The 68847-nt window shown below is 41.0% G+C and overlaps 1 protein-coding gene across 1 annotated transcript; it reads right to left on the minus strand.

The window, feature by feature from the left end:
* Positions 1 to 3357: 3357 nt before the first annotated feature.
* STAC (SH3 and cysteine rich domain) lies at positions 3358 to 56247 on the minus strand (the record flags this gene model as incomplete). Its single annotated transcript, XM_010073971.1, has 10 exons — positions 56131 to 56247; positions 32907 to 33183; positions 14706 to 14806; positions 13410 to 13491; positions 12466 to 12581; positions 9040 to 9121; positions 6975 to 7039; positions 6386 to 6474; positions 3624 to 3675; positions 3358 to 3495 (listed from the first exon to the last, which is right to left on the minus strand). Coding segments are annotated over exons 1-10 (1119 nt in total), but the record flags the coding sequence as incomplete, so codon positions are not given.
* Between the last annotated feature and the right edge of the window lie 12600 nt (positions 56248 to 68847).

The following is a 68847-nucleotide window of genomic DNA, read 5'->3' on the forward strand; positions in this document are numbered from 1 at the left end:
TCTCTCCCCTATCCTCGGGTGTGTGGGGGGGTGTGATCGGGTGTGTGTGAGTTGGCCCCCAGCCAAGGGCAAACCCATCACAATGAAAATCAGAGATAGCTACAAAAAAAGACCCTTTTCCCCTTAAGCCTAGGTGTGAAGTGCAGCATTTATTGCTGGGAAGCATATGCAGAACCCCAACATCACTTTCTGCATGGGGTTTGTGCTTTAAGTGATTCAGTCTGAATGCATAAGCCACCACAATGCAATGGATTCTCACAGGCAGGTGACTCATGCTCCTGGACGTTCAGCTCCTTTTAGAGTATCCCAGGAAGAAAAATGTAGGTACATAAAGTATTTCCTAGGCAGTGAGTTGAAAAGCCAGGTAGCAACAAAGCATCCAGATAAATCAGAAGACCAGAGCAGGTACATCCAGTGGAGCTGGAGATCTGGGCTGCAATCCTGTCTGGTTGAGCCTAACCTCATGGATGTGTTTAAGCCCATTGCCATGCTCTTCTGAGGCGGCTGGATCAGATCAGCACATAGCTGCTGATGTACACGTGCCTAAAAAGTAATTTTTGAAATTTGTATGACTGGGTGTTGGGTAGGAGGGAGGCTCTGGTTTGGAGGCTGTGGCCATTGCAGCAGCAGTGTCCTATTTGCAGTCACTGCAGAAGCTGCCTGGGGCAAGCTTTCTGTAACAGGGCTGGTTTACATCAGTGACGTTTACAAAACACATCCATTGCAAAATGGATTTGTTGCACTGACCTTTCTGTAAACTCCCAGTCCACCTTTGGATGAGGCAGAGAGTTTCCGATTGCAAGTCTTGTTACAAATGTCAAGGTTTGGGGTCGTTTCTATTGCACAAGATCTCTTGTGCAATTTAAAATCGATTGTGTTATTTAATCACAAAAAGCCCAGCTCTAAAGTGGTTTGTATTACTGTGACTGTAGACATCAGAGAGGCTGCCAGTGAATGGTGTGAGTAGGTTTTTGTTAAAGAGGTCATTTCCTTTATTTAAGTAGAATATTTTATGAGGAGTAAAACCAGATATTCAAACAATAGATTATTATGACTTCTTTAAAAATAAGGATGACTAAAAATGCTAGAGGCATTTTAAGAGATCCCTTTTCTAAACATTGATGATACATTAGATATATCTTTTAAAAATTATGACCTTTTCTTTTGTGAAAAGAGGCCAAATCAGAGAAATCAGAGCCTGTAGTCATGCAAAGAAGCAATTGTATGAAGTGTGGTAATGAATTTGGGTATGCTACGGTAGAAGTTACAGGCTGGAGAAAGTTTTATATATCCAAGTGATGGTACGGCCAATCAGAGTTGGAAATTACGCAGCCAGTATTGTGTGTGAGACAGCTTAAAAGAGTGGAAAGCCACAGAAATTGGCTGGTTTTGGTTTCCTTCCTAATAATCTCATTTTATTGATTTCAGGGACTGCCTCCCTCCCACAGACTCCTGACGGAGCCCTGTGGTGCCCAGTTGTCTTCCGAATCTGCTTCAGGACCCACAAATCTGTCAGGGAACCCTAAACTCCAAGATGTTGATATCTCTGAAGCAGTACACTTTTTCTCCCCATGCTGGATTTCCTATTTCATAATGAAATTTTTAAGGGATCCTCTGTGAAGACTAAGTTAGTGAACATTGCTCAAGACGGGTGAGCAAATTGTGGTGTTTTTCCCTCAGTCCTCTCCTTGAGTATTAGCTTTGCCAGAAGGGTCTGCGTGAAGCTGACACTCGTTATTCCCAGGGCATGAAACTGGCAAGCGATTCCAGAGAAAACCGTCACCCACAGTGCTCCACACCCTGAAAATATCTGTGCTTGCCTGCCACGGCTTTTTTTAAGGTATTCCTGTGCCTTTGCTGGTGTAAATATATTGCCTTTTGCCTTACAATAGGCTCTCTACCTGGGAACATTCATAAAAAGCACAAAGGGGATAGACACTTGCAGTATAAACTATGGAAGGTATCAAGCAATATACTGAAAATTCACATAACTGTCACACAGCTAAAATGTCCATTACATCCCACAGAAATCCTCAAATCAAACAAATAAACAAACAAAAAAAAAAAAAAGAAAAAAATAAAATCCTTCCAAACTCTTCCCAGAAGTCCCATTCAGATGATTTTTTTTCTCTTTTTATGCCTTCCCTATTGCTCCTCTCTCTCTGCTTTGCATGGAAAATAGTAGGGAAAAAAAAGAACAGAAAATAAGAGAAATGGCTGAAGAAAGAAGAAAAATATATTTGACTTTGGAAATACAAAATAAAATTTTGAAGTAAAATATTCCCAATAACAATTTAAATGTTTTTCACAATAAGAGTTGTTCCACAGGGAAGGCAAAGTTGTTCTGCTAAAAAAAACCAAAAATTTTTTAAAAAATGTGCTATTCAGGCAGTGATTGCCATGGCTGGAACATGTCCTGCATACTTCTGGTATGGCCACTGATGAGAAGGGACTCAGACCTTGACTATTCTCTCACGGTGACATGCTATATTCCCACACTCCCATTTCCCCAAGCTTTGACCTTGTGCATTGCTTATACCAGAGTACAAAGGGTGCAAAACCCTCTCATTATGCTTTGCTAATATTTTGCCTCTCTGTACACACATCTAAACAATCAAAAGAAGTGCTGGGTCAAAAAGCTTTAAGCACCTTCTCTATTTCTAGCAACTTCAGGGCTGCCCAATGTACTGTGTGCACAGAGGCAGTTAAAATACATTCAGGTTCCTGTATTGCCCTGCCTTCCTTAAAAAGCTGTGTATGCCCAGGGATTGTTAGCACTTGGATATTTTGCTATGGCACAAGAAAAAACTACAGCCTGTAGAGAGGGTGTGGAAGTGGTGACACAAGCAATTAATGAATAAAGCTACTTTGCAACTGGTGAATAAGCGTTACATTTAAGATTTACAGGTTGGTTTGGTGCTGTCTTAACTCTGCTCGTGCTGAAGGTAAAACAATGAGCTACGTTTAGATTTTTGGGCAAGGTAAGGTCTGGGGAGGGAGCCACTGGCTCTTATTAGATTAACTCTTAATAGCAAGTAGAAAACCAGGCCATTTTTCAGGCACACAAAGTCTACCTCTAAGACTCTGCGTTCTTCAAGCTGTTCCTCTGAAGCCAGTAAGAGGGTGCATAAAATGTAAAGTATCTTTATGAACACCTGTAAGACTGAAAATTTAAGCTACATTACGTAAGTACTATGCGCTCGTACAAGACAGTTCTTAACTGGTTACTAGACATCACTATACAAATAACAAGTCTTGCAGTAAAATTGCAGTGAACAGCATCTGCCTGTGTTCATCTTGCACAACTCTCCCTCCAGTCGTTGGTCAGACTGTGGGATTCGGCACAGCGAAACTTACCTGGTTCTCTTTCAGAGTTATCTGTCCCTGTTCCTTGCAGCCAATGAACGTCCTGATACACCTGTAAATCTTCTCATCGTGTTGCACTCTTTGAACAAAGTTAGCAGGAAAAAATCCAGTTCTGTCATCAATTTTCCCCTGTGGAGAAAACATTGTTAGAAGAAGGTTATTAGCAGTGAGAGCTTTAATACAAGTTCAGTATTGAAAATAACCTATTTTTCCCTTTGGAAAGAAAACAGATAGATATAAAAATAATTAGCACATACCTTCCACCAGTCTTCATTGGAGTCTTCCAGAAGAGTGATCATGTCCCCTGGCCTGTAATTAGAAGAGGAAAAGTAGATTAAGCTGACTCTTAATTGTTATGGTGCATCAGCTTTCACAATTACCTTCTGATAGGACAGTGGTCCTTCCTCGGTCATTTTATCTGAGCATTCATTGCAGGTGGACTCAATGAGGCAGCTAAGTTTTCTTAAATCATCCATGGAAATGTACAGAGAGAGTCTCTGCATATTGCGGCTAGATCTTTATTTTGAGACAACACCTGTGAACTGTATTTTTTGCTTCCTGTTTAATAAGAAACTGTTTAAAATACAGTCCCTATTTGTTACAGGCATTATCTTGTTACTTCAAGACATTTCGCATTGTTGGGACACACGATTTTATCATCTGTGTTTTCAAGCTGTGCTTGCAGAAGGAAGGCAGCAGGAAAATAGTTCTATTTAACTGACAAAGGCAATTAGTCAGCAGGGATATAATTCTGCCCCGGAATGTCTTTTTGATTTGAATGGGACATATTTACCTTTATAATGTGTGGTGCAGGGTTGTAATTGCTAAGTATCAGCATCCAGCTGACTAGTTCCAAAGCAGAACTAGGAGAATAATTTGGCTGGAAATGCTAATAGCAAAATGCGCTGAGCTGATTTTGTGCAGGTAGTTGAACAGTTATTTGACCTCCTTTCCCCCATTGGTAGCACTTCATCAGTGTTATTATGTAATTATAATAGTGCCATGTTATAGAAAGTAAGTGGCAGCCCACTTCCAAACGGATTAACCTCAGAATGCTCTGTCTGCTTGATAAGAGGCATTTCTTTCATCTTAATAAAATTAACGGTTGACCCCTAATTATTCAGCTTTCCTTGCATACTCTGTTAGGCTCACTGTATCAGCACAAAAGCTTGCAAGCACATCTGGAGCATGTGCTGGATAATGGGTCCAGTCCGATGGGCTCTGTCAGAGCATGGATAGAAAATGTGGACCTGTCTGAGATGCAGCTGGAGGTGGGGTTGGTGCTGATCTTCTTTGGTCCACTTGCCCAGTGGACTGTGTGAGCGGAACCAGAGTTTTCCAGCTTGCACAGAAAGCCGCTATCAATAGGGCAACAGGGTAGGATTTTACTCGAGCCCTTCTCAGGAAGCTGTTCCAATCTGTTTGAAATAATTAAATGTTGCTGAGGTGAGAAAGGAAGCGCGAAAAAGGACAACTTGGTATCCCAGTGGTAAAAGATTTCTTCCATGGGAAAGGACATCTGAGTCCCTTATTCCAGTTAATATTTAATACAAAACACTTAAAGAGGTCTTGAGGGACCCCCTCTTGCCACTTCAAACTGAATAGGCTGGAACACCATTGGAGCCTTTACACTGCAAGGAAGAGCACTTTCAACAAGAAGGATTTAGAGAGCTCCATCCTCCAAATACCCTTCAGCCTGCCCATTAGAAAAATAACGATAATAATTCATACAACTGAGCTGAATCCTGCCCGGCTCTGCAGTGGCCAAACAACATTACTAGCTATTTGGCATCCCCTATGAAACTGTTAACCCATGTATTGCTGAATTTCTGGCTACGGGACAAGCAATGTTGCTGTAGCTGAGTAACACTAGTCTAAAAGCTGGCTGGTGTCTCTTGAAAGAGCCTGTTACTCGTGACAGTCCAGGTTGCAGACCACAGGTTGCTTTTGTCTCCTAATATGAGGGACAGGAGAATTTTGGAGAATGATGTGTTTTCTGGATTGCTGTCTCTTGATGAGGATGTTCTTCTTCACGGAACAACTGCACAAGCTGGAATTTACCCCTAAAGGAGCAGGATGCAAAGTGGAATCCCTCAAGCAGAAGAGCTGGCAAGTTGCACTAAAGGTCAATATACCCTGTGGTTATTTCCTGAAGAGCTAAAGATTCCTAAAATAATGATCAGGAAATGCCAGCAAAGCAGAATGATAGGGAAGCTTGTAATTTCTGCCTTACATCCCACGAATTAGTTCCAGAGTGATAATAAGGCACAGATGGGAACAGGAAAAAGGCTTTCGGTGAAGGAGATGCCAACGAGAGGGGCAACTCTGTAAGTTCTGTGGCATGTGCATGATTATTTTGATGTCGTGGATGCCTTGGAGAGACCTGACATATTTCATGCCAAGACCTCTAGCAAGACCATGCAAAATGTGAGTAGCATAAATCAAACTAATTGTACTAAAAGAAAATATGCAATTTTACTTCAGTGGGCTTGGGGTCTAAACCTTGCAGTGCTAGTAACTGCTGCAGAACTGAGGAAGGAAGTGTTAAAAATTATAATTAAAAGGTTATTTTGCAAAGATCAGAATGCATCTTTCATATGTGAAAACGCTGTCATCCAGCAGCTGGACATTGTTCTCTTTGCTCAGACATAAAGTGAATGTGAGGGAAAATCAAACAGGCTGGTGAAATTTCAGTATTAGCATGAGAGCTGGTGAGGAATTCCTAGTCAAAAACTTCTGGATGAAAAAACAAAGCAACTGAAAACTGAATATTTTCTAGCTGAAAGCCATCTTGCTCCTAAAGTGACATAAGTGTTTTCAAAACTTTCTGTCTATTGTGTCCTTGAGAAAAAAGCTGGTCATCAGCTTTTTATCTATGAGAATATCTTTGTGGATACTGCTATAAAAAATGTGTAGTACAAATGTCAGAATGAACCCTCCCCCCCCTGAAGTCATATACAGCCATATGAGCCTCAGTTCACATGGGTCAAATCAACTAATAAATATTTTGGGGCTTTACCTCATCTCCAAATCTTCATTTTCTTGTGGTACAAATTTGTACAAGGCAACATAGGTGTTCATTTGTAACGTGCTTTTATAAAATGGTCCCTTTAAGAAAAAAGAGAAAGAGAAAATGTAAATATCTGTCCTGTACAGGAATTTGGATGGGAAAATCACTTTCTTAAACAGAAAGCGGCTTGCTCAGGGCTTCCCTCAGAGAGGACTGGCTGATCTCTCCTCCCTTTCTCCACTGGTAATCTGGAGGAAAAAAAACCACCTAAACCAAACCCCAAATAATTTTCTTAATCAAATCTGTGATTTTTACATTACTACAGTTGCCTCCCCACTGGACCTTTTGTGTTCACAATATCAATGCGTGATAAACAGAACATAAAAGGGACCATAATGGGTAAACCAAAGAGCCACCTAGTCCTCTATATTGCTTCCAACTGTGGCCAGTGGCCCAGAAATGGTATAAGAACATGACAGTCAGATGGTGACGCTCCTCCAGAATAGTGCCCTACTTGAGGTCCTCAGCTATCCGTAAAAACAAGTCTTTTCTATGACTTCCCCTTCCCATTGCATTATCACAAAATTTATGCCCATACCGGGGAATGTATACTTTTTGGTTCTTCTCCAAAGTGTTCTGTGCCATTTTCGGAGTATGTAAACACTGAAATAAAGCAAACGTGACATTTTAGCATTTTAGGAGTAAGTTTAAGATTCTTAATCTCAACAAGATCAACTTTATTTTGTTAATCTCTTCCTTTTCCCCCTTACTGGTCTTTTATGCTGTTTCCCTTGAAGCCAAGAGTCTCAAACATACATTTTCCCAAAATCTTATTTGCAGAAGACAGTATTTCAATGGAGAAAAAAAAAAAAAAAAAAAAAGAGAACTGGAATGGACCTGATTCATCAAGGCATTAATGTGAAACTGCCTGCTAAAGAGGCAGTAGACAACTGAGGAAAAAGGAGTGGTGAATCACTGTGTAACAACATTTTGCATTTACTTTGTTAAATTTTTAATCTTGGTTTAGCTCATGGTCTCTGGATGTTTACTAGGAGGCACTTGAATCTGAAGGCCATAGAGGTATGTAGTTCATGTCTCCACACAACAGAAATCCATCTATTTTCATATTTGTTTGCCCTAGCAGCAAAAAAAAAAAAAAAAAGAGCAGGGATTTTTACAGTCTGGAAAGGATTTTACCATTTCCATAGCTTGTGCAAACAGTGTGGGCAGTTTATTAAAAATCTACCAAGGGGAAATTTTTTGGAGTGACTGATGCATAATTTATACCCTGAGCCTCTGAAGGATGGATTGTAAAAAAGCCAGTGCTGATCAAAGGAATCGTTAATGTGCCATGGAAGTTATTTGGAGGTTTGACACATGCTGAGTTTTTAAACTAATCTCTTTGAGTAAGTTCCTTGAATGCCTCTCAGTGCATTCAATGAATCCAGATTTCAGAGAAAAAAAGTTTCTTTGGGTTTCAGAAATGAAACTCCTGATCGCCAATGAAATAAAAATTTCTCTGAAAACTCAAACAGGGCTAAACTAATCTCAGATGGGAAGGATTCAACAATGCGAAACAGACTGAATTATTTATCTTTAACCAGGTCAGGTCAACTTGCACTTGCACGACAGAAAACCTAAAAAAAATTGTCAGGAGAAAGCAGATAACATAGATGGGATGTTCACAGAATGATAGGGAGGAAACGATGGAACACGGTGAGGATAAGTGATAGGACCAGGAGGGGAAGAAAGGAATAAGGAGATAGGATAAAATGGGAATGGATAGCTGAAGCTGGTGTTTCACCTGCATGAATTGCTAGCAGCACGTAAGGAACACTGGGGGTCTAACAGAGGAAAGCTCCACTCACTGGGATTTATTTTTATAGTGAACATCTCCTGTGCGATTCAGGAAAGCAGCCTTCAGGTGCTGTTAGAGAAGTTGCTCTGATGTTTCGCATAGTGCTCCAAAACCCTTTGTACTTATTGCTTCTCTCACCATGACTGAATTCAAGAACAGGGTCACAAACACCATCCCTCAGGGGCTAAGATTTCATTACCAAGCTCTCGATTGGTATGGTGGTCTCGAAATCCCACCATATCAATGCTGTAAAAATATTACTCTTGTACTGCAAAGGAGACCAAGGAATTGGGCTATTAATATGGCTCGGCACGCACTATAGCTGTACTGAGCAGCTGCAATTATAATCAGGATTTGTTGTGTTGGATATTTTACAGACATATGGATAATATATGATTCATTTCCTGTCCCAAAGAGGTGACGGTATATAGAGACATGCAGACAAGTCAAACATATGGCAGAGAAAGGAAGCATTATTTTTGTTTCACTTTGCCAATGTAGAACAGAAGCATGTTAAGTGATTAGTCTACAGTCATGTTCATGAAGCGTAGGAGATAAGGAATGGACCTGAACCCCATCCAGTGTCTGTTCTGGACACAACAAATTAAAAAACTAGTGGCTTGGATTTCATCTGAATGGCAAAAAGTACTCCCCAAATTTTTGCACCAACTACATGCCCCACTCACCTCCCACTTCAAACACCTGAATGCTGCTAAAACATGGACGTGCCATAAAAACTCATCTGAAACAGGTTGTACACAGGCCAGTACATCTGCAGATGCTATCCTGGCCTGGCAGCACTCACCGCTGTTGCTGCGTTTCCTGCTTATGTCAAGGGTGCCTGCAGAGCTGTCACCTTCCTCAGGGACTTCTGCCAGGTCAGCTGTCTGCAGGGACAGAAAGAGAAAATGAGATGGGAACTTCAGTTTCTGAATGCTTCACATGTGACTTCTTTTGGGTAAAATAACTTTGATAACCACAGAAAACCTAAACATTGAACTGAAGTCAGGTTCTCTCTCTAATCTGAAAAACTGTAAATCCTTATGTTCTCCTAAGCTTTATTTATTTCTTGTTAACAGGATTTTAAAACACATGGAAGGATTTAACTTCACTATTCCATCACATTCTAGAATTATATTGTACACAGATCTCTGTCCACTGCTTTGCAGACCTTTGCCTGCATTATAGGAAGAAAAGCCAAATGAAGAACATTCACTGCTTTTGTTCAGGGAACACAAAATCTGAATTGCTTTAAAGATCTGTATGTGATTTTTTTTCTTTTTACTAGTGTTGACAACAAAGTTTTTTTTTTTAGAAAGTACTTTGACAGTTTTACTTCCTCACCTAGTACTTTCCTAGCTACTTCTCCATCCAAGGACACTAATGAACACAGAAGTTAAAAGTAGATTTATGCCACAGGTATCTTGTGGTTATCTTGTATCACCTGCTATTTTAAGAGCCTTCTACTTTACTGCTCTGTTATGCTTCGATTTTAGACTCAGCCTTTTGCAGCAGGTCATGCTTGTCTTGCATCTTGCTCAAATGGGTCACCCTGGATGAGAAGGCACTGCAACGGTAACACTAACATGGACTCAGTGTAGAGCATGTCTAGGGATTTCTAGCTGCTGGGTGAAGAAGGGAAAGACTGTCTTTGTTGAAATAGTAAGTCTCAGCTATTTTTCAGCTCATTTCCAAGGCATGTTCCTCAGTCTTCATAGACTAGCTTCATAATTGCTGATTAGCTTAATTATTTTGTTGGGTACTACTGCATATGGGTTGTGCAGTGGTGGTCTCTTCAGTATATACCTCACCCAAAGCCTCCTGAAGTAGCTTCAGCTACCTTTAAGAATTTTTCAGTCAAGAACTATATGACAAATGGTCTAACAGAAATGATAGAGGCACAAAGATGCTTTTGAGAGGAGCTAATCCACAAAAAACTAACAAGAACTGGAATCACACTGACATCACCTCGAGTGACTTTCTGTAGCATAGATGTGGGTTGCAGAAGCACATTTTTGAAGGAAGCAGTAGGTAGTAAATCTGGAGCATATGGCCACTTTATTTTATGGGAAATGCAGAATCTGAGCTGAAAAAAACCACAATGGGTGCATCCACACTGCTCAGCCATTAACATTAAATACCTTGATGACTTCAGAGCAAGATGTCTGCTCTGCACAATTGAGACACGAACTGCAGTCCTGGAAGGTTCATGGCTGTAGAGGCAGGGCATGGCTCCTAGGCTAGTAGCCTCTGCTTTTAACTACCTTCAGCTCTGACTTAGAGCAAGCCCTTTGACAGCTTGGAAACCATGTCCCCGGTGTCCCTGGTTTGGTGACATGGCAGAACCTTGAATCTCTGTGTCATGTCCCTGCTCTGGTGCCTGGTCAGTGCCTGCTCCTAGGTCACACGTCAGGGTCAGAAAGCTCCATGGCCCCATCACTTGGATTAGGGCTGTGTCTGCCCCTGTTTTTTATCTTTGTCTCAATCCACAGGCTTGCCCTGGCAGAAGTTATGGTTTCACATGTCTCTTTATTCAGTTCTCTAATGTTTTCTATTTCCTGTATGCTGACGCATTTATATTCTCTCACAGTCTCAATACCCTGAAGAAGTTCCCATAATGAACTTGTGTTCCTCATTCTACACCCACACCCCACCTAGTTCTGATCAGCTCCCTGGGGCAAGCTGACATGGCATTTGTGATTTCTATGCTTGAGTTGTCATTCATAATTCAACACAATGCTTTATTGATTTAGAAAGCAATAATTTCATTTGTAGAAATTCTGTTTCAAAGGAAATTAAATAATTGACAGAAAGAACTGTAATCACAATGCGATAGGTGGTAGAGTCACTTTGGGTTTAAAAAAAAAATGGAAATTACCAAATTCCTTTTAAGGCAAAACCAAGGGTAGATAAAGGACATGTCCTTTAATAACTCTCTTGCAGATCTCAGTTTTTGTTTAAATTTGTCTGTCTTCTTTCCCATCTGATTTTATCAGGGAGGGTAGTGATAGGATGAGTGGTAATGGTTTTAAGATTAAAGAGAGTAGATTTAGATGAGATATGAGGAAAAAATTTTTTCCTATGAGGGTGGTGAGGCAGTGGCCCAGGTTTCCCAGAGAAGCTGTGGATGCCCCATCCCTGGAGGTGTTCAAGGCCAGGCTGGATGAGGCTTTGAGCAACCTGGGCTAGTGGGAGGTGTCCCTGCTCACGGCAGTGGGGTGGAACTAGGTGATCTTTAAGGTCCCTTCTAACCCAAACCATTCTATGATTCTATGCTATGATTCTACGAAATGGATGTCTGCTTAGAGGCCACCTATACCACCTGCAGTTATGGTTCAGCCATGTGAGCAAGCATACATTTAAGTGCCTATTTATGGAAGGTGAGAGGGAATTAAATGTTCTTTCAACACCATGAATGAGCTCCTAATCTCATGGGTCCCAATACTGTTGGAATAGCCATTTCTATATGGAAGAAATTAGTAAGTGTTTTTGTTGAATTAGGTATGGATTTAGCAAAGGCAGGGCTAAGGGAACTATCATTTCCCTTGTCCTCCTTCTCCACCTCTTCTGCCATGGTCCCAAAAAAGTGACTTTAATGATGGGAGAGAGTTAATGACAAGGATTAACATGAAGGTGAAAATCTCCCAGTCTGGACACAACAAGCTGAGCACGTGTGCCTGTATTTGGGTTTTGGAGAGAGGAGTCCAAATCTGTGATCCTCCCCTCCTGAGTCTACACCGGGCAGGGGTGGAGGTGCCAGTCCCTTGCCTTGTTGCAATGGCTTAATTTTTGCTGTGTTTGTACTGTGGAGCTTCTACTTTCAAATCTAGGCTCTGAGGACTCCAACCCATCAATATCACTTGTATGAAGGGTAAATGAACACCACCAGCAACAGGTAGGATGTGTCTACTCCAGCATGGCAGCTAAATATCTCTGTGTGACTTTTACACAGAAATACAAAATCAAAAAAATATAATTACCTTTTCCAATCTGATAGAAGATTATTCATTTATTTCATATTTTTCTCTTTTTCTCAAGAGTAATCTAAAAGGTACTTAAACCCCAAGTTCGCAAAAAATAACTTGTTTTCTGGTCTACTTTTTGAAGCTGGGAATCAGATTATTTTTTTTTTTTTACAGTTTGAAATACAAATACTCTGATACAACCTCCCATGAATGAATATCTGCTGCTCTTCCACAAAGAAAACAGAAGAAAGAAGTGGGATACTTACAGAGTTTCTGTTGGGAGAGTCAGACCCACTTCCAGAACTGCCCTTTTTGGTTTTCTGAGCTAAGGAAGTCCCAAAGCGAAGAGTTTCATACACAGGGTCAACCTTATTTCCACAGGCTGTAACAGAAAGAGCAAAACATGCATCAATCCCTTGAAGATATTTCTGGTCATGTTCCTGCTCCACTTGAGGAAACACCTGCCTCTACCAACATGTTGGGGTATATACTTAGAAACCCAAGTTGAGACATGAGTCTTACCCCTAGCTGACTGGCTTTCTTTTTTTTGTACTGCCAGGCTTGCCTGGTCAGAGTACTGATGGGGAGAAATATTTTCCAGAATCAACTAATTTTCTCCATTTCAAAATGTTTCTTTTCAGGAATTTGGTATTACAGTGAGCAAAACCTGATTTTTTAAATACTTGGACAATGTGTAGATGTTGTCAATAAGGAAAACTATGAGGAAAGTAAGAAGTGTGGGTGAAAAAGGACAGGAACCTGGCAAAGTTCATCAAAAATCAGACTAGTGGTTTGAATGGTTCCCTCTGTTTTGATCTGTCTGTCTTTTATCTGCTTCTTCCCAGCTCAGACCTTCAATATTCCAGTGTTTCCCCCCTTTTACGTTCCTACCTTGAGCTCAGGTAGAAGCTCAGGTATTAGAAACAGGTTATATATATACATATATATATGGGATTTTGTGTGAAACACACAATATATAAGAGGTTATATATAATATACAGGGTTTTGAGTGAAACGCACAATAAACACATCCTCTCCTCTTCCAGCTTTGTATCTTTGAAGTGGTCCTTTCCTGAGATGGCAGAAAGACATCCAGTCACCAAAAGGAGCCGGAAGGCTGCTGAGGGTAAATATCACAGCTGGAAGACTGCTGCTGCTGTTGCAGAGCACTGCCAAAGGGAGACTGAAGGGAAAAGCAATCAAAACCTACCAATAGGCATCACTTCTTTGATGCAGCCAAACTGTTCATGAATGAGAAGTGGTGAGCTGTAGTACCGTCGGAATCCCTTTGGCTAGAGGGAGAGAAAGCAAAAACAAATGAAGCGCGTTGCTGCCGTGACTGACGCAGCAGAATTAACCTCAGCTCTACGGCTAGTGGCGTAACAGCATGATGAGGCTGGACATTTGCCTCCTGCTGTTGAGTTACTGTGGGCTTTATAGATCAGGGATTTATTTGATTTTTCTCCTGGAAAATAACACAATTTCCCATATTTATGTGGAAGGAGGAGGGACTAATTTTCAGTTCCCCCTTTTCTTTTGTCTTACACAAAAGCAGCACTAACTAATTACAGCAGAAGTGCTGAATCATTAGAGATTCTGGGAAGTTTCCCCTCTCCCTTTCTTCTTATGCAATGTGAATTTGCATTGTTTTGCATTTGCTAAACATGTGACTATTCTTCCTCACCCTGACTCCAAATCCTTAAGTTCCCATGGATGCACTTGCAAAACCCAAGGAATTCAGACACTTTCTATAAGTTCTTCTAAGGTTTGCTGCTGACTGACTGTAGCTTTTTTTGTCTTGTAAGGTCAAAAACCTCCCCCAGTCATCACCAGATGAGTACCCAAAATGAAAGTGCAACATCTAATCTGGGTTACAAATGTCTCAAACACAGTGTCCTGCCTTTGCCAGTAATGATAATTTTCTGCTCAGAAAGTGACTCGGGCACTAAGGTGCTGTGTCCATAAAGGGACAGGTCTCCTCCCAGTCTCTCCTACTAAGAGATTCCTTCAAATTGTAGTTTCTCACTATGAAATATGCTTTGGTTTTCTTTTTAAGATGAATTATGGTGTTTCATCAAGCCCTAACACGGTGGAAAAAAATCCAAAATGTAATTGGAAGGATTTTTCACTTGTTAAATGCCACTGAAATATTTTGACTACTGTATAGATTTCCTTTAGAAATTTACACTACAGGAAACACAGTTTAAATCAAGGGAATTAATTCTGATATTTAGCCAAATTTGGATATGTAACTATTTTTACATCCACAAAGCAGACCAGATCTGTGTTCCATGAAAATCAGGCTTTTGAATAGTAGCAATTGCCCAGATTGATAACAGGGCACCACTTGGCTTTACTTTTCCCACCTCAGTAAAATGACACGGTGTCCATTCTGTCAATGTACCAGCTAAATGCCAGCCAGGGGGTCAGGCACACAAAGCAAGTGGCTCCAGCACAAAAAACTGTTGCCTCCCACTGCGCTCACTGCCCTGAGCTGCTCACTTACCAGCTTGCCCATGCAACGCTGCTGTCCGATACTGTCTGCACACTTGTGGTGGATGCTCATCTTACAAGCCTTACAGCGCAGTCCGTGCTTAGCGTTTGTCCCTGTGAAATGCAGGGAAATTATTTAATTAGTCAAAATCAATACTTTCCATGCATTTAACAAATGACCTGAGAGAACGGATGGGGAGGTCAGTTGCAGTGGAGTAAATATTGACAGCATTCTTTGCCTTGCCTATTTTTTTTCTAATATATACATCTATCCATGCATTTTCTTTACAGCTTCTCCGTTTCCAGCATTTCTCCCCCAGGCTCTTTCCTAGGCTATTGCTGCTTTTAGATATACATCAGATTATGCCGTGTTGTATGATAGTCTTATCAGTGATGCCTCTGCCTCATGAACATCAAGCAAAATGCCTTTGCTGTTTTGCAAGTGCTTGGCAAGAGAGCTGTACATGGCTAGGGAAGCCACTGAAGGAGCACCCAGGCTCTGGAGCTGCCCTGGGCATCCAAGCCATCAGTGGAGGGCCAGGTTTTACGAGCAAGAGGTAGCTCCAGGTGTGTGTGAAAGGGCTAAGCCAGCTCCCTTATCATTGCTCATATATGCGCCTGCGGCCCACTGCTCTCCCTTCCCTGGGCCAACGCTCAGAGGGTGCAGGAAGGGCTCCCTGCACACCCCTGAGTGGAGCAGTAAGGATGCCGTAGATCTGACCTTGCTCTCCTTTACTGCCAGTGGAAAAGTTCAGCACTGCAGGTATGGGAGTCCCAGGAGAAATTTTGCCTTACAGAAAGCAGACTTCTTCCACTTGGGCAATAGTAGTTCTGCATTATCTTCAATGTGGACCTACTCTGAAATGACACAGCTGAGTCTGTTTGCTTCTGGGCAGTAACAGTCACTCTTATTCATACCCCCGTAAGACTTCCTAAACCACACAGAAGCAGTTAAGCTGCAGCAACTCTTTTACCCCCATGGGACTGTATAACGGAATGAGTAAACAACATGTCAGTTCATTATCATCTGCTGTGAGAGGGAGTAAGAAACAAGGTAGTAAAAAAAAAAAAATCCCAAAAAACTCTTGACATTTTAACCAGCCCTCATTAGTCAGACATGATAGAAATATTAGTCAGAAGGATCTTGCATCTGAAGAGCACTCACGTAGCTCTTGGTTATCTGAGCAGTTAATGCCATGTACGTGCTGCTGCCTTCATTCAGTGAAACGCTACATCTGAAAGAAGCACTTCAGGGAAGCGCTCATCAAGTTGGTGAGAAGACCTGAGCCTTCACAGGACCATTTTCAGGGGAAGAGGTCCCTGAAGTGGCCACTTTCGAGTCAGACAGAGGCAGGCTGGAGGAACTGAGGGTGGCTGCAGTGAGCCAGGCTCAGTTGTTTCACTTGCATGCTGCTTGTAGGACAGGGAACCGAAATCCTTCCCACCTTCCTACTGGGAGTGCTGGAGAGATGTGGAGCGAACGGAGTTGAGTGTGGGGTGCACCGTGGGGACTCCCATGGAGTGGGGTCAGCACCTGCTCCCCCCTTGCTGCCTGCACATCCCCCTTTTCTTTCCCCTGCGTGTTTGCACTTGGATTACTGTGCTGAGAAGGTTTGTTTTTTCAGTTATAGTTTCTTTTCAATAACACATGCTCAAACCAATATTGACTTCCACGGCTTTCTGCTTTTATGACCGATGATGAAATGCTGACTCACCCTTCCCGATGGTCAATGACTGACACAGTCAGAAAACAGCACTTCCTCCACATTTAAAAATTATATTTATAGGGTGGAATGAAAAAAAGGAAAATTAAATCATACTTTGCCTATACATTATGTACTTCATGTCAGTGCTTACAATGAATCTAATTCTCCTCTCGTGCTGGTTGGTACTGGCATAACTCTTACCTGCTTTCCCAATCTACTCCTGAGATGCAACTGAAAAGGCAGGCAGTCTCACAGCTCTTTCTGCTGTGTTACGTTCTTCCAGCCATTTCAGTGTTAACATTACACAGTAGATATTGGTCCTTACATGTTGTAACCATGCAATCATGGAAGATACACATTTGTCAATGTAACTGTGCATCCAAACGACATCCAAAATGAATGCGAAGTATTTGTGCCACTTTCAAAAATCAAAACCTAGCTTCTTCAGAATAGAAATCTGTGGTCATGTAAAAATGAGCAAGACAATAAATTACAAAAGAGCAACACTGTATTTCTACTGCTGAATGCAATCTGTCACCCACGGGCAGGTAAGTGGTGGTTTTAAAGAGAGGACAAATATTTCAGTCACACACTTGGGTCTGCAAGAGGTCTTGTAAATCAAAATGAAATTCCCTGTAACTACCAGAAGCTTCAATTTTTAATTCACTGTCATCTCTAACTACTTGGTTTACTGTGAGACTAGGCAGCTTGGACATACTTTGAAGCATTTATTCTGTATTTAAACTTAACTACCATATTTCAATCTCTGAAAATGGCATTTCTATAAGACACATTTTCTTTTTTCCCCAGGATAATTCTTTCCTCTTCAGTTTCTGATCTCCATCACACTAAATCAAACCTCCTCAGAGAATCACGGCTAAGCTACTTCAAAACTGCGTGCCAGAGGTTAGGCAACTACATATTGGTAATGTATCTGACCCAAAAGTTCCTGAGATTCCGAACGGAGGCGCAGCCCCAGCTCACATTATGGAAAAGAACAGATCCACATTTGGTCTCCTCAGGGACTTCTACTGAACATACTCTGATGATCTTCTATAGCCTGGCCATCACTCTCTTGTTTGCTTCCTGCCTGTCTAAATAGCTGACAGCCTGATTGCAGCCTACCAGTTATTCCCATTAGTAGGTGCTCCCCTACGCTAACCTTAAAGCACAGCTGGAAGCTACTGGTATAAAGTACTCACTGAAATGTCTCAGCTCACCAATTGTGAGTCAATTTGTCGTGGATCAGAAATAGAGGAACTAAAGCCTTAGCAATTAAACTAAACTTGAAATGCCTTAACTACTTTTTTTCTCCATTTTTTTTTGTTCGAAGGGGGAGTAGACCAACAGCTTGGATGGACTCTTTGTTATTACCTTCAAAAAGTAATCATCCCTCACATCCCCTTCTCCAAAGACCCTTCCTAAGGTTACTTAGTCAAACTGTTAAATGCTGAGCATTCCAGAACAAAGGGTCTGCACAGTCCCTTTTTGATTGCAATCTAGGGATGTAATTGTCACTATTTTTATTCAAGGAACACAACTTCATTCACCGAACAGGGCAGACAGCGTTCAATGAACAGGCAGCTCTGTCCAACACTTCCTTTTTATTTTTATCGGTCAGTGTGTGTCATTGAGCATCACCTCTTGGGTACTCTATCAGCCTAATTCCAAATACAAGGTGATTAATAGCCTCATGGTCTTTCCTAGGGGCTCACTTTGTCTCTTTATGCCTTGCAATAGGAACACATTTGCCAAAACTTGGATGGGATGGCTCCCATTTGAGGGACCAATGGGTAAAACTATCAGACTTGTCATTAATACGTCACTATTTGGCACAGATGCTGGCATTTAAGTTGTAAAAATTGCAAGCTGCTAAAACAGGGGATTTAGAATGGAACGCACTGGACATGTTTATCTGACTCATAGGGTCATAAACATAACTGTCAACATATTCATTAAATTCATATAGGAAAAATAACTCTCACATGCACATTTGCATATTTGTCCTCTGTGTCCTATATGTCAATATATCTATTAATTACCTCACAGTCTGTAAAGGCTGGTATTCCTTTTGCAAATGAAAAAGCCAAAACTGACAAAAGAAACAGAGTTTCACTGGAAGCAAATGAGGAAATTTGATACCTGAGTAGCTCACAAATGAGGTTCTGGCACTGTCATTTTCTTCAGATACCAGCTAATGCATCCAGACACTCAGCCCTGGAAGGATGCGTCGTTTTGAGAAGCAGGTCACGTTTAATAATGCCTTGCTAGGAATACTCTAGGACTGGGTCAGCTCCCATTTGAATATCTAAACCAAGCAGCTAGGTTTTCCAGAACAGCTATAGAAAATTGAATATTAAACTGTTCTTATAATCTGACCTTAAACACTAACAAAAGGACACACTGCATCACTTTTGTAAATCAAAGCCTTTTTTGAAGGAAGCCTAAATGGAAACAGAACACCTCAATCTAGGTGAACGGAAAGATTTGGCGGCAGAGAGAGACAGGGCAGAATTTGATTCCAAGTCTTTATGGCTGTCTCTCCTAGAAAAGTAATTTAGTAATCACTCTGCATTTCAGGAAAGTGACATTTATCCTAAGGAATGCAAATGAGAATTATGTTTGTCACACGCGAAGGGAACCTTTATTATCCACTTGGCCAGCACAGCTATGGCTGCAGCACTATTGGTTCATGCTTGTTGCCTGTTGTTTCAAGACTCAACACAAAATTAGTAGCTAGAGAGGGAGAACAAGCCCTACAGCCTGGAGAAATTAGAAAGAAAACTGTCAGTGTTGGAAACAACACGACATTATGCTGACTGTAGAAATATAACTATATTAGGCACTTATGCTAAAGTGAAAAAAAAAAAGGGATAAAAAGACTCAGGTCTATAAAAGAGAGAAAGAAAAAGGGAAAGAAACACAGAGAGACTGTTGCCTCCAGCTAATCCAGCTATGACCCAACCACTATTTTTTATCGTTCCAGCTGAGAGGAACGTGCCAGTCAGAAATTGTTTTGATTTAAGGCTTTCATAAATAAATACATTTTAGATTACATATTTTCCATAGAACTTCAACTTCTGCTGTGGGAGGCTGATAAAAATAATGAGTGCCTTGCCCCTTTTTCCCCAAGTGCATTTGCAATTGTCATTGGAAAGCTGTTTCCATGCCAGAATTTATGGGAAATAGAGCATTTTAAGCAAGCTGGGCCAGCACTGTAGCAGTGAAGGGTTGAGGATGTCACCTTAGAAGGAGAAAGAAAAGTCCCAGCAATGGCACTGGTGCCTCCAGAGTAATCTCTAAGCCTTTGCGCAACCCCTTCTCTCCTACCCCCTTCTTCATTTTTAATTAATTGTTTTTACATAAAAGCCCCGATGCTGAAAGGGAGACTATTTTTAAAAATTCCTCCACGGTTGCTTCCTGCCCCCATGGCTTGCTGCCACTGGACAAGTGCTCACCCTCCTCCTTCCCCTGCTCTGCCTCAGTCGAGAGCTGTGGGTATATCTGAGAACAGTCTTTTCTACACAGGAACTTTGAAGTTCAACATCTTGAGCCTAATCCCCCCCAAGTCACTAGGTTTATAAGGATGAGCTAGGCATCCATTTGTTTGTCCTTGCCATACGACGCTCAACTGATAATTCAAGCTGATGGACGCACAGTTGCCAGGTGTGTTGATGGATACAAAAATATTCACCTCACATAAAATTACCAGTACTATTAGCAATCCTCCCATTGTGCTTTCTTCTGCTAAATACAGGACTGAAAGGATCATTCAAAAAAGTAACAAAAACAGGACAGAATAACTTCGTGGTCTGCTGTGTATTGTTCCTCACTGGCCCACAGATAAATGTATTATGGCAGCTCTTCGCATTGTCATTTTGATGATTCAAAAGGATCAATTTTCCTTTTTTAAGGAGATGAAATTGCACTTTACAGATACTCTTCTCTTTTGACCTGGCTAGACAGCCTATACTCATGTGAAGACTGTGGCAAAGGTGTTCTATGCATGAATAACAGTTGTATAGGATGTTCAAAACACACAGAGAAAACTAGACAAAAATCTTTAGACAATTTTTCATTAATAACAGCGGCATGGGATAGACTTCAAAGGTTTTCCTGTTTAGTAGGGGGTGTGGGGTTTTTTTTGTTTGGTTGGGTTTTCTTTTACAGTTAAATCTGCCAGTTCAAAACGTGCAAAACTGTGGGTAGGTTAAATCAGTAGCTCCTTGGGATGGGGGTACACTGTACAGGGACATCCAACATGTGGTAGCTAGAGGAGGAACTCCTCCATTTGGGACCAAGCTCCCAGGTCTGGACCTGACACCTGGACTGGTTAGAGTGTCCCATTCCCCTGAGTACACTTTGTGTCAGTCTAAGCGAAATGAGGTGTGAGGAGAAGCTGGTATGTTCTGCAGAATAGGACTTGATATCCAGCCATGGTACCTGTCCTGCCAAAGGAATAAATTTTAGTTTATATGTCATTGAGAGTTGTGGATCTATTCAAGTGCTTGCCCTACCCAATTTCCCTATAACAATATCGAATGTTTAAATAGCAAGGAAAGTTGCCTCATATGTAGGCAGGCTATAAAACAGTGCATAAAATTAGAACTGACTTCCTAGTGACATAGTTTTCTTTAGAAACAACATGCTGAGAAAAACCTGAGGCAGTAAATAGGCAGGTTTTTCTTCAAGGCTGTTACAGAGAAGAAAAATATCCCTGCTAAAATAAAGTCTTTTCTAACTTCACGGTTTTAAATCATACATAGCAGCAAGAGGAAATGCCTTTATTCCTCTTGCAAATCAACTGCAATTCCTTGTCAAAGAATTTCCAATGCTGCCAGACCTTTTACTCTGTGGTTCAAGAACAACAAAACTTACTTAAAATGTAAATAGTCCTTTCCTGGCTTTTGGTGCAAAAGTGATTCTCATTCTTGATGTCTGGTGATCAAAAGAGGAGGGAATGCACTGCCCTGTGCTGAAAAATTTGGCCACGAGGCTTTTTTTTCAATGCACTTTTCACATACTCAGCAGCTTTGCTATAAATGTCTGTTCCTGAAAGGAAATATCCACCTCCATACTTTTAAAAATATCATCTCAGGTTTTTGATCATCTAAATGTTAATTAAGATGTGGAACACAGTCTCGGGGGAGAGCGGCTGGAAAGCTGCCCAGCAGAGAGGGACCTGGGGGTGCTGGTCGACAGCCGGCTGAACATGAGCCAGCAGTGTGCCCAGGTGGCCAAGAAGGCCAACAGCATCCTGGCCTGCATCAGCAACAGTGTGGCCAGCAGGACTAGGGCAGGGATTGTGCCCCTGTACTCGGCACTGGTGAGGCCGCACCTTGAATCCTGTGTTCAGTTTTGGGCCCCTCACCACAAGAAGGACATCGAGGTGCTGGAGCAGGTCCAGAGAAGGGCAACGAGGCTGGTGAAGGGTCTGGAGCACAGGTCTGATGAGGAGCAGCTGAGGGAGCTGAGGGTGTTTAGTCTGGAGAAGAGGAGGCTGAGAGGAGACCTTTCACTCTCTACAACTACCTGAAAGGAGGGTGTAGTGACGTGGGTGCTGGCCTCTTCTCCAGAGTAACAAGTGATAGGACAAGAGGAAATGGCCTCAAGTTGCACGAGGGGAGGTTTAGGCTGGATATTAGAAAAAATTTCTTCACTGAAAGAGTGACCAGGCATTGGAACAGGCTGCCCAGGGAAGTGGTGGAGGCACCATCCCTGAAGGTGTTCAAGAAACATGTAGATGTGGTGCTTAGGGACATGGTTTAGTGAGTTAGGTGGTGTTGGGTTGACGGTTGGACTTGATGATCCTTGAGGTCTTTTCCAACCTTAATGATTCTATGATAAATAAACTAAGAGCTAACTATTATCAAAAGTCCCAGTCCTCTAAAAACCAAACACACTAAATCACATCTAATATTCTTTGCTCTAAACAAACTGGCACTGATATCTCAATAACTAATTTTCTAGACAATTTTCTAGACTGTGGAGCCTGTTCTTGTAGATCTCTGCACCAGGTGAATTTGCTGAGAAGGAAAACAGCTCAATGATAGGCATAGACTTGCCTATGGGAGTTGATGCTGAACTGCTCCAGAGATGATGATGATGACACCAGAGCTGATCAGGGACAAGGGGACTTGGAGAAATTAAACTGGGTGGTGTACCAAAAGAGGACAAGCAGAGATCAGTGGTGGTTCTTGGTCTCAGTAATATTAGTAAACAGACTGTGTTCAGTAACTCTTCTTGAGATGAAGATGATGGAAGTCAAATTTCAAACAAGACATGTTGACAGATTCAGGTTATTTGTATCTGTGTTTTTACTTGTGTTGAAATGAAATGTCATCTAGTTACAGCCATTTTTGTGTGTTTTGAGATGCTTTGAAAGAGCAGTTGAATTTTGTAGGGCCACGTACACGTGCTGAAACCCTGATCTTTCAAGGGCCTTGTGCCATTGTAGAGGAATTGGAAAACAGAAAAACAATATGTGAACAAAAACTATATTGTGACATGAAGAGCAGGGCTTGCTGAAAATGTGGTAAACGTGCTACAGAACAAAAGAACCATCTGCCCTCAGCAAAGGGATTTAATATCCTCTCTGCTCTGCTAATGGATTTTTTAACATTACTTGTTGCTTACAGAGCTCCATCATCAACGGGCTTGAAACGAGAGGCTGCCATGTGCCAGAAGATTAGGACAATCAATTATGACTATAAAACATTTAGTTAAAAAAAACCCTGATATGTAAATAGCTAGTTGCTCTCTGGCCTTCTGCTCTTTCAAACTTATGGAGGTTTTTGGCTCTTTCCTCCTGTAGCAGAAACACTCCCTCATCTGCTCAACCTCTCAGAGTTGTTTCTGGTTTTTGTTAGCACAGACTGACTGGCAGTGCAGTAACTATACATCTCCACCTAAAATCCAGTGTATGGTCAGGGTCTGGCCATGCACAGGCTTCTCCTCCAAAGCCATTTCTTCCTTTGGATCACGTGCAGCTGAGGAGGACTTCACCAGAAGCTACAGGTGTAACGACAGCATGATTTGCTCAGCCTAGAGATGATTCAAGGCACCACCATAAGTAAGTGGGCAGTTATTATACCAGTTTGGTGAGGTCAGTTTTCAGGGAAGTTATTTTTATAGTTAGTCACAATGTGTTGCTTCTTGACAGAATTTTAAAATCACATTTTATAACAAATGTTTCTTTTTTTTTTTTTTTTTTTTCCACAGCAGTATTGAAAACGAAAAATGAAATGGTAAATGTGGAAAAACATTCAAATGAAACCTTTCAACCCAAGTGCAAGTTTTTTAAAATTTCTTTTTTTTTCCAGAAATAATTACTGATTTCAGTGAAACCTCACAAGTTGGGCAGAAAAACACATTCATTTACTACTGGCATTTGCTCAAAGAGGCAATCTCAGACTTCACTGTTAGAACCTGAGATAGTTTAGTACTTGACACATAGCAGTGCTGGCCGCCTCAGGCACTCCTACAAGTACACTTCTGTGTGGCATCAATTATTAAATGAATAAGAAAACTTCTGTCAAATAATTGTATGGAAGTTTCTGCAGCCCAGCAATGCAAAAGGAGTATTACGTGCCTGGGGGTCAATCTGGGAGCAAAAAATTATGGACATTAAGCTGAAATTTTACTTTATTTCTAAATATTTAAATAATTAAACCAAAAATACTAAAAATCTGCTTTCTAAGATTTTGTCTATCCACAGGAACAATTCAACACATCACTCATAAACTGTCCATGATTAGAAGGTATTTTCACTACCTGAATTCACCCTGGATGCAAATAGGAACAAGCTAAGCCAACTCAAGCCATAGCTTTTCTTGTCTACACGTATGGTTTGCACCAGCATGACTATGGGGTCTGCTGTCCAAAAACCTTAATTAACATTGACCATAATTGTATTACCACTATTAGAGATAAGGAAACCCATAGGGGTAGCAATAACATTGGTAGCTACAACAGTCTGGCCAGTACAAAGACACAGCCTATAACAAAAACACAGCAAAATCCATCAGATAACCTTGATTTTAGCAAAATGATTTCCAGTTCTACAGGAGCTGCTGGGGGGATGTCACTGAAGGCACGATTTGGAGGGGAGGGTGGAAGAGAAAAGCAGACCAGTGTGTCAGAAGGCGCTGGCATGTAGCTGGATCTCACCAATAGAGAGCTGGGTCAATACACATTGGAAATTTTGATAACACTTTGACTAAACAAAAGCTATGCATCTCAAACCCTCCAATTAATAGACAGGAGACTGATCCACTAGTTAAGAGGCTGACCAACTGCTGTGCTTCTGCACGTACACTATTTAGACTGGAGGAACTGGGAGCCTGCTTTCCAGAAAGAAGGTCTGGTGCCAAGAGATGGGTTCCTGAAAGGAAGAAGTGGTCTTGGAAAGAAGAAGGGGGCCCAGAAGGAAGAAGGTGAAAATCCTGGCCTGGAGAGAGATCTGGGAAATGGGGGACGATCCTGGAGATGAGGAAGCCATGGACATCAATGCCAGGGGATGCCCAAGGACCTTGGCCAGCGGCATCTGAGATGGGTAACTACAAGCAGCAGGAACTGACATGACTTTCTGCCCAAAGTTCCCAGGCCAGCAATGACATCCTTGCACGGAAGGGGAGACCTAGAGGATCCACATGTGGGTGGTATTCTTCAGCATGTAAGAAAAATTTATGTCAAAGAGGTAAAAAATTATAGATTGTGTACATCTGGAAAACTAAAATTTAGGCAATGCTCTATTTCTTGACAAAGCATTTCTGTTTATTGCCTCATTTTATGGCTTCTGCAACTCATAGTAAGGTGAAGCTCCTAATAATTTCCCTTCTAGATGATGCTTTTATCAGCTACATGGCAATGTAATTATCCACATAATTATCCCCTCTACTCGGCTCTTGTGAGGCCCCATCTGGAGTACTGTGTCCAGGCCTGGGGCCCCCACCACAGGAAGGACGTAGAGCTCTTGGAGCGGGTGCAGAGGAGGGCCACAAAGATGATCAGAGGGCTGGAGCACCTCTCCTACGAGGAAAGGTTGAGGGAACTGGGCTTGTTTAGCTTGGAGAAGAGAAGGCTCCGGGGAGACCTCATTGCTGCCTTCCAGTACTTGAAGGGAGCCTATAAACAGGAGTGGGAGCGACTGTTTACGAGGGTGGATAGTGATAGGACAAGGGGGAATGGTTTTAAACTAAGACAGGGGAGGTTTAGGTTAGAGAACAGGATAAAGTTTTTCACCCAGAGGGTGGTGGCACACTGGAACAGGTTGCCCAGGGAGGTCGTGGATGCCCCATCCCTGGAGGCATTCAAGGCCAGGCTGGATGTGGCTCTGAGCAGCCTGGTCTAGTGATTGGCGGCCCTGCATATGGCAGGGGGGTTGAAACTAGATGATCACTATGGTTCTTTTCAACCCAGGCCATTCTATGATTCTATGATAACAGTGATATTCTGGTAGACAAGGACTCTAAGTAGTAAAATAATGGTTTTACTGCAAGGTCAGCTTCAAAGAAGATGCATTTTATTTGCTTATCTGAAAACACCCAACGTCCCATACGAGCTCAGGAAAAGTACATAGCAGGACATTAAAAAAAAATAAAATCTTGTATTCTGGCTCATCCCTAGGTCTTTAACAAACCTTAAGCCTACCATTATGTTCTTCCCCAGGGTTGATCTCAGGAGCAATGGCCACTACTGAGTAGAGTGTTTGGTGTTTTTCGATGCAGTTGTTGGTCAAAAATAATCTTGGCTAATGTTAAAATACTGATTGTAGATCTGCTGGAAATTTTTATTGTTTTCATCCTAATTAGGCAGCAAATGGTGGTCACCATCTTTAAAGGCTCTTTTCACTGAGGATTAACTGCAGTTTCATATTAATAGCAATGAACCCAGAATTACAGTAAACTTGAAAATTATCTCATAACAAATGTGAAACATGCTTGATGCTGTTCAAGGACAAATTAGAATTTAAAATAGAATTCCACCCTCTTTTCTCAGCTAAGCAGTTACTGATTATCCAATTTACTGATAACATTTTCGCCTCATCTCAGAGGAGGAAGCCCTCCCAGTGGATAAACAGACTATAAATATTTGCTTTTCAATATTTGCTTTAAAGGATGTTTAACTCTTTATTACCAAAGAAAAATATTAATGCAATGCAGGGATAATGTGTGGCCCTCTGTATCTACTTCACAAATGTGGGGCCGTATGAATTGGGTACTTTTTATCACGCTTATGAAAAATAGGAGACGTACTGATGGGGCACACCTATACTGACTAATCTATAACTAACAGTTTATTGCATATCTTTGTATTATTTATTTTGGTTAATATAGTACTTCATATTTCCAGAAGGCTTTTGTTTAGCTCTTCTTACAGGGCTCCTCTAAAAAGTGGGAAGGTCTATGCTTATGGAGAGTTATTAACTCAAGAAAAATCATAGGAGAAGTCAGGTTCAACTTCAAGCTGATAGATATGTTAAAATTACTATTTTGTATGAATTTTTTGGAGAAGTTTGTTTGCCCTAAACTTTAGCACAGCAGGTCAGAGAGGCCTGAAGTTATTGTCACTCACAAGGACTGTCAAAAGTGCTAGAAGATTGAGGTGCCCAGAGCCATTCAGCATCAATTGGAGCGAGAACCTAAGTCTCCTAATCAACTCCAGGAGTGAATTTACTGGAGGGAAGGAGGAGGGAGAGACAGGGACTTCAGGCCATTTAATAACATCTGGGGTGGCACCAGTCACTGCCAAGGTTACACAACTGCCCCTTTTTCTCACAATCAAAACCAAAGGAGGCTGGATTCAGCTGCTTTTGAAAAACCTCTTTCCATAGGGAAACTCCTTGCCCTCTTGCATTAATAATAAACAACAGTCTCACATGCACACTATTTTATACTGTAACGGTCTGTCATCTGGAAGACAGATCTGGGAAGGCTCAGCTCTGACTGCACAAACCCATTGGAGATGTGGACACAAAGCCACCTCCAAAAGTTGCTCCAGGGGCATCTCCTCCTCATAGGCAGCTTTTTACTCTTCTCTACAGGGGACAACTCCCATGCTGGTGCAGTGGCAACACAAATCTCTCTTCCCCAAGGTCATCTGGGCTGGGGGATGCTAGAGAGACTAGGAAGAGTGGAGGGCACTGAATGAATAACATTATTTTTTCCTTTATCTCGCAAGAAAAGCCTCAGTAATTTTTTTTCTTTTTCTTTTCTTTTTTTTTTTTTTTTTTTTTTTTAAGAGCTCTAGAGGAGTCCTCCAAACTACCATAGCCTTGGAAACACAGCTTCAGTTACTGTCATGCTTCCCAGGAGTACTGCCAAGCAGCAGTGATCAACCTGTGACTGTTTATTGCATCCTTGTCTACCTGGATAATGCTGAATAAAGGCAGGCTCGGATCAAACCAGAATGCCTCCTTAATTGACTGAGGCAGCAAACTTAAAAAAAGCCAAGAGTACGCTTTATGAGGAAGCTGATCAGACTGGAAGCACAAAGCACTATGTCATAGTTCCTGCAAAATTGTGCTATATTTAGTAAACAAACACATAAATTACAGTTATATAAACACTTCCTCAAACTATGGAGTTTTTCCATTACTTATTAGTTGCAGTTGCTGATAGTCTAAGAGAAAAGGTTCAGATGTCACAACAAACAAAAATAGAAGACCGTAGCTCCAATCCAGATCTCTTTCTCTCCTTCATTCCTGTATTTGAAAAGCTGGGCCAATTTATCAACTTTGAGCCTAGCCTTACGAAGGATGCTGCATTAGATCTTTGGGGATAAGAGTGGTTGAAAGCTCTAGTAGCCAGAGCAGCACAGCGAAATAAAGAAATACAAGCTGCTTTTAAAATATGTGTCCAGAAAGAATTGCTGATGGCACTTTGTTGGTTCTTTGAAACTCCAGAATGACTGGCTAAACCAGAACAGACGGTGGCAGGAGTGAATTAATGCTGAAGGGATAACACAATTTCACTGCTTAAGCACTGTTGATAAATAGAATGGAAGTAAACTGTGCTAGGGGTCTACTATTGGTTTTATCTTTTTGTTTGCTTGTTTGTTTTCTACAGGTTTCTCTGACTGGAACCTAGTTAGTGCCCTAAGAAGGCAGGTACTGAGTCATTTACCTCCAGAGCTGCAAAGGTCTGCAGAATCTGCATCCAAACCAGAAAACTGATTACCCCAAGACCAACCACAAACGCATATATCTCAGGTTCCTAAGCCAGTGATGACATGATCCAGAAGGACCTGATTTAGACTATTATTGGACACTGCAGATCATTATTTTGTTTGGTCTTTCTGAAAGTTTGTAGCCCTCTAGCACATCTTTCCAGGCAAAGATACCCCAACGTGTATGTCAATGAAACAGGTGGTTGGACAAAATTCTCCATCAGAGTTCAGGTTAAGCATGGAATGAAACTACTAAGTGCACCTTTGAAACACAAAGAAACATAAAATAATGTTGTTACAAATGAGCAGCTATTTCTTTAAAACATAGCTTTAAAGGATTGACTTTCAATTCAGCTATTTTTAAAAGCAAAGTGGCTTACTTTTTTGCTACACTACTTATATTTTACTTTGATGGGAATACATTAATTGCACGTAATATGCTTGGAATGTGTGGAAAATAACATTTTTTCCATGTGAGTCAGCACAGGAAATTAACTGCAAATGAGTAAATTGTTGAGAAGTCTACAGATGGAGTTGGTTTTTTTTAATACACAATGTTTTTGAAGAGTAGAGTACTGACATCATGTTTTCTACAAGAGTAGAGTATCACAGAGATGACTGATGACACACTAGAGACTGAGGAAGAGCAAGAACTTGCTTCTGATCAGCATAGTTTAAGACTCTAATCTGATGCAACACTAATTTAATAGTTTCTGTCTTTGCTGGTGCCAGGTAGTTTTGCCTGCCGTTATTGGACATTGCCAAAGCTTACCACACTCTTACCAAACACAGAAAATTGTAGATAACATGAAATAAACTCAGAGGTGTTCTGACCTGATCTTATTTTCACAGTGATGTAAAATAAACAAAACCAGTATCTTCTAAATGATGATCTAGTGATACATTCCATAAGATACTTTGATTTTCAAAATTTTCCCTTGCTGGGGTTAGATATTAAAATAGTAATAATTGCTACTAGTAAGAAGAGCAAATTAATGGATTTCTAAGAGTCATACTGTGAGAGGGTGTTCATGGGTGGATATACTTAGGAAAATATGTAACTCACCATGGAGTTGAATCCTTAGTCCTAAACTAACCAACATTTTGGAGCTCACAGCAGCAGAACAGTGAGCATCAGAAAGGAGGACAGTCTGCTCAAACATACTTGCCATTTGCTCTGAAATTATGTGAATTCTTACTGCTGACTTCAGTATTAGAACTGACGATTGCATTGGAGTATTTGACACTGCAAGAAGGCTCCGTTAACGTAAAATGGATCCTCCATACACTCCTCAGAGCTCCCTTGAATCTGAAATTTTCTCCCTTATTTCAATTGTCAGAAAACAACTGCTTCTAAACAAAATTTTCCTTCTGCTTACCAAGGTGGAACTCTAGCCCCTGTCTAGAACAGTTAGTTGGAACACTTTGACTCCTGTCTTTAAGGTGAGCTATGAAGCACACTATAAATACTGTTTTTTTCTTTTTTGAAATCAAACTAACAGAGTTTCTTTTGAGTATGCTGCATTGCATTCTGGGATGCATGGAAAACATTTGAATAAGTTTGCATTATACTGATCCTAGTAAACATCCTCCTCTGAATGCTGAAACCACTTACACGTATTTGGCCTTTATCTTATGACTGTACTTCTGTCAAATGAACAAACAGGCACACATGCTGTATCCCAAAGGCAACGTTTGGCTCATCCTGCCTCACAATCAAGGAGAGATGATGCACATATTTTTTTTTGTAGGAAGAGAATGTTTCACGTTCCTTTAATTTTGCTGGGAAAAGAGCAGCTCAGGGAGCCTGCTGCCTCTGCTCTGAGTGTCCTGTTCACTCTGAAGCTGCAGACAGATTCTGCCACGCTGGTGCGACCGAAGTGTGTGCTGCACGCTCATGCTATGCACAGTTCATCATGCTGTCCTGCACCAAACAGAGCTGCTTAGTTCATAGATCAGAGAGCCATTTAAGGTGAGCCTGAAATCATTCTTGGTGGCAAAACTGAAACCATCTAAAGTCAAGCAGTGATTTTCCTGGACTGTTTTCAAAACATGTATCTGTCTTGGCCTTTATTCTCATCTATAAGGAATTTAAAGTCATAGACTCATTACTCTCAAATATCACTGCCCATCAAAAAGGCAAACAGAGAGAACAAACAAGCTCCATGCTGCAAGTGTAAATTCAGAGTCCCTGCACAAAGTGTTTTGGGTTGGTTTTTTTTGTTTTTGTTTTTTTTTTTTTTTTCTTTTCAGTCTACCTTTGGGAGCAGGCTTGACACGATTTCCTGAAAAGCTGCCTGTTTTGCTTCACCATCCCCATAACCAACAGTTGTACAACTGATACAGATTAATTGAGCTGCAAACAGCAACATCCAGATCTCCCATGCTGCTTAAAATACAACACAGTGAACCCGGGCAGGACTGCAGTAGGGATCAAAGAGAGGATTACAGGAACAGAGTAGACATCCATCTATGAAAATCAGGGCATCTAGACTCCAAGGCATGATAAGGTAAAACTCTTAACATCTTTTCTGCCATACCTCCAAGCAAAGAGGAGCTGGAGGAGGTCAGAGCAATTCACCTGGCTCAGCCTGCCAGCAGGCAAAATAGGTTGTGTTAGCTTCTTCAGCAATTACGAAAGGCTTCTTTCTCTAATGAAGTGGCTAAGATACAGAACAGACAAAGCAAGCCCTCAGAGGACAGAAAAGAACAGGAAAAATTCAGAAGGCAGGTGGGGTTAAAGCTGATGTTTTGACATTTGTAGCTATGCTTCAGGGCTTTCCTGTCCCAGGCGGGACACAGATGCCCAGCAAAGGAGAAGGCACGGGTGTTTATGAACTGGAGCTACTCCCTACGAAGTTTGTTGCCAGTAATAATCTGTCTTGAACAGCACTGTTTTGAAATGGTATTGCTGAGTTGTGCAGGCTTGTGACGATACTAATCTCCATACAACTTCATGAGAAGCTGCCAGGAATTAAAAAGACTTAGATTTGCAGAATATATTTGTGAAACTAAGCTTTGATAGAACATTCATCCACATTACAGGAGACAAGTTTTGGGCCTCCTTCCATACCTAAAGTTATTTCAACTAACTGCCTATCTTCCAGACTTCCTTTCAGTCTCTGGACAATGAACTTCCCCGATATTGATGTTTACTCCTTTTCCCTTTGACTTGTTCTACCACTTAAAGTAGAAAAAAACCTTAAAAGACTGGAAAATAACACCAAAATCTGGGATAAAAACTCCTTTGTTTCCCTGGATTCAGTAGAGCTGTGGTGCAGAGAGAATGAAATCAGGCTTCAAGTTTAATCCTTTAAGTTATGGAAGTATGATTGCCTTGCATCAGGTTTAATGTTCTGCAGACAGCTGCCTTTTCCAAAGAACGTGAGTTCCCCACACAAGTAGGGGACACTGAGCACGCTCATGTGGAAAAGGAGGTGCCATTCTCTGAAAAAGATTGAGCAATCCCAACAGCACCTTTCAAGAACTTACCATCCCGTTATCTGAAAAGCAGTGACTTCCATGCCAAGGAACATGAGTTTCTCACAGTAAGCTAGACAAATTACAGACAACAGTTTGTACTCCAAGACCTGCACTACTTCTACAGGAAGCTAAACCAGTGTTTTACTCCTTGTCCTGCTTAAAAATCTGGAAATTGCATCACTCACTTTCACACTGGTACACTGCCACTGAATTTATTATTATTATTATTTTTATATTAAATTATTATCAACCAGATGATAAGTAGGAAGACCAAATCCTGTGCATAATAAACTAGCCCCAAGGATGTGAATTTCTAGGACCATTTCTGAACAGCAATTCCTGCAGCTTCCCACAGTGGTGACCACACTCCAGCCACCTGCCACCCCTTCTTCCCCGGCCCCTCCTTGCTGGAGGGGGAAGGCATGGTCACCACAGTGCATGGGAACTGGGGGCAACACAGGGGGTAGGGGAAGACTCAAGGAGCAAGGGAGTCAGAATTACCGCTGTGGAAAAGAGTAAGGATAGCAGACACAAATTTGCAAGATGGTTTTCTGCTGTTTCTAGCGGAACATACAACAGTTTGTGCTTGGTGGTCAGTCTAACCTGAATGAGAGAGGAATTTGACTCCAGCTGCAACCCTCACCTGTAATTTGTGATGACAGAATGTGTCTACAAGGCAAGAAATCTGTCAACAAATATAGAACTTGTATGAGACTGTGGCAGGTGTGACATTAAGTCCAGATCCTTTTTGCATTAATATTCTCAAGTAGACATCTGGCCTCAGGTAAGTTATGGAAAGGTCATCATGCAAGTTCTAGCACGGACACCCACACAGATTTTCAAAAAATCATTCTTACCAACAATCATGTGGTTGCAGACATCGCAGAAGGTGGGTTTTTTGAAGATGTGCTCCTGGAAGATGTGAGCCTTGTTGCTTTCTGGCAGCTGCTGGGCTCTGGTGGGCGAGGAGGCTTGGCTCTCAGAGCTGGGGAGCTGCCCGGTGCTTGTGCTCACCTCAGGCATCAAGTCTACTTGCAGCTTCACATCGCTATTAGTCCTCTGGAAGAAATTGTCTGCGCTTTTACTCCGCAAGCTTTTGGTCTTGAAGGAGAGCGATCGTTTCAGTTTCTGCAGCTGCAACAAATAAGCCAATTATTTACCTTTTCCTCTTACAACCACTCTTACTCCTTTACAATTACTGCCTTTTCCACAGTAAGGCAAGGCTCCGGGTTTTGGGCTGTGCTGGTGACAAGTGAACCTGGGAGCCACTGGCAGACCTTGAACCACCTGAACAATAAAACTGACTTTAGAATTTAACCAGCAATTTCAGAGCGAAGAAAACAGATCCCAATCAGAAAATAAACTACTCTATATATGCTTTTTGATAGACAATGAACTTGATAACCCTTATGCATGCTTCTATTGGGCTTTTCTTTCAGGTGTGACAGCAAAGCGGTACTGCAGACGGTTGTACGCATTGGAGAATATACCCTTTGTGCTCAGGCATGAGAGAACTTGGAGGATTATTAATCCTCACACGGTCCTTTAAGCAGCCTGTAAAGCCATTTCAGGAACAGCTGTTAAATGGCAGTACAGGAGGAGTGAATTCAGTAAATATGTTTGATACACTTAAATTTCTTGGATTTGGCAGAAACAGATTATATGCAGCTTTGACTGAAAATGTTTTTTAAAGGAAAGAAGGCTAAGGACCAGCAACCTTATAATTAACTAGCCAATTGATAGTTAATGCATTAATTCATTAATAGTTAATACACATTCACATATATTCTTGTATATTGTATTGTGTATTGATTGACAGACTATTAAGAACCACCACAAGGCAATACTAACTTAAATTTGTTATCTCAAACCCTTTACCTATAAACTGTCCTCTACCTTATAAAGAGTTCTTCCCACCCCTGCCAGCTTTATATAAGGCAGAGAAGGGTGCCAGGCAAGGCACAGAAGCTATCAGGATATCAGCTACACAAATTTGCTGGTTTGTCAACTCTGACAGCCCCCAGGGAGGTTCAGGGTAAAAGGAAAACCAGCTCTGCGTCCACTTCACATTTGCTATCTCAGACGTGTAACACCTCCGTTATCACCTTTCACTCAGCACCATTCCAGCCACCGCAACATCATTTCAATCACTGCTGCAATTCTCTGGATAAATGTGACGTAAGAACTGAAATTTTCCATGCCGCTCAGGCTGTCTGTTGTAGCCAGCACGAATGGTTTCTATTAGAAACTGTTTATGTTAGAAGCAGTGATGATCTGGAATCATAATTCAGACTAATACAAAGGGAAGGAGTTCATACACTTTCCCAAAAAAGCATGGCACTGGTCTATCATACTGACTTAGTGGCCTCAGAGCACTTGTTCTCCCCAGATTCTCTTCCCAATCCATTCATTTTCTTTATGATGCAGCTGCAAGCACACTGTCAGAGAGGAGCATCAAGGCATCCCAGGAGGAAGCCTCTCTGCCACCTTCCGACACCAGCAGCTTGTTCGTGGAGAAAGGAGACACTCCAGCTCTCTTCCCTATATTTCAGAATAAACTCCCTGAGTCCAATAAACAGGCAAAGAGCTGCCATAGCCCTGATTAACAATGTTTGGGCTTTTTACGTGGAAGCAAAATGCGTTCTGCTCCCTGAGCTGTTCCTCCACAGTGGCTTTGGGAGCAGGGAAGGATCTGAGCGAGGGGTCCATCCCACATGCACCACTCTCACCCCAGCTCTCTCTGGGTTTGCAGGAGTAGCCCTGGGTCCAAATGAAGGAAGCACTCACCTGTTTGCAAGAAACTCTTAGTCTCTGAATGAATGTGTAAATAAGAGCAATTAAGTCATTAAATGCCAGCTACAAGGTAAAAGCAGTTTCTGGTTTCTGTTTCAGCTGAAGCCTAAGTGACAGACCAGCTGAGCCCAAAACTCACTGCACAACTGCACCAACAAAATGTGAGATCCTCCCTCTTCTGCTCGGATGTTAAGTCACCCACTCCTGAAATCACTGAGGTTACTCAGTACTGAGTTTACTTCATCTCCCCAGTGACAGTCAGGGACTCAGCAGCAGTTCACGCCCTTGCTCCTGAAACGCTTCTCACTGCAGTCAGACCTAATTAGTGCAGCAAAACACAGAGAATTACACCGCCACAAGGTGACTGAAATGGCATTCATTATTGATCTGCAATCCATTCCTACAGTGCCACATGAAGTTAATTAAATTTCAAAACGCTGCTTCTGCCACAGAAAGAAGACTAAGCTCAGCAGTACAGTATTTGTTTTATCATGAAACAACTCTCCTGACAGTTTGCACAATGCGTGCAGTATATTTCAAGGAGCTCTGCATTTATTATCCTCATCCTCTTCTCCTGTGCACAGTCATTTGCTAGTCAAAGGATGGACCGGCAACCTTTCCTCCCCCAGGCAGAAGAGTCAGCAGTTTTCCAAAGAGAGGGTAGTCCAGCATTCAGGCTGTGCGTGTCCAAAGATGCGCACACACATTAAGGTGAGCATGCCACTGTGCACACTCCGTGCACCTCCAGCCACAACATTCAGAGCAGGACACATATTCAGGAATGAGTTGTCCAAGCCACATTCACAGATTTGTCAGGCACCTCAGCACAAGCTAGTAGCTCTCTCTGAGATTCCCTGGGCACTCTTCTGTGTTAATCTGGTTAAATAATTGCCAGGCAAGGTGGGCATCCCTGTTGGTACCCAAATGCAGATTTCATACTTGTTTGCACTCAGGCTGGAGGACACCCACACGTTTAGCTTGCATTTCATACCTAAAGCACCAGAGAAAGTCTGCAGCTATTATATCCCAAATACATTATATGTATACAGAAGTAACTATGCAAAAATGCAGCACATAGGCAATGTTTAGCATTTTGCAAAGCTACTTACACACTTTATACTGTTAAAAAGTACCTCTCAGATCAGAGTGTTTTACACCCATCTTTCCTAAGTGAGAGTATGCACAGCAATAGAAGATTGGCATCAGGTTTTAAAAGTGGATTCAACTTTTCTTTCTTATATTAGGCCCACGAGAGTATTTGAAATAGGGTACTGCTATGTGATTGCTTACTCAGGAAAAGTTGGTGCAATCAAAAGCAAGGCCAGGTTGTTATACAAATAGCATAGATTGTAAAACAATAAAAGCTTAAGTGGTTATTATGCTGTAGTCAAGTAAGCATCACTTCCCTTACTTAAATACCATCATCTCCTCATTTTGAAGTTTGCTATGGCCCGGCCCTGTTCTTTTACTGGAAGATTTCAAATGTTAAATACAGGCATGTCATATATGCCTGATTATGATCTGCAGTAACTGATTTAATGTACTTGTCATGCCACGGGCTCCTAAGAGAGCTACTACAGCAGTCACCTGAAGCAGGAATCAGCTCTATCAATAGAGAGAACAGTATGCAAATTTTACTATTCATAATTTCTTACTGCAGAGTTAAAGAGTCTAAAGTGAACTTCAGAAAAACCCGCAACTATGGTTGTTCTGCACTTGATACTTACCTCAACACTTCCATGAAAAATCATGTATTGGGACTAAAAAAAACCCAAACCCCAAACCAGGCACAAAAAGGCTTTCAGAAACATTTTTGAGATAAATCTCCTAAGCCTTTCACAATTTCTCCTCTGCAGGGAAGGCTGCAAATTTGCTTTCACTTAAATAAAAATAAAAATTAAATTCCCACAAACACAAGAGTATTTTTTTGTAGACAAACACATTGACACTTCAGAAACCTGAACCCTTGAATTCAAATCCAGGATGTTCCTGTGGTTTGAAATTAGAGTCGGGGAAGGTAAAAAAAATTGTCTCTAGTTAAAAGTGTTTTATCAGTCACACAGACTCTTGGTGAGTGCACATACTAACACCACAGGCAAGGTAGAGATAAGTGCAATAGCTAAACCTCAGAGCTTGATTAACCTTTTTTTTTCAGTATCATCCAGCACAATCTCCATCTTCCTCAGAGTTACTGAGTGTTCAAGCTTCAAGAGATCATGAAGCTCTGACGAACCACAGCTTATATCAGCACCTCCTTTGTCCCTAATTCCCCTATACTAGAACTCTTTAAATGCTGTAACCAGAAAACAGGAGGCAGCAAAAGGACTGCTACTGAAATTCATTCCTAGTGTCACTGCTTTTGGTGTGAGTGGGAATTGCACCTGCCCTCACGAAGATGTTATTGGACTTCAATATTGGAAGCACACAACTTTTTCTACAATTTTGGTTTAAGAACTTCCTATGGAAGCTGGGAAGAAATCAGTGATTTGAGCTGTTTTATAATCCCTAGTTTTGCACCTACAAAAGATAGTAATGCATCCTACAAAGAGTAATTTATCCAGGCTCCTAACAGCTTCCTGATACCTAGAAACTCTTTTTCCCTCGCCTCTCCAGGTTGTCTACATTAGCAGCCAACGTGGCTCAGCAGGAGTGGATCTGGAGACTGAAACAGGGGCTCTTGAGGACCCAGCAGACACACCGTACACATTTCAGGGCACAGAGGACTCTGAACCAGACCAGCCTGTTAGTCCTGGCATGCGTTAGGTGCACACCTGGAGCACAAGAAAACGCCCAAGTGATGGTGCTCTGTGCACCACAGTAAGGACAAAAGTGGAGTGAATGGAAACAACTTGCTTTGAAACCACACTCCCAAATCAAACTAAAGTGCTAAGATAGGTGTCCCCTGTGTCATCAGCTTCGCTCCCTCCGTAACCTACACACAAATGTTTCATTCCCTTTCCTGGAGCTCGCTCCTCAGTGATCTCGGTGTGAATGGTGGTTATTAGGAGAACAAACTGAAACTATATTATACTATATTATATCATTATCTGCTTGAGTCATCATCTTTGGCACTCAGAACAACACTCCTGGAGTTTGCTGACATCAGCTTTTTTCCCAAATGCTTGGTCTTGTTCCCTTCTCAGCCACCGCTAACCATCCCTGCCAGCAGCAGAGGCTCCTGTGCAGCGTGGGGCCAACAGGGAGATTATTTTTATACATTTTCACTCTTAACTGTCTTCCAGAAGAAATGAACAAATGAACCAGGCTTATCAACACTGTCTGCTGTATTGCTACTGTGCTAGCAGTAAAAAAAAAAAAAAAATTGCTTGGTCTTCTCTATCCCTTTCTTTACACTACTGTTAACAGTATCACTAGATGGATCACAAGTAATACAGCGTATTAACAGAGTTGGAATGAGCCATCAAGCCAGTTTGACTCCCACATTTCTTATGAAATATAGCTATTTTGTGTAGCTATGCAGACTAGAATGCTCTGTCAGCAGATTTCAATCTGCATGAGATAAACATCCACCTTCTGTAAGGAACCATTTTTTCTTCCTTTCAGCTTCTTAGGGCAGGTTTCCAAATTATTTGACTCTCACATCATTATAAAAGAAGGACTTAAATGCATAGTGCCCAGATGATGATGTGTAGATTCACTAGAGAGCATATCAGGTACATGGGGTATTCCCAAAAGGGACTCAGACCAAAAACCTTTCAAATAAGGGAAAGAACAAAAGTATCGAGGAATGGCATCTATTCTACTGAGTCCAGTCCACTTTCTGGGTCAAGGAGCATTCAATTTGTATTAGCAATCCTCAGAACATACTTCAGATGTTAACTAGATTTGTGGAAGGACTAGATGTGACCGGGTTGTAAGTTAGCCTGGCGGCGTTGCTGGCTTCAGCTGGCTCTGCTGACTGAGAGCAAACAAGGAACCAGCTCAGACAGAAGCACGCACTTTTTGAATTATTTTCTTCTTAAAATTGAGGGATAAAAAAGTAAGTGATTTTTGAGCACGGATGAGGGTGTTTTTATTTTTCCTGGATTTGATTTGTAAATGCACTGCCTTGGCATTTTAATGAGCAAAAATAAGATTATGACATGCCCAAAGCCAGTATGCAATTTCATAAATAATATGTGTGTTTGCCTGCTGATGAGAGAAGTACCATGTCTTATAGCATTTACAAGATAAAAGGATATTTCAAACACTTAAGGGGTTGGTATTTACTGGCAAAGCATCCATGATAAAATTTGTGAGCAAAGCTGATTCTTTTTCTACCTTCTTCTTTCTAAATAATAAATACAATACTTGACTAGGACAAATTGAATTAGCTAAACTGACTTCAATTGTTGCTGATTTATAGAGTTTAAGAATTTTGCCCTATCATGTATCTGTGTCTGCCCTAGCCAGCTTTCTTGGAAGCTCTATCCTTTTAACCACTACAGACAGAGAGAGCATTTGTTATTGCAGAATCGGCTACGTGTGACACTTATGTATTTTCCCAAACAGATTGCATAGCTGGTATTAGAACAATACGTTTGTTATTGTTGCAAAAAAATAAATAAATGAAACTGTCTGCTTGAATACTGTATTGATTGGACTAGGGGGAGTAATTTTCCATAATACCTAACAATAACATTGTTGTGATTTATTGGGTACCTTCAACTATTCTGGTTGGCTCTTGCTGCTCTGGTCATCATCCTCAGATTCTCCTCCCTGCCCTGTACTGTTTTGGAAATCCACTCACCGATCCTCAAGCCATTTAGGATATATATTTTATATATATATATATATACACACACACATATACACACACCTTTTCAGGCAGGGCTCTTTCTGTGATTTTGTTTCACACGTAGAGTCCTAAGTCCTAACTACAATTAAATGCTTCGATTGGCATGTCAGAGTGTAACAGCAAAAATTCCTTAGAGAGCCTCAGGGTCTGAAAGCACGAAATCTGAAGGGATGCTCAGTTGTCACTGCTCCCACAAATGTCACTGTGAATCACACATTCTCAGCCCTCTCTTGTTGTATGACATCCTTGGCATCCGTGTGTTCGCATCTCTAAATGGCAGACCTCGAAATTATCAAGAGGTCTAGTCTGCACGTGTAGCCAAGCAGTGCATTTGCTTAGCAGACCTGTTCATTCTTTACAACTCTCTGGTTTGGTTTAAACCAAGCTGGAAAATTCATCTATTTCTCAACAACTGCTCTTGAAGTTGGTTTGAAATTATCCTACACTTTTTGGGTACATCTTCTTGTAATATTGCAAGGAACCAGGATCAGCAAATACGAGAGACAAACATGAAATAAAGTATTGAACGTTTTAAAAACTGAAAATATGAAAAAGTCTCACTTGTACTCCAAAGTCTTTTATGTATCTTCAAAATTCACAATAAGATGTGACAGGACAAAGTAACACAGTCCAAGGAGTGACAGATCTGAGGAAACACAATTTATCAACTCTTAACAATTGCCATCAGATCTCAGGGAAATCCTTTTTTGGTCTCCATTATATTCAGAATGGTCTTTATGCCTTAAGAGTAAACTCTGTGTTAGGTGTTCTGCAATTGTGACTTGTCTTGAGCTCATATTACCATTCCTGCCAAATATATTTTCATATGAATATCAAAGACTCACTGCCACTTAAACTGTTTAAAACAGCCTGTAAAATGGAGGAAATATATACAAAATAAACACAATTATATTTGTATGCGTGTCAAATCCAGAAAATATTAAGGCTTTTTCATCAAAGACTAAGCAAAATCACCCTCCACATGTTTTAATAAATTTGTTTATCTAACCCAAACTCTCAAATTTTATATCTAACAACATTTTTGCTGTTGTGTTTTTGAACAGCCCTATTTTGGTGTATTCCTCTTTTTTTCTTTTAATCAAGCTGTATTAGAAAGAGTAATCTAGAAAGAAAAGAGTGCATATTACATTTCTCTTCCTGAGATATCTAGCCTTATTAGTATTTCTTCAAAATTCGTAACAGGTTTGATTCAAGTTTATTTTATGGAAATTGGCTGGAAAAATGTTTTGTCCCTTTGATCTCCTCTCCTGCCTCACCTAGCAAAAGAATAGATGCTCCTCTTGGGAGCAGTGGGAAAGACTATAAATCCCAGGTTTATATCCAGGATCATATTTTCCCTGCTGCTAAACAGCTGTTCCAACACAGGTGGCACCAGCTACAGGGGATCTTTTATAATTCACGTTATGAAAGGTGGCTGGTGGAATAAACCGGCTGCAAACCTCCGTGTGGCTCCTGTCTCTCTTTCATGATCTGGAATTTTGTCCAGTCTTTCCTCCTGAAACCAATAGGAAAGCTCGTGAAGAAAGCAAGAGATGGTCAGGAACAGTCCTATTTTTATTTTTTTTAATCCCCCTGTACTTTCAGCTTCAAGATGTTTACATCATCTTGTTTTGTACTTTAGGTTTCACCTCAGGCATCTGGTTCCTAAGCAGCTGGTCATCTCCATCCTTTACCCCCATTAGGACAAGGCACACCTGTGGTTATCTCTTGACGTAGAGGCAATTTGGACTGTTATCTCTGAGGTCCCTCCTGGGAATCCCACATTTTGCTGCCCTGTTTGGATATCTTTTTTCCATTTCAGCTTCTAAATGGAACAGTGATTTCCCCTTGGTAGCTCGCAATTCACTCATTTACCAATCTTTGCTGCAGCAGAAGTGGCACAATGAAATTTGGAGATGAAAAGGCTGGATTTCAGAGTACTGTAAATCCAGGCAGCCCTGCTGAGGTGAAGGAAGATACACCAGTATATATCCTGCTGAGAGTGTTCAAGAATAGTAACAGGGGCTGAGTTTTGTTACTTTTCCTTCTTATGAATAATCTGCAGTGAATGTGATTATGAATTTAAAATTAATCATCCTTGATTGTATCTCATATCTGTCCATCTATGAAGTGTGCATCATTATTTTCCCCTATTGATCTTAGGAGAAATTAAAGCTCAATAGGACCTCATTGGACGGACCTTTAAAAAAAACCCCAGTCCTCTGTTAAAAAAGTACTGGTCTACCTACAGTAATAGTTTCCACTAATTTATTTTATCCATTTGTTTCTCTCTCTTTTTTTTTCTTTTTTTTTTTTTGTTTTATAAAAGAGTTGTTTTATTATACTTTAAATGGTAGTATGTGTCTTGAAGCAAATATGGAAATACATCTGGCAGGGAGGCAGACTGAGGGCAAATTAACATCAGCACCAGATCCCACACACTGTATAATCACATTTGTACCATCTTAAAACAAAAAAGAAGACTGAGATCTACTGGGAGTTGTTATAGTTAATATTCTGTCAGTGTTTCCACACCTACTTCTGGGGTTCCAAACTTAGGCTGTTAAAATTGCTTCGCAATGAAAACATGTAAGTGCTCAGCTCTACAACAAAGTTATTGTCATGGGGCCAAATCCTCAGGTCTTTGCTTACTGCTAACTCCCGCTGACTTCAGCGAGCATGTTTCCTGAGCAAAGGCTTGGGGTTTGGCTGGGTTGTTGTTTTCATTGTTTTGAAATGAAACTTTTTTTTTTTTTTTTTTTTTTTACAGTTTTACACTGTGCATTAAAACAAAGGCTTTCTGCATGCAGCATGAAAACACACCTGGCCACATTCAGCATCCTGTTATCATGCTTACTTTATTCAACCCTTCCCAGCTCCCCCCCTCTTTTTCTAAACCGTCTGTCAATCTCTGCTCCTCCACAACCAAATACAGACAGATGCAAGGGGACACTTATGCCTCTTTTGTCTCTCCTAGACACTTTTTTTCAAATTCATACTCAGTGTGAATTAATTTTGCCCAAACTTCTTGCTTAGCTACTGTGCTTTGTCTCTGAGATGATGTTACCTCATTTTCAGACCAAACAAAGAACCAGAACCACCATGGCAGAAGTTGGGTGCTCTATGGCCTATTGGCTTAAAAAAAGCCCCCAAACACAGATATTTGAGCTTATTTGATCCCACAGAGTTCTGCACTCCCTTCTTTGCTGCCTGTTCACAAACAGAGATTCATATCCAAATTTTACACCTTGTTTCCACCCTTCCTTTTCAAACTCTTCTCACTGGGAAGATAGGGTAGGAACACACACCTTACAGGTAACGTCTTCTTTGTTGTTTGATCTGCATCCAGTTTCTTGCCGTCCACCATGGCACATTTATTTACAGATCCAGTCCAGATATTGCACATCTTTTGTTAAAGCTCTTCTCAAAGTGCAACTTATGGCATACATTTATCCTTTCCAACGCATCTACTCTAATTGTTTTCTAATTTTCATAAAATACTTCCAAATAATTTGAGAGAAAATTGTGCCTGTTGTACCAGTTTCCAGGGAACTTGTTACTAGTACAGAAAGTTTCCATCTCAGTCTCATTTTAGTCGTGCCCAGCAAAAACTGCATTCAGTGTCCTCCATAAAGAATAAGCCAACTCTCCACCTGAATAATCAGTTTGACTTGATGATTATGTTGTCATATATATGACATAGAGCTACTTGGCACTTTATGGAGATGTTTGATGGCCTAAAAAAGTGCTTCAAGAAGTTGACAATATAAATACATATGTTTGGAGATGTTAATTGGCAGGAGTTTTTATGTATGAGATTTGTCATACATCTTTGTCTCCTTTTGCATCAGGTGTGGTGGGTTGGCCCTGGCTGGATGCTGGGTGCTCAAAGCTGCTCTAACACTTCCCTTCTCAGATGGACGGGGAGAGAAAATATAATAAAAAAGGCTCCTGGATCCAGATAAGGAAGAGATCACTCACCAATTACTGTCACAGGCAAAACAGACTGGACCTGGGGAAATTAGTTTAATTTCCTACTAATCAAATCAGAGTAGGATAATGAGAAATAAAATCAAATCTTAAAAACACCTTCCTCCCACCCCTCTCTTTATCCCAGACTCAACTTTACTCCTGAACTCTCTACCTCCTCCCCGTCAGCAGCACAGGGGTATAGGGAAAGGGGGCTGTGGTCAGTTCATCACACGCAGTTTCTGCTGCTCCTTCCTCCTCAGGGGCAGGACTCCTCACACTCTTCCCCTGCTCCAGCCTGGGGTCCCTCCCATGAGAGACAGTCCTCCACAAAATTCTCCATCGTGAGTCTTTCCCAGTTCTCCACTAACTGCTCCAGCATGGGCCCTTCCAAGGGGTGCAGTCCTTCAGGAACAGACTGCTCCAGTGTGGGTCCCCCACAGGGTCACAGCCTCCTTTGGGTATCCTCCTCCTCCACCATTACTCTCCGTGGCTGCATGGGCACACTGTTTCTTTCCATGGTCTTCCCCACAGGCTGCAGGACAATCTCTGCTCCGGCACCTGGAGCACATCCTCCCCCTCCTTCTTCACTGGCCTTGGTGTCTGCAGAGTTGTTTCTCTCACATATTCTCACTCCTCTCTTCAGCTGCAATTGCTGTCCCGCAGCAACTTTTTCCCTTTTTTAAATATGTGATCCCAGAGGCTCTCCCACCGTCGCCGATGGACTCGGCCTTGGCCAGTGGTGGGTCCATCTCAGAGCCAGCTGGCATTGACTCTTTTGGACACAGGGGAAGCTTCTGGCAGCTTCTCACAGAAGCTACCCCTGAAGGCCCCCCACTACCAAAACTTTGCCACACAAACCCAATACACTCTCGGGCTAATCCATTTCTTTTGTATTTTTTCCTAAACCTCCAAGCTGCTGAACATCTCTAGCCAACTATTGTGTCAAGACCAACCCTGCAAAACAAAAACATTTTATTTTTATCCTCAGCAGCTGCACAACTTTCCTCCTCAAATTACCTCTATCAAAGTTGCAAGATTAAAATGACTGTTTGAACCTCAAAAATGTGCTTATATAATGAGAAAGCTGGCTCAATGTAAAAAGATAGTTACATACAGAATACCACAACCAAAAAGGTAGAGAATTTAAGACCATAACTCTTTCTGAATAACTACAATTTTTTTTCTGAATGTTAAAAGAAATTAAGTCCCTCAGAATCCTCTAAAGTTAACCTGTACACAATCATCTAATAATTAAAAAAAAAAAAAAAGCTTGTTACAATGTCATGAGGTTGTGTTCACCTAATAAATGAAGCACATCCAAATTTCATATTTTTAGTGTGGAGAGAAAAAAGAGATGTATGGTATTGACATAAGATACCAACAGATTTAATAGGAGTTCTTTGATAGGAAAGTGAGGGATCCTGAACCAGTAAAATACCAGGATGCCTTGTCTGACAAGAATAATAGAACTAAAGAACAATAACAAAATAATAAAAGAACAGCCTATGAGTATGACTGTGCTGGAGGGATGATAACTCAGGGAAAGGGGATTTTTTTTCTGGAACTCAGCAGCTGGTAGTAAAGACCAGATGATATTACCTCTATTGCTACTTCAGGAATATTATATTTATTGCAGTGTGTCCCCTACAGTACCAGAAAAAAATAGGTTAGTTTTCTCATCTTGTTTAAAAAAGTCTCACTTTTTTTTTTTTTTTTTTTTTTTTACCAGACTGAGTGGCTACTTCTTATGGCCAACATCCAGTCATAGCCGAGTTCTCCTCAGAGGCCCATCACACTGTTCAGATTTTTGTTTTAAGGCTTGGCTGTCATTTTTTTAACCTTTGTGCAATGTTTTAAATTTATCTACATTCGAGCAGGATTCAAGTAGGTCTGTTACAGCTGTTGGCATTCATTTTAGCTTTGCTAATCTCTAAGGCATCATTTGTCCAGTGCATTTTTCTTCGATACCAGGTAGGACCTGCTAGAAAAGCCAACACTGTCGAGGTGTAGAATTGCAATCCAGGGATACCTGTGGGAGCCTAATTGGTCTTCAACTACCTACCCAAAAAGGAGGAGACTAAGAAGACAGGGGAGACTATGAAGAGCGCTTTTCTTCTGCACAAGGAAATGTTTTCTATTACCTCATTGCCTAGGTTTTAAATTTATGTGTATTTTCCTGCATATACATATAAAGAAAACCTGAGGTTACATCAAGAGATTTATAGGCATCCACATGCAAGGAACAGACCACATCATACCACGCAATGTAAGGAAACTAAAGTGCAACTTAAGACATTTCTTTGTGAATAAAGTAAGCACAGCTTGGGTATAGGTGAAAGGAAAAGTGCAAACTGTAGGGTTTGCATTTTTCCAAGTGTACTTAAGGCATGAGTGCCAGCATGCACACAGTGTTTATAAAAGGTCCCTCCCCCTAACAGAAGAATCACCATCCATTTTCTTAACAGGAATCTTTAAACTTGGCTAAGCTTGGAAAGCTGGTAGTTTTTCTTGTAAAGGCAGACCTTGCACTGCCTCATTGTATCACAGAGCCTGGTCCTGGATATAAGCATTTGGGTGAGAACAGGAATAGAGAGGAAAGAGAGAAACACTCAAAGTCAGAGTGCGAGTGAGTGAGCTAGCAAAAAAAGTTAACTGTTTGTCTGGGTCTTTTACAGACAGGAGCACAAAGTCCATTTGTCATTATAACTAACTACAGGAGATATAGATCTAACTGCTGTGAACCTGCCAAAGACTCCTGTATGCCCATTCTTCGTGAAACCGGTCCATGATTCATCTTGTAGCTACAGTTTAATAGCAGCACTTCACATTTTGAAGCCTGGATAGGCTCACATTTTTCTCTCTTTTTGTCATAGGTGCATAACTTTCCATTATAGGGCTGGCTGGAAAACAGTAGTTCCACTTAGCAAAAAATTTCAAAGTGGGAATGATTTTGTTCCAGGCTGACATAAAAAACAACCGCAGCCTTTCAAAACGCCTTTGAAAGAGCTGCGGGCAGAAGAGGGGAAAGTCAGACAGACTAACCTGCCAGGGGAACAGATGACTGACCGGTTGTTGTACGCAAGGTTCAGAACCTTGCTCTGACAGATTCGCAGTGGTGCTCAGCCTACTTCAAGCTTTCAGCTCAGCTGTAGCTGCCTGCTATGGTCAGTGGAAAAAGATTTCCCCTCAGAGAGGCTACTTCAGAGCACATAAGGCAGGCTTTTCCTCTAAATCACCTTTGATAAAACAATTTCAGTCGGTATTCTCTTTATAACGTAGGGAGACTGAACTACTATCTTAACTGCCTAAAGCTGGTCTCTAATTACAGGTGAGGCTGTACAATTTCACCTAGGATGCATTTTTCTCCTCTTTTGACTGGAAATGTCACCTGCAACCAGGAAAAGCTTCCTGACAGAAGTTTACACAATCAAGAAAACCAAACAGTTCCACAAAACCAGAAATTTTGACATTAAAAAAAAGCAGGAAAAAGCAAGCACTCAACAAGCACGCATTTCGCTGGAATGTTCATTACCAGAAATGTTGGCAAATCACTACAAGTCACCTTATGTTTATTTGTAAATAATTCCTTAATTGGATAATTATGAATTAAAAGAGGATGTGTGAAGATAAGTGAGAAGTGAGCTGCACACACTTATAAATAATATAAATAAATACACTGAGAGGTACAACAGAAATCGTATATGCTGGATCCTTGAGTTGATTGGTACTGGTTGATAAGTTAACAGTAGGTGCATTTTAAAAACGTATATGGACCTGAACATCTTAACAACTGGATTCTCAGTCTAATTGCACAGAAGTCAGTGGCACTCTGTCAAGTTTCCCACTGACTTCTGCCTTTGTTTTCTTGTGAGGACAGAGATGCTGAGTCCAAGGCCATTTCTCACCCTGTGTAGACACAAAGGCGAGCGAGGCTGGGTCAAGGTTTTCAGTCTCTCAGTTCAATCCCGAGACATTTTGGTTTTGAGAATTCCTACCACAGCATTTAAACTGTCAAGGAAAACACTGGCAAATGAATAACGAATAGTACACCTATATATTTGATGTTTGCAGAGATGACTCGTATGCATCATGCCAGAAGTCTGACTCTTAGCCAACAAAAGCTGATGTCTCCCTCCACTATGCATGAGTCATTTTTGTAAAAGCCAAATGAAGTTAAATATTGAGGTAATGAAGACGCAAGTCTGTCTCTAAGATCATATTCAACAGTATTTGCTATAACAACATGTCAGGTTGACTTTGCTCTCTCACCTGAGTCGTTCCTCCATAGTGTACATTTCTTTGTCTTACTCTGAACAATAAGCTAACAAAAAAAAATTCTAAATGCTGAATTGAATAGCTTTGTGAATGCCAGTTTATAGTATTTTTCTCCTTTCTGAATTAAACCTAATCATCAGTTACTATAGGTCAGCTGCATTTTGTTTTTCTATTCAGAACACTAGGCTGCTAAAATTATGTTTATTAATAAAGCAGTGCATGTGTGGCATTTTAATAAAGCTTTTAAATGGCACTCAGAAATGAAGCATATTATGTCTACAGAAAAGAAAAGCATTACAGTTGTCACTTTTACTCGCCTGAAGGACTCTCTCTGCAATTCCACACTGAACTTGCAGCCTCCTGTGGCTAGGAAACACCTCTCTCTCACAATTATTAACGCTATGGTATTTTTAAGTTTCACCACTGCAGCCCCTAAAACTGTAGCACTTCCCTTTGACAGTGCTTAGCAAGCTACTCTCATTATTTAGAAACATGTCAGGTGAGAAATGCTGACCTGCCCACGGGAAAACTTCAATGATCATCTAGCATATTTAGGTGAGACTACAGACACGAAGTCTCATTTTTTCAAAATAAATAAGAAGATATACAAGCCATTTGTCTTATTTAACTGCTCATGTGCTCACATCTGAAAGATTAGTCCTCTATCTGACAAACATGAGTACAAATTTATCAAATATGCAGTCTTCTATTCTTCTATCAAGAGTACACCGCAATGGCTCAGGTAGGCGATAGGAGCAATGCTCACCATACAAGGAATTATAGTTTTCTATTGGATGATTACGATTTACCTCTATCTAAATTAAATAAAGTGTAAGGGAAAAATGAACTGATGAACTCACATGATCAAGGGCTGTGAAACAGCCTCGGTCTTTGCCAGCCTCGAGGTATCAGGTTAGGGACATGTTTCATTGATAAAGACGACTGGTCAGAAATGGTCAGATACTTGGATGTACCTGGATGTGTAGGCAGCATAGAATTTATCTAAAGCAAATCTGTTAATACTACAAAAAGAAATAAAAAGATTCTGTGAACGTGTGCTCCTGGAAAACTGTATGAAAATAGTTACCTCAAAAAAGAAATTTGGAATAAGCAAAGAGCCTATAAAGAATGGTGGGGAGGGGAACAAAGCCGGGGAGGTGGGGGAGAAGAGAGAAAAAAACGGGTATGCAAATAAAACTGGAGCTTTCAAGCAGAGTTCCTTAGATCTAAGCACACTTATTGTCAAGAAAAGCTGAGTGAGTCCTTGCAAAAGGTATTTAAGGAAATGTCAATGGATTAATTCAGGCTAGTAAAAGCAAAAGAAGAAACAGGCTGTGGTGCAGTAAGGATGGGATAAAAGGCTGGCACAGATCTTAACAAACACTTCATCTTACTTTCTTCCCACAACAATGATCCTTGGGCAAAATAATAGGAAAAAGGTTGCAGAAATGGACATTCAATACCATGAACAACAAGTTTTCTTAACAAGTTTTATCAAGGCAGAAATGATACAAGTAAAGCAGAAGTCTGTTTCAAGAAGCAGGAAACGCGACCCCAGAAAACATAATTTGTAGATCTGACTTCAATAGTGCTTGACAAGACCAAATCAAAACAAATGGTAGATCCTCCTAGACCAGTTGTCTTGGATACAGGAACAATTTTCTAGACAAAGAATATGTTTTAGTGCAAAAGGAGTTTCTGTCTATTTGGATTTCATTAAAATTTAGTATGATACCAAAAGGGAATCTATTAGCCAAGTCTGAAAACAAAAGTAGTGAAGAAATTTTAAGGAAAGTTTAACAGGAGATGGTTACTGTTGACAGAAGCACTAGGCTGAAGGAAGATGGTTGGTGGTGTTCTTCAAAGAACAACACTGGCCTAGTCTTAGGGTCAGTCTCGCTCTTTATGTTTATATTACTGAATTTGATGCAAAGATTAGGCATGTCATAAGGCCATTTGCCTCTGACATGAGGTTGGAGGCATTGTCAAAACTGAGGAGGCTTGGGGCTTGAGGGATGGAGTCATGGAAACATGATGAATTTCAACTCTGGAAATGCAAGCTTGTGCACTTGAGACCTGATCCAAACCGCTCTAGATGAGGACAGACAAATCTATCCCGGATCCACTGAAAATTACAAAGAAAGAGAACTGCGACCTCTGGTTAACCAAGGGGTGACCAGGAGACACAAACATCAGAAGCACCATTTCTGGGAAAGTTATTGAAACATTAGTGATACTGTACAAGATCTCACGTAGGATACCATGCACAAATTCAGTCACCCTTTTTCATGAAAGATTATTCAAAACTGAAACAGGTGCATGGATCTGCTACTAGAATGAGAAGAAGAATGGTGAGTTTATATTATGTCAGCCTGGCTTGTTTAGTATAGAAAATAAAAGGCTGGGAAGAGATATAAAAGTCAATTCTCACGTGATGGAAACCGCACCAAGAATGGAAAAGAGATGTTTAAGATAAAGCAGCACTATCAAAATTAAAATGCCACAAGCTGTCCAGAAATAAACTTAGACCAGATTTAGAAGGAGGTGAGGGGCAGAGGGCAACCCTTAGCCATTAGAGAATCCAGGTGCTGGCAGAGCCTTTTAAAAGTAGTGGTAAAACCTGAATTTACCAAGATTACTTTACGAAAAAGAATACAGCATAAGAGACTGAGACGGTAGGATTGGACTGTCTTACAGCTTTGAAAACAATGTGTTTAATTTCAATGAAAACGTACACTTTTTACTAAACTCATTTTTTATTACCACACCAGCTTTCAGTCAAGTAATCTTTAGTTGTTGAAAGGTAATAGACATTTTCTTCATTTTGGCAAGGATGAAAGTGTGGCTAGAAGAGGACGAACTGATCACCTTTCTATTTTGCCTTAGATATCTCAATGTGCCTAGGAGCTGATCTGACATATATATCAAAGCAAAAACAATACCACAGTGTTTTAATTAGAAACAGAGTGAAAAAGAGAGAAAAGTCAAAATAAGTGCAAATACAAGAACGAGTCTGCTCAAGGATTATTGATAGGGTAGAGTATTACTTTCCTGCTCTTAATGAAATCTTCCTGTACATAATTTGTTCTAAAACTTCATCAAAACATATAAAAATACTTAAGCTCATTTCTTTCCCTTAGTCTTACCTTCAGAGTACGTACTCACCATTTTACGCAGAGGCATGGAGGTAAAATTAAGAAGAAGAATGTTTTTTTTCTTCCCCTTCTACAGGATTCTTTTTAAGCTGTTCGGTATTCCTTTGAAGACTACAGCAGTACTTTACATTATAGATATTTATCACTGGCATGGAGGCTGAAACACTAACTGTACACCATACTCCCTGCCCTTTTAAAATATTAATTGATGAGTAACGGTCTATGGAGCCTCATAAAGTATTAACTCTTTAAGTGGAGAAGATCACTGCTTAACAGCATAGCACAAATCCTACATGATTTAAATCCCATGCAATCCTATTAAAATCCAAAGAGTTTCAAGCTGTTTACGTTAGTTCAGTATCTAATATTAACACCTTGTTTTGAAACCTCATGTGAGCAATATTGGTCTGTCGGACCAGCAGGACAGTGGAAAGTAAGTTCCATCTTCCTGACCAATGTGGGGTTATACAAAAATGGAGCCTACACCTTGAACTTCAATGCTTCATCCTTTTCTTGGCTTGCTGCTTTTCAGCAGCTTCCATGTTATGAACTACATACTAGGTTAGCTAGTGTTTGAACAATTGTCCTACATCTCCTGAATTGCCATACCTGAAGCTGAAGGTAATAGTCTGCATTTCCCTGAACACTGGCCACTGGATAGTTAGTGTATGGAAGTGTAAGACTTGAGACAGACTCATTTATTTTGTCAAATATATAGTCCAGATGCCATATTTATTTGGAGTTCTCATTCCTCTTTTTTTTTTTTTTTTTTCCCCTCTAAATTTTCAGCTATTCAACTTACCTCTGACCTGAGTGTAAGTGATTTGTTAGGCTCATGAATTTTTCGTTCAGAGGAAAATTTTGAAGCTATCACACCAAAGATGCATGACTGCATAACATAACAATTATATCTGGACTTTATAAAAAGTAGATGGAAATGAGTATGAAAAAAAATTATTCTTCACAGATATCCACAGATATGTACAAATAAGTAACTTTTGAATGACAGATTGTCATCAATGGCAGGGGCAGGGCTTCATACCCTTTCTGGGTTGTATGAGAGAGCCTGAAAGATATTTAACATACTCAAAATGAGACACTAATAGCTTGAAGATCAGCAGTGCTGACCAACCCTGCTGGTACTAGCTCAAACACCATAGATGTTCAGACTCCCTAAAACTTAAAAATGGTAGAACAAGTTTTCCAAGATGTATTTATTGCCTATGAATACCCCCAAACCATTATTCACAGTACAATGATAATGACTTGACTCACACCTAAAGAAATCAGCAGATGGGCTCCTTCCTCTTCATATAAAAGTGTCAGCTGAATATAAGAAGGATAAAGCTAAGAGAGTTATGTGTCAACTATGCCAAAACAGAAAGAAACATTGCCAGGTGTAGGAATCTTTTATTTAGACACATATTTCCTCAAATTTTAGTTTTCTTTACTAAATTCCAAGGTACCTTTGTATAAGAGACATCAGAAATATGCTCTCTGATTACAGCCACTAGATTTCTGCTTATATTGCTAAGTTAGTAAATGTACAAGTGTGCAGAGTGTCTTTAATTGCTACCACCAGGAAGAAATTTTCCCTTAGGATTCATTAGCTAATGACTTCCTCCCTCACTGAGTCGTAAATCTACACAAGCCTTTGGCAAACCGGTCATTTGCCTTCTTAGAAGCCAGAGGTGAAGGACCCAAACAGGTGGGAGCCACAACTACAAACATATGCATGTAATAAAATTAGCAAGTACATATACTTGTACGATACCCTTATAAAATTGTTCTCCTGATAAATTTTAAGTATCCACTCAAATCATACTTGTGTGTGAAGTAAATGTTTTCTAGAGCCAATAAATTAAATTAATTATTAGTTTTACAACATTCTTAACCACTCAAGCTCTAGGGTTTTTAGCACAGTAGCAGTATATATAGTACATATGGTATATACAGTGCTACAGGATGGCCCAGTTATGGTACGTTTGCTCCCCTTCAGACACCTATGTGAAGTTCTATTAATAAGAGACTACACTGGAGGTGCTATGTGTAGAGTACTTGACGACACACAACCAAAAGACACATTCATGTTATATAGCAATATATATACTATGCTGTAGGGCAAACACATACTTAGAACATGTGAATGGGTTTCTTTTAGGGCCCAGGAGAGGTAGTGAATTGAAAATGTATTGGAATTTCCTCCTTCTGAGCAGTTGTACCGAAGTCCAGGTGTGAAGGTGTTCATGGTGAAGAGGACATTCATGAGAGTCTAGTTTTTCAGTTTCCAGCATTCGAGTGTGCTCACCTGTAAATACGCTCCTAATCCACAGGAAAAGGTGGTGGGAGGCTTTACCATTATTAAAGAGTGAGTAGCTTTCCTGTGGCAGGGGTGTGTGACTAACACCAGAGTCATCCTTCCAAATTTCACCTACTTGGTAGCAGCTCGAAGTTCTGGCTCTCAAACTCACACTAGTCAGGAATGGCAATATCTCCTCTGTGTCATCTTCTGAGCACAGACTTGGGAGTGCTAGATAAATCTCTTTTTCTGGACTTTGGTACTACAAGGGGGTACGTGCCGCAGTTTCTACGATTACACAGGGCTGGAAGCAAGCTTGCTACATTAGTTCGACATCTGATTTTCAAAATTGTTTTTTCTGCTGAAATGTTTTCAAATGCATTTTGAAGGCTGCTATTATCCATGTTGTTTCTGTTCCTATATTTGGAGTCATAATAGTGTTTTGCTACAGAAACAAGTCATTGTGGGGTAATTAGATACTGCACAAACTGTTCTGCAGTAACTGCAGCAGACAGGAACTTGTTAACCTCTGCAACAGAGAGTACCTGGAGAGAGCTTCGCCCCAGTGAATGACAGGACAGTTTCCTCAGCAGGGGACACCGTGGGATAAAAGCTTGCACACAGGCCCTTGGCACGCACTGACTTCTACCTCTGTCAAAGTCTTTAGCTTTTGAAGTACATCAATTCTCTTAGAAAAAAAAACCAGCACAAACAACATTTTCATGAAGTCACTGAGAATTTTCCCATCCTGCTCTTTACTAGGACCTAAAAAAGAAAGCTTGTCTCATTGCCCCAATGATCAGAAGGTTGTTTTGACTCCATCTACTGAAATGACAGCACAGCATGCTTTCTGATCAGAGTTGCAGTTCCAAATGTAAATACACAGATTATATGTTTACTAAAAGTATCTGTATGCAAGTAACTGCATCAAGTGCACAGCCATAGTTTTTGCCTATTCCAGTGTATCACTTCGAATGCTCACAAGACTGGAAAAAATTGATGATAATAACCTTTGATTATAAACCAGCTTGTACTCTATTTGCTCTCTGGCCAGATGTGCCTAATTCCTGTTGTCACCCTTGCAAGAGCATGGATGCACAAACAACAAGAACTCTACATGCAGCATTTCACTTTCTCACAGTGTAGGGTTCATGCTGGTCCCTCAATTTGCCATTGCAGTGGCGTGCCTGGCCATGTGAGAGGCACCCCAAACTCCAGAACCACTTGCCCTGCACTGGGTGAGGACCACAGGTGAGAGGGCAGGGAGCACCCAGCCCTGTGCGCAGCCGAGCACACGTGAGAAACTGGTGCTGACAGTGCAGTGAAAGCTCCAGTTACTTTTGGTACCTCCCTGGGGTTGCAGAGCTTCCCACTGGCCAAATAACAATTCATCAGTTCCGGAGAATTGGTCCAGGGGGGTGGGATTTAGGTCCTGATCAGCTGAATCCTTTTAGAGTGTGGGGTTAAACCAAGAACCCATTTACTTTTCATTTCCCATTAACCAGGTAGACTGTAGCAGTGTCCCAGTAGTGCTGAATGTGTCTAGTGAATAGCGTGAACAGAGTAAGCTATTGCCGCTGGGAGAGATCTTTTCTTTTAAAGAGCCTGTTTTACATAGGGAATACCTTAGCTCTCTTCCTTGGAGTATAGCATCCAATTAAAAAAAAAAGAAAAAAAAAAAAGCTCCACCAAAGCCCACGTCAGAACCCTACCCACGCAGACAGATAATTTCAACTCACTCTCCAGAAAGCCAGCTATAACTGTGGAATAACGTAGCAGCCTTCCTCGCCTTCCTATGTTAGACCCAGGCAGCCACTGCCTTTAAGAAACTGGGGCCAGCACAAACCTTCCCTGTTGAGCAGCTGCTTTGCTCATACAGTACTTCCTAAGGCTCTACCCAGCTGTATGCTCCTAGGGACAAGGACCTCCCTATTTTTACATGTCTAGGCAGCACATAGCATCACTATGAAGTCCACAGGAAGACCTGTTGGGTGTTATTATAGTATCAATCATAAGTAAGGAATAGAGGATCAGCAAAGACACATTATCCAGGTAAGCTGCAAATAACATTCATTATGTAAGGTTACTACTGTTCTCCCTTTACCTATCTTCCAAGTAACATACTGGCAGGCAGAAAAAACTTTTCATATGCAAGACAATCAAAAATTGCCATTTGAGCTGGAAGTTGGTTTTCAGTAAGGTAAATCAAACCATATTTAAAATTAATAAATAAAAGGCTGTGAAAAAAAAAATCCTTTTCTGGGAGGTGTACATAAAGATTATTGTGCCAAACCAGTCACTTACATCCTGTTTCAACTAATGGCTTGTTAAACAGTGAAAGTTCACTGATGGTTCTGCTAGAGAAGGTGAGGCAAGTGAGACACCCCAAACCCCCAAGCAAAATTCTCTTTTCTGAACCTGTTTAGAAAAATCAATCTTTCCAACCATGAACAAAACCCTTTAAGTGATCTGATGCTTTGGTGTGAAAATAGCAAACATCTATTGGCATCTATCCCCTCCCTGAGCCCCACCACTCCCCCGGGCCCTTACTGCCATTAGGAGGAGAAAACACAAGCAAAAAATCCCCAAATCAAACCATCTCCAAAGGCAGGTATTTTCCCAGTTCAGACTCTGGAGCTGCCCGGATGACAGGGAGAATTCAGAAGTAGGAGTGTCAGAGCAGGCACCACTGATCCTGGGCACAGGGCTCCAAATAAAAATCAAAGCAACACATATCTTTTCAAAACAAAGAAAGAGTGGGAAAAAAAAAAATCTCATTCTCCAAGTACCTTTGATTCCTGGCTGGTAGTAGATGCTGGAGAGGGGGGCTGCTCTGTGCTCTCCACTTCATTCTCTTTCTCCACACTATCCACGCTGACTTCAGTCGTGCTGCTCGGAGGAATCATTTCACCTCTAAAGCACCGCTACTAGCAGGAAAAAAAAAAGCTACAGATCCTTCTTGCTTTTTTTCATTTAACGTCCTCTTCTCTGCTCTCCTAGAGCAAATGAACTCCCACCACTTGGTTCCACTACATTTGCAAGACTAGAATTCTCTGGATTTTCCTTTTTTTCCTTTTCCTCCTCCTCCCCCCTCTTCCTCCTTCCCCTCCCCTATGCAATTCTGCTGCGAGGGGAATACGTTATCGGCGGCTCCGTAGGTCAGTTGGGTGCGTGCTCCCGGGTGTTCCCCGATCCTCCTACCCACCATGCACGGAGCAGAGTTGTGACCGTCAGCCCTGCGACCAGAGAGGAGTGAGCCGAAGCAGAAAGCCCGAGCTACACACACACATGCACACGGGGCACCGGAGGGAGGAGTTGTGATCCTAATGCTGTGAATAGCTTCGGAGGAGCATGTGCTGTCATAGTAGTGAAAGAAAGTAATGCGTGCATGCACACACACACACTGTGCACATTGAGGGGCAGGCAGCATATAGGAGGTTTGGAAGCATTTTACCTTTTAACGGGCTGGAGAAAGCAGAGGTTTAAGGGCAGCTTTATATCCTTACAAGCCTTTATCCTGAAGAAGAACTCTAGAAACAGAGGAGAAAAATGAGTCTTACCTTGTCCCAGAGAAGATTTAAGTAAAGTCTAGCTACCCAGTGTCTCTAAAGCTCTCACCTTGCCTTACATCCCCAACTTGCTCGCAAGTGACAACACAGTGTCAGGGGAGAGTCACCTGTGGATCCACATGTTCTTTGCTCCCCCCACGGGCAGGGAAGCCCAGCTCTGAGCTGCGCACACACAATCAGGGTCAGCGGGAGCTCCTGCTACCGCACGCATCCTGTACCTGGATGTTGTCATAGTGATAACGCTCCATCGGGCAGTGACAGAGCAGAGCCTGCTGGCTTCCCCCAGGGCTGCCATTCCCAAGGATGCAGCACCTGAAGTCACTCTCAGGGCTGCAGTAATACCAGCAGAAGGTGAGCATGACTTTGCTGGCTGGCTCAGTTTGCTTTATATCACTCTAGTTTTTGCCTCTGATTTAAACCTGCTGCAAAGGTGCTTGTCAGCTCTCTTCCCTGCTGAATTACAGTCCTTATCGTGGAAGGTTAAATGGATGTGCTCCGCTCTAGATAGATGCTTTGCAGAGCAGCAGCCACTCCATGCAGCTGGTGGAGATACCTCTTTCATTTAAATAAAATAGAAAAAAGCAACCCAAACATGTTTCCAATAAGCAATACTTAAATTTTTGAAAAAAATTGTCACTTAGTTGTCCTGTACTGAAGGTACAGGTGTTTGGAGGTGATTTGCTAAGGTCTGAGTCAGAGAGGAGCCTCAGTACCTTGCATCTCTGGGAGAGGGTACCAGATTTCCTTCCAGCCCCATCCCTTAGAAACACAACTGCTACCTGGAGCTGCCTCGCAGACCCCCTCCATTTCAAATAATCCATGCATGAAAGTGAAGGCAAGTTTTCAAGATAGTAGGGGTTATATGGATGAAAGCCAGAGCAGGAATTGCCCTGCAGCCTCTCTATTCCTAATAGCTATGCAGAAGCCAGGAAAAAAAAATAAATCGTCTTTTCTTTGAATCCACAGTGAATTTTCAGGATTGGCAGTTAGATAGGGAAAAAAGCTTTATTCCTTTGAAACAGAGCATATAAGATACTGAAATCTTTATCAGACAATAAACATGAAATGCGGCAGTGCTATCTGTACAGCTACTTCAGAGCAAAAGTGCGCCTTAGGAGTCAGACAGTAGTACCTATTAGTTGGTCTGTAGTTGCTAACACCATTCCAGAGATCAAAAAGAGAACACTGGTTGCTGTTGAGGCAGTGTCAGTGACAACTGAGTTTGGAACAAGGAAACACAGAGCTCAGGGGGACAGATTTGGCAGGTGAGTAGAAGGATTTATTTCCAAGGGTTTGGTTTCTAAAATACAACAGCATCTTAGCCTGTTCTCTTCAGAGCCAGAGGAATCCTCCAGGTGCAAAGCTCATTTCTTCCCCTCAGCAAGTGAGATTTAAGCTTTGCTGTAAAATCAGCCTCCTAGCAATGCGTGGGGAGTGGGCAGAGTCACAGTTTGGGAGAATTAAGGCAGCTGTGGGCAATGGAGATCTTGGCAGGGCGGCAGCGATGGAATGCTCCAGCTCTGGCAGTAGCATCCTTCCCTCACGGTCCAGCTTAGCACAGCCAAGTCAGGGCCAGGGCATGGGCTCTGCCCCCTGCAAAGCCTGTTCTGTGTGCCCAGCAATGTGACAAGTGAGAATCATGAAATTAATTTTTGCCCAGCTCCCCAGCAGTGTTGTGAACCAGTCTTTCCTGTTAGGAGGCTCAAAAACATCTTCTGGTGAACTTGTAGGTCACCTTTGAAATGGAGCTGGAGTGGCAGGTTAATAGTTAATGCTTTAACTGGTGTAAAATCCTGCAAACATTTTGTGTGAGAAACTTGTAACGTCATGACTGTGTAAAAGACTATCATACCACTCTCTACACTCTTTTTTTTTGTTGTTGTTGTTGTTTTACCAAATTAGTACTGACACCTGCTGCACTCCCTCTCTTCTCCCAATTACTCACTTGTCAACCACGACTGATCTGTCAGCTTCTTGACAATTAGCCTGGGAAAGATGAGTCAAACCTAAAATCTTACCAAACATGCAAAAAAAGGAAAAGAAGCTAGATTTCATATCTTTTTATTTCCTATCACAAGGAATTGGCTATTGAAAATTCAAATATTCAGTGTAACAAACCAGACGATCAAATTAGATGAACCTACGCCTCCCTCTCTCTCCCACACTTCACTCCTGAGAAGTTGGACTTGTGATCACTGCTGATCTGTCTCTAAGTGAAAGGTACTCGTCGGAAATGTGAGCGCTGCAGTACAGCGCTAAACAAGAGGAAATGGAACAGATTCGCTAGTGAAGAGATGAGTGTAGATTTCTGGAGTGGGGAAAAGGCAATTTGGATGAATAAAACATGAGAGCTTGATTCTCAGCCCCCAGCTGAAGTTGTTGCACCATGTAAAGGTGCTCAAATGTTACCTGGAATCACCTCCAAGCATTCTCCTGCCTTGGCTGTCCTCCATCCCTCCCGCTCTCTGGCTGCACACATAAAGGTGATGGTGTGCGATGATGAGCATTCCGCTTCCTGCAGCCAGCACGATACGAGCATCCCAGAGGCTACTGACACCAGGAATGGATACACACTGCTGGACTGCCAGCGCCTACCTGTTGTGGAGCTCCATGGTGGCAAACTACAGTTGATGTAGAGGTTTTGACCCATGCCATGTTCTTTTGCCTTCTTTTTCTGATAGAGACGTTCCTCTGAAATATCTGAATGCCTTTCTGCAAAAGAGGTAGGTGAGCAGAGCTGGATTTCACCAAAGATATGAAATCAGTGCTTATCAAAAGGTGTTATTCCCATTTAGAGTCCCATGTATTTATTAGAGAAAAATAAGAAGCAAAAAGGAGAGAGGCAGCTATAGGTATCATTATTCACTGCCTGGTGCATAAATCATATCATACTCCTGAGCAAAGAGGGTATACAGGAGCATATAGACATGATGCTACTGATAAATGGCACTGGTTTAAACCACTATGTACCTCTCCCTAGAAAGGTACAAAGCAGCAAGGAACCAGGCTGGTTGCCACTAAAACACAGCCCTCGAAGGAAAGAAGAATTAAATCTACTGAGAGTCCAAGAGGATGCAGACTGAGTGCCACAGAAAACCATTAGACACAGAAAAAGTTGTAGTTCTGGCACGCACAGTGGAACTTGATCAGCCTCTCCCCGAGTCCCTCAGTCCAATTTGTGAGTATTCCAGGTGAGAAATAGCAGCTTCATTTCTTCGTCAATTCAATTTTGTCTGTGGAAACTGGCAACAGCATACCCAGCTAGTGCCATTGGTGATGGGAATTTGACATTTGGCATGGTGCATTTGGCCAGTTGTACTGGCAGACAGCTTCACGAGGCTCTGCTCTCAAATATCCACCATTGCCCATCGCCCACAGCCAGTTACTTGACTGCAAAGACCAGACAATGGCTCTTGTGGAGTACCTGGCTGTGTTTCTAAGTAACAGGTTCATGGGCACTTCTCACCAGCTAACATTGTACCCACAGAGAAAATGATATTAAAATAGTGTCAGGTGGCTGGGGTTTTTTGTTTATAGTTGCACACCCGTTGTTTGCTTTTGGTACAATCTTGGCAGCTAATCGAGCAGCTAACATAGTAACAACCCCCGGCCCCCGGATTCTGCTTATCAAAATGCCATCTAAGGGCTACGGTCACCAGTTCATCAAGCTGGAAGCACAACCCAATCAATGCTCTGAAAGCATTTGCAGTACTGATGGAATACTGGTGGTTTGCATGTTGACTAAAATGATGTCAAAGCACTTTTTAAAGTTAAAGTATTAAGCCTCCCACTGCTACAGGGAGTGATTATACTGTAGCAAACGAGTAACGGTGGAGAAAGCCAAAAGAACAGATTTGTGGCTTGTACTTAAGCAGGGAGAAAAATGGAACCTTTGCCTGAGTATTAATTTCAAACCCCTCTTTCTCTCCATCCAGAGCAATGCTACAGGGAGTGATGCAAAGGTCATGCAGCATCTTGGGCAACTTGAATCTTTCAGAGAGATCACAATGAGATTGAAACACCACTACTTAGACATCTAGACCAGAAGAAAGAAGGATGCTGCATCCTCTTGTGACAGCAAGAAATGCTTAAGAAGAGGAGAAGAGGATGTAATTACAAAAGATGGAATTTAGCCAAGATACAGCATGTAATATGTTCAGTCTTACCGAAAGCATTGCAATATCTTTAAATAACCAGCGACAGTCCCGACCTGATTTTACATCTCTGCTGGCAACATGATTCCTTCTCACTTTTTATAGGAAGGCGATCTAAAAAGAAGAGGCCCGTGGAATCAGTAGCACCATTTCCTGCAGCTCACAGATCTCCTAGAAGCTCCTGCCATTTAAGAACCATTTGCTGATTTAGTCCAACATGACCGGAGCAGGAATGCCCTGAACCAGTTCAACAGGTTGCTGCAGTGGTGATTTAGCCAGGCACTAAATCCTTTAAGGGTTTCAGTGCTCCAAATGTTTAAAGAGATGACAAAGATCCGATAATTAACATAAACATCTCCACCTCTTTCTGGACTCTGCTTTAACCTCACTTCTGTTCCCTTGGATAGTCATTAAGACTCTTACTGCTGGCTCGCTCTCAGTAGCACTTGGAAGGGTCTCTCATATAATCACACCATCCCAGTCAGCTCTATCTACCCCTTTTCCTCCACCTTTTCCAGGGTGGGGTGGGAGGAATCCCACACAGGGTAACCACCCTGGATCTTGGGCTTATTTTTTTTTCTGAAAGGCTTTCAATAGAAGGGAATTTTCAGTCACCTTTTTCTTTCCTAGACTTTCCTTGACCTGAATTGTCCCTTAAATTCCTTTCTCCGACTGATAGCCTTTCTAGGCGTGAGCTGGGTATTACAGATCACAGAGCTGCACCAGATTTGTCTCAGGTTCCTTTTTTTCCCCCCCATTCACTTTGGTATTGAATACCATCATCATGAGCTATTTCTTAACCAATGTCAGTGAAAATGCATCGAGAGCAACATTTTGCTTAGGCTGTAAATAGAATCCAAAATAAGATCTGGCAAACATTCCCAGCATAGCTGGTGGTGAACACAAGGATATGTATATGCATTTTTTTTTTTTTCATACAGATATCTTATGGCTATGGACCAATATTTAACAGGCTGTACATGCACAGTATTTCCTCCCTTAGGTAGTTACAGCATGCCTGTCACTGTAGTATTTAGGCACAAATATTACTGCTGAATGCAAAATGAACCTTGCTGTCAGCTCAAAACCTGCAACAGTTGTGCTATCAGATTTTGCTTTGAAAGAAAAAAAGGTTTTCTCAGTGTGCCAGCGACCTTTGTCAGGAAAGTGGGGCTCTTCTACAGGGTGTGGTAGAGCTCAGTGACACAGGAAATCTTTTAAATGCCTTCAGACCCAATAGGATGAAAAAGCTTGGTAGAAACATCAGAAATTATCATTATCTAGATTAACATTCCACTCTATCAGATTAGTGCATGTGTCAACTGGAATAGATGTGTGCATGATGAGGATTGCCCACAGTTACGTAACTTATTATAATGATCTCTTACAACTTTTAAACAAGAATAAAGAAAATAAATGTTCAGCCTGTTAAAACTGATGGGAAAGCGAATATCTTACAGAGTGAACATATTGGTTTTGTTCCTTGAATCTTGATAAGATGCAAAATTTGAAAGATATTGATGGTAGTCGGGTTGTTCTCTCTCTACATAGTTACCAGTTCAAAATAAAAATAGGAAGTAAAATTTGAATTTGTCAAAAAAATAAACGTGAGCCTTAAAAACACTGCAAAAGGTTACCTATAATGATTTGTATTATTTCATTTAAAGCAATAAAAATCCTAGAGTCCAGTGCAAAATGATAACAAGAAGATAAGTTTGTCTTCTCGGTAAAGACAAAACTATCAGTATCTTATGAGCCTATAAAATACAATCAATACATTTTTAAAAGGATTCAGGTCAAATTACATAGAAAAAAATCAGATCTCACTGTTAAGTCTGCAAACAGTGATAAAACCACTCAGCGTTGTAGTTGAGAACCTTTCCAACCAGATTTCTTAAAAATAACATCCACTATTTAAAGGGCTCCAGTGCATTGTTACATTTTGTTGCTTAAAGCAATAGGAAAGAATATGATCACTTCCATTTGAAATCCCAACACAGAGCATTCTGGAGACACTGCTCTTTTGGCAAGTACCTGTCACTGCCTCTTGTTATTCAAAGGGGTCAAGCTCAGCTGCAAGAGCAAATGATTTCCCTAGTAAAGGCAGCAAAAATTTTTAGAAGTACAAATGTCAGAAAAGAAGAGAAACAAAAGAAAAATGAGGGGAAGATTGTCCAAAGCAAGTTAGTACAAATTCCTAGGGAGGGCCTATATTTAGGATGTTTTAACTTAGCCAAAAGCAGAACTAACAGAACTGAGCAGAGGTGGCTGGACATATATAAATTCAGGGGACTAGCAATAAAAGCAAGCAGTGGTTTATGGCAGAAGGGAGAGCCATCATCTCATAATATGAGGGACTGTTTCAAACTAGGGTGTTCTTCTGGGGTCCCAGATACAAGGAAATCCATCAGACGTGGTACTCCACATGATCAGGACATTCAAGAGATGCAGACATTCAGAAGATATAACTTCAGTCAGAAAAAAAGTTTGATTCATGAGAAAATATGAAAAGGAAAGTACTAGTAATCAAGCTGGAATACTGCAGGGGATGTGACCAGCCTTCAGGTATGAAATCCTGCAAACACCAAAAGTTTATATCTAAATGGGGAGATCTTCAGGCTAGGTGTTGTCCTTCTAGTTTGAGTTTGTACAGCCTTTAGCAGCTAGTTTTGCTTTCTGTCTGGTCTTAGGTATTACAGTAAAACAAGCAATAAATAACTTTAAAAAGTGGGTGTATATGTACTCTGTTATAACTACTGTTATGATCAAGTTCTGCTTTTCTGTGCTGATTATTAGAAACTGGAGGAAGAAATAGAAAAAGATTAAAAAAAACCCACCCCTCAATGGTATTTTCAAAACTGCAAGTTTAAACAAAGACATTGAAGTAAAAAAGTAGAAGCCAAACAGTAGGTTTTTACACATATATATGTTCATATGCTGCATACTTAGCACAGTGATGTCTCCATACATTGTACCCATGTTGAATGATAGACAATAATAAGCAGCAATGCTCAGGAAAGATGGGAAAGATCGCTGCAGTAATGACTCCATACATCAAGAGAAGTAGCATAGAGAATGACCTGATTTAGAAGAAAATGTCTGCTGTGTATTTGTGTGACCCCCTAATGAGAGCTTTGTGTAGGAAATCTATTTTTATCTTCCACATAGAAAAGCAAAGTATGTGCAGAGCTGTGAATGATACGCTTTCACTGCAGATAGCTGGTAAAGGTTTTGATTTCTTTAGGATATTTTTAAAATCCCATTGCAGCCAGTGGAGTTACAAGGATGCTTGCAATATGTCTTAAAAGCCATTTCCTGCATGAACTGAAATACACTGTGCTCAAATCATCATGGGATTTTTTCAAATATGCTTCTTGGACCTTTCTCTTCTGCAGATGTGAGAGCTGCCTTCCTTTGACCTGGACAGTAAAGTTGGACCATAATCAAGCACTTAGCTGAGAATCCTAGCACCACTTTGCTCCAAAACAGTTTAGGTCTATTTTCCTTGTTGTTATTTTATTATTAGGCCCCTCAAAAATTACTCTTGGACCCCATGCCCAGAAACAAAAGGAAAAATAATCTGGTGCTGGCTTCACTCACCTCATGCCCAGGTTTTTGCTCCTTAAAAAGTCATGATTCAAAGCTTTATTCTACAGAAACAAAACTTTATCTGATCTACACGCAAAATGTTGTAAGCAGCATAAAATACACGATAACAAGCAGCTGCAACCAATTTTTTTTCCCAGTCCTTTATTGTTAGGTGTTGTTTGCTCAGCAGCTGGTAAACAGGCTATTAAAAGAGAGTTGGGGACAATTTTCCAAAAGACATGAATGACACCAGAGTCCTGAACTTTGGTTAAGAAAAGGCAGATAAAGCTCATTTTCAGTTTAAAGAGAACACATCTTTCTCCCACTCACAGAGACACATTTTGAAAATTACAGTAAAAGCTTCCATGTTAATTCTAAAAAACCTTTTTCCTGAGCAATACAGCTTTGCACATGAAGTTTCAGTCCTATTATTCTATTGACAAGGAAGAGTTATTCACATTCAACTATCAAAAGAATAAATATTTTGAAAGAGGATTATCTTAAAGGGGAATTCTGAGGGTGCATGCAAAATTCTGGGACCACTGAAATCAGTAAGACATCCCCAAGAGTTCATCCCTGCAAACAGATCCAGGTGGTTCTAGTCAGGTGTGTCTGCTGCTATCTGCGGGAATAAAATGATTCTGAAAAACCAGGCTGGAACGGCTATCTGTCAAACAGAGCAGACCGTGCTATTATAGGCAGCATGCAAAACATTTTCCCTGTTAATTATATGCATCTAATGTCAGAGATCTAATTACCCAAGAAAAAATTAAAATTCCTAAAGGAACACAGAACTGAAAAAAATTTAATACCACCAAACTTCCCTGAAGTTTTTACTCATGACCGTGTTAGTCTAAGAGAGCAGCACCAGTTCTGGCTATGTTTTACCTGTGTGGCTTTTTTTTTTTTTCCAAGTAGTATGAAAAAAAGGAAAAAATAGTCCTGGGGTATACTGCTTTCAAATGCTTAACTCTTTCCAGCACTTCTTGTACTATCTGACTGTACTAATTTCTTAAATTTCAGTCACTGTCAGAGATGCATACAAAACATACAAAACTACTTCCTGAAATACAATTTTACACCAGTATTACCTCTGAGAGGACCACTCACAAATTCCTAGAGCCAGGAAGGCTATCAGTAACAACTCTTAACTATTTAATCTTATCAAGTGTGATTGATATATAAAACAGAAATTAGACTTTAGATGAAATTCCTTCCTGAAAACACAAGTTTCTCTGCATATGTGTTTGGCTTCTTTCACCTAATTCAAGAAATGAAACAATTGAGTTGGGAGATCTTCTGATGACCAGCATTACTAATTTCCGTCTTCCTCATAGAGGTTCCCTGGACTAAGGACCCGCTATTTCTCCAGGCTTCTTAGGAAGCACTATCCAAGTCAAGAGCAGGTCTGCATTTGGCAACCTTGTCCCAAGGTTTCCTGCTAAAATACCTGGTCATTCTCCTGAATCAAGATGCTGCGGGACTCGGCTTTTCAGACTTTTTTCCTTTACAAATTTAGCACTCAAAAAAAAAAAAAATTTAAAAAAAGAAGGTAAGTGGAGACAAATACATTTAGAAGCATGAAGAAGCATTGGAAAGCAGGTTATCCAGAACTTATGCTGCATCTGAAAACACACATGGAAATTTCATTTTGATAGCTCTTAGAATTTTTTTTTAGATCAAGTCTGAAGTCTCTGTTCTCAAGTTTCAACTTCTCTACTACCAGAGGGTATAATAGGAGCTGAGGGCAAATTTATAGAAGAACGCACCAAGAGGAGGAATAAGTATTAACTTGACATTACAGAAACTATATTAACTACATCACCTGGGACCACACAAGAGACACGAATTAATGGAATCATCGCTCTCATTTTGTAAGAGCCTAGCCATGAGGGAGCAGCTTGACAAAATATCAGTTACTATTTTAAATGACAAAGCCGAACCAATTCATCTTAGCTGTCAGACAGACATTGCTACTCAAAAAGGACAGTCCCTGCTTTTAACACACACATTCCTAGTTTCTGTATTTTTTTGGATAGCCTATGTCACAAAGGAGTGTAACTATTCTAATGCATTTCAGCACAGTTTAAAAGCCACGTCCCTATTTCAGCCTCAGGGGTTCCTATTAATTCCCTTCAAATGTTACATGCTAGATCAGGAAACAAGGACTTTCTGCTTTAATTAGTCACCTTAGTTATCAACTTGTATTCCACTATCAGTCCTGGACATGTAAATTATTTCTATATTCCCCATAGGGCTAGCTTTGATATTGGGAACCTTATCTAACAAACAGTCTGGCAGGACTCTCTGACAAATTTAACCTACTATTTTTTTTTTTTACTTAAGTAATTAACTCCTTAACTTAAATTAAGAATTAACTCCTGGGCCACCACTATGGAGTTAATAAACTCACGAACCTAAACACCTCAAAACTTGGGATTTAAAAGACAAACGAACATTTGAATTCTGCTTCATACCATGCAACCTCCTCCTCTCCCCTGCTTGTCTCTTGATTTTGTAGCCCAGAAGTCAGACAGCTTGTTCCGGGCACAATGCTATACCATCCTTCTCGCTCTTCCAGTGTAGCTCACCAAGCATACCCTCCCCGTGTTTTTTTCTGCTGCTGCTACTACAAAAATCTACTTATGCAATACTGGAAGCTGCACTTCTGAGGTCAGTGGTCCTAAGTAAATGTCTCAGTCCCTGGAGGAGATCTGAACGGGATCACTGAATTATGGAAGGGCTGCAAGAACCGAGGACCAAAACTACATCTGCTGTAGCCTCACAGCCTCTGAAACAAGCACAGCCCTCTCAGGTCTTTTGTTTATAACTTCCACAATGCAGATTTAAAGCAATCTGGGATGACCAAACTACATTTAAATGCAAAACCAGATTAATCAACCTGCACTAACCTCCAGTACAAGTCACTGTTGCATGAAGATCCTTCCAAGTCCTTAACCTGTGAACCCCCAAGACACTTTTTCTCTCAATACACCCACAACTGAAAACTAAGACCTCAGTGTATTTGTGGCATAGCTTACCCACAGCAGGACGGGTTTTATTTCTTCAGCATCACATTGGTCATGCACCTTTGCTTCTAGCTGGCAGAGCAACTCATGAAGAGCCTCAGCAAAGGTTAATTTAACACAAGGCAAAAGCAGTTAGAAATAAGGATGCTGAGCCAAACACACCTCTCCATCACTGCGAACCAATCAGCTTAATTAGACAGACCTGATGAGGAGCTACTGTCCTCTCTAAAACACCCAACTGTGCACAGAGCTAGCAACAGCAATCAGCCTTTTATCAGAGAGAAGCAGCAAAACATTAGCAGCGCAATTACCAGGGAATGCCACTCAGCTGCAGAGCCTCGTGTGTCTGTGTGTGTGGCACTGGGGAATTTTTAGGTGATCGTGAAACTGTTCTCCAATAGCTAGGCTTACTGAGAAAGGAGAAAAAGAAGAATGGATGCAAGTTCCAGTGGAATTAATTGAAAACTGTCAAAACTGAGATATTAGAAAAAAAAAAAAAGCTCAAAAAAAGGCAATTATATTCCTGCAATTTTATGAAGTTATTTCTGCTTTAATACAAAAAGAACTGAACACAACTTCTTATATTAAAATGTTGAAATAAGAGACAGAATTTATTTTCATGCTGTTGTATCTGCATACTTTTTTGAATAATTATAGTTTCTAGTCCTTATGATTATGACTATAATTTAGAAAACATTAATTGGAACCCTATACAGACTAGAAGTGTCTGTAGTCACTGTAACAATAACTTGGATGGATATGAATTACTTAATCCACCTTAGCATATATTAACTCTGAAGACTGGTAACAACAATGCTGTTACCGTTTCAGTGCTATTCATTTCATTTGAAATACCTAGCTAAAGCACATATCTCAAAAAGCTTATATTCTCTCTAAGCATAAAAACCCCCTGACTATAGTTTGTGTAATCAAGTATGAACAGATATTCTCCTTCCAACCTGTTGGTTTGCTGGAGTTTCTTTGACAGAAATGGCAAATGGTTTATTTTGGATCCTCAAAAAGGGCACATTTCCAATGAAATATGAACATTCAGTAAAACTAAAACATTTTTCTGAAGCTAAAATCTGAATTGGGTGAAGCAGTTCCTTTCATATTTGGGTTTATAACATTGTGGATTGTGTTTCCCTTGTGCCATGATGTTACCT

Source organism: Pterocles gutturalis, unplaced genomic scaffold (assembly GCF_000699245.1).
Source record: "Pterocles gutturalis isolate BGI_N339 unplaced genomic scaffold, ASM69924v1 scaffold1002, whole genome shotgun sequence".
Lineage (NCBI taxonomy): Eukaryota > Metazoa > Chordata > Aves > Pterocliformes > Pteroclidae > Pterocles > Pterocles gutturalis.